We start from the raw sequence: 72,089 nt of genomic DNA on the forward strand, positions 1-72,089 counted from the left end.
TTATGTTCAAATATTAGGTTTGCTAAATGCTTTAAGGTCATAAACTGCTTCTTTGGCTTTTGAAAATTGTTTAACTTGCCTGCTCTCCAGCTAGGTAAAGCCTGGGGACATGTGTGCTTTGCCACATCCGCGGCTATGCTGGAGATAGTCAAATCTTATCAGAACACAACTTACCAGGTCTTATTATAAAATTTGCAATCATAACATACAATTAAGACCACAATGCACTTATTCCAAAATTGAACACATGGTTAGAAGTAAAGCACTCCTCAGCAAATATAAAAGAATAGAAATTATAACAAACTGTCTCTTAGACCACAGTGCAATCAAATTAGAACTCAGGATTAAGAAACTCACTCAAAAACACATGACTACATGGAAATTGAACAACCTGCTCCTGAATGACTACTGCGTAAATAACTAAATGAAGGCAGAAATAAAGATGTTCTTTGAAACTAATGAGAACAAAGACACAATGTACCAGAATCTCTGGGACACATTTAAAGCAGTGTGTAGAGGAAAATTTATAGCACTAAATGCCCACAAGAGAAAGTAGGAAAGATCTAAAATCAACACCCTAAGATCACAATTAAAAGCACTAGAGAAGCAAGAGCAAACACATTCAAAAGCTAGCAGAAGGCAAGAAATAACTAAGATCAGAACAGAACTGAAGGAGATAGAGACACAAAAAACCCTTCAAAAAAATCAATGAATCCAGGGGCTGGTTTTTTGAAAAGATCAACAAAATTGATAGACTGCTAGCAAGACTACTAAAGAAGAAAAGAGAGAAGAAACAAATAGACGCAACAGAAAATGATAAAGGGGATTATCACCAACGATCCCACAGAAATACAAACTACCATCAGAGAATACTATAAACACCTCTACACAAATAAACTAGAAAATCTAGAAGAAATGGATAAATTCCTGGATACATACAGCTTCCCAAGACTAAACCAGGAAAAAGTTGAATCTCTAAATAGACCAATAACAGGCTCTGAAATTGAGGCAATAATTAATAGCCTAAAACCAAAAAAAACTCCAGGACCAGATGGATTCACAGCCGAATTCTACCAGAGGTACAAAGAGGAGCTGGTACCATTCCTTCTAAAACTATTCCAATCAACAGAAAAAGAGAGAATACCCCCTAAATAATTTTATGAGGCCAGCATAATCCTGATACCAAAGCCTGGCAGAGACACAACAAAAAAAGAGAATTTTAGACCAATATCCCTCATGAACATTGATGGGAAAATCCTCAGTAAAATACTGGCAAACTGAATCCAGCAGCATATCAAAAAGCTTATCCACCATGATCAAGTTGGCTTCATCCCTGGGATGCAAGGCTGGTTCAACATACGCAAATCGATAAACATAATTCATCACATAAACGGAACCAAAGACAAAAACCCCATGATTGTCTCAATAGATGCAGAAAAGGCCTTTGACAAAATTCAACAGCCCTTCATGCTAAAAACTCTCAATAAACTAGGTATTGATGGAACGTATCTCAAAATAATAAGAGCTATTTATGACAAACCCACAGCCAATATCATACTGAATGGGCAAAAACTGGATGCATTCCCTTTGAAAACTGGCACAAGACAGGGTTGCCCTCTCTCACCACTCCTATTCAACATAGTGTTGGAAGTTCTGGCCAGGGCAATCAGGCAAGAGAAAGAAATAAAGGGTATTCAGTTAGGTAAAAAGGAAGTCAAATTGTCCCTTTTTGCAGATTATGTGATTGTATATTTAGAAAACCCCATCGTCTCATCCCCAAATCTCCTTAAGCTGACAAGCAACTTCAGCAATTTTGTCACAGGATACAAAATCAACATGCAAAAATTACAAACATTCTTATACACCAAAAACAGACAAACAGAGAGCCAAATCATGAGTGAACTCCCATTCACAGCTGCTACAAAGAGAATAAAATACCTAGGAATCCAACTTACAAGGGATGTGAAGGACCTCTTCAAGGAGAATTACAAACCACTGCTCAACAAAATAAAAGAGGGCACAAACAAATGGAAGAACATTCCATGCTCATGGTTACGAAGAATCAATATTGTGAAAATGGCCATACTGCCCAAGGTAATTTATAGATTCAATGCCATCCCCATTAAGCTACCAATGACTTTCTTCACAGAACTAGAAAAAACTACTTTAAAGTTCATGTAGAACCAAAAAAGAGCCTGCATTGTCAAGAGAATCCTAAGCCAAAAGAACAAAGCTGGAGGCATCATGCTACCTGACTTCAAACTATACTACAAGGCTACGGTAACCAAAACAGCATGGTACTGGTACGAAAACAGCATGGTACTGCTACCAAAACAGAGAGATAGACCAACGGAACAGAACAGAGCCCTCAGAATTAATATCACACATCTATAACTGTCTGATCTTTGACAAACCTGAGAAAAACAAGCAATGGGGAAAGGATTCCCTATTTAATAAATGGTGCTGGGAAAACTGGCTACCCATATATGGAAAGCTGACACTGGATCCTTTCCTTACACCTTATACAAAAATTAATTCAAGATGGATTAAAGACTTAAATGTAAGACCTAAACCATAAAAACCCTAGAAGAAACCCTAGGCAATACCATTCAGGACATAGGCATGGGCAAGTACTTCATGACTAAAACACCAAAAGCAATGGCAACAAAAGTCAAAATTGACAAATGGGATCTAATTAAACTAAAGAGCTTCTGCACAGCAAAAGAAACCATCATCAGAGTGAACAGGCAACCTACAGAATGGGAGAAAATTTTTACAATCTACTCATCTGACAAAGGGCTAATATCCAGAATCTACAAAGAACTTAAACAAATTTACAGGAAAAAAACAACCCCATCAAAAAGAGGGCAAAGGATATGAACAGACACTTCTCAAAAGAAGACATTTATGCAACCAACAGACACATGAAAAAATGCTTATCATCACTGGTCATCAGAGAAATGCAAATCGAAACCACAGTGAGATACCATGTCACACCAGTTAGAATGGCAATCATTAAAAAGTCAGGAAACAACAGATGTTGGAGAGGATGTGGAGAAATAGGAACAGTTTTACACTGTTGATGGGAGTGTAAATTAGTTCAACCATTGTGGAAGACAGTGTGGTGATTCCTCAAGGATCTAGAACTAGAAATACCATTTGACCCAGCAATCCTATTACTGGGTACATATCCAAAAGATTATAAATCATGCTGCTATAAAGACACATGCACATGTATGTTTATTGCATCACTATTCACAATAGCAAAGAGTTGGAACCAACCCAAATGTCCATCAACGATAGACTGGATTAAGAAAATGTGGCACATATACACCATGAAATACTAATGCAGCCATAAATAAAGATGAGTGCATGTCCTACGGAGGGACATGGATACAGCTGGAAACCATCATTCTGAGCAAACTGTCACAAGGACAGAAAACCAAACACTGCATGCTCTCACTCATAGGTGGGAATTGAACAATGAGAACACTTGGACACAGGGTGGGGAACATCACACCCTGGGGCCTATTTGGGGGTGGAGGGCAGGGGGAGGGATAGCATTAGGAGAAATACCTAATGTAAATGATGAGTTGATGGGTGCAGTAAACCAACATGGCCCATGTATACTTATGTAACAAACCTGCACGTTGTACACATGGACCCTACAACTTAAAGTATAATAATAAAAAAAAGACTACTAGAAACAGTTTTACATGCAAGGTGTGTAAGAACAATAGAATGTTTCTGTGTGTTTTTTAAGGTTATAAAGTGTTTTTGCTTCTTTAAAATTTCTGAGTTATCATTTTGGGAAAATAAATAATTTATGGTATTCTGGAATTCCAAAATCAAAATTGGCTTTCCTAATGCCTGGCTTTCTGGATGAATCACAGTGCTCTTGAAAACACCCAGAAAAGAGGTCAACAGGATTATCTGACATGTTTAGATACATGGGATTGCCAAAAGGATGTTTCATCTTCTTTTGGTTATATATTTGTGAATACTACTAATATATATTCCTAAATTGTATGGGATTCCTAAAATTCTAATGCCTAACTATATTCTATCAATTATAATTATGATTGTTATGTTATGTTATTGTAAACCACAATAATAACCAAATTTCTTTTCAGTGCTATGCACTTAATTTGGAAAAACAACTGGTATCCAAGAGGATATAAGTTTAATGTTTAAGCATGGACTCATGAAGAAACAGGATAACCACCTTGTCCTTCCTGAGTCCTTAAAGCTTTTATTATTAAAAGTTCTGCATTCCATGACTCATGGAAAATATATAATGATCCAAATTCAATACATTGGTGTAGTGATGTACAAATTACTGAAATAGTTTATAACCAATGCTTGATCCCCTATTCCTGGGAAAACAATTAAAGCTTCAAGTACATTTAGTCACTTATATGGTGGGCCATATAAGAATTTTATAAAGGAATTTCATTCAATTGTTATTTTCAATGTATATTTTCTGGTTATATAAAAGCTTTCCCATGCCAGAGGGCTGATGTTATAACAGTAGGTTATTATGCTACAGTGTATTTTCACCAGGTAAAAACCTTTTTATGGTTTGGATCTTCTGAGAATATTGGAGAAAGACTGTCCTTGCCATCCACACTATAGCAAAACTTCAGGACTTTGGGCTTTCAGTTCTTGATGTCACAACTGAGAAAGGTCCCTCCACACTTTTGGAACTGTGCATCCAGTGGAACCCTTGAGGTAAAGCTAACCAGAGAAATTTCTCCCAAAAAGAAGATAGCATCCTTGATGTGAACAGCTTTTCCCAAGTTCACAGATTAAGAATTCTACTGTCATGAAACTCTTATCTTTGAATGTTTTTTCTTGCTTATACCTCCATGAACTATAGAAGTGGAAAAGGTGCCTGTTATGTACACTTATGGGGTATGCTTTTATTTGTGAAGGAGTTTGCCGCCAGCCTTATACATGGATAATCTTATACTTTGAAAGATAAAGGATAAAGGCCCAATGTAAGTAAGAAACTGTAATGGTACATGTTTCATAGTACATGGCTCATAGTCGGTAGAAAACAAAACATTGGTTCACTCCTCTTAACCCACATCATGGGTTAAAGAGAACACTGCCAGAAGGCCTTCCCTCTTCTAAAAGGACATCATTTGTTAGGTCCTTTTTGCATGGTTTAAATTAAAGGAAGCAAGGATTAGAAATGTATCCTTCATGATAGGTTCCATAGCAAATTCTACTGTAAAGGCTACAGTTACACAACAGACTTTAAATTCTCTTGTGAAAGTAATGCTAAATAATAGAATTGGCTAAACAAAGAAGTATCTGTGCAGCTGCTGGCACTTGTGGCTTATGGATAAATACATCACATGAAGATTATAAAAATTTAATGGTAGGGGATTAATGAAGAAATTGCTTAGTCAAGTGAGTAAACTCTTTATCTAGCTCATTCTTTGATCTATTTGATTTTAGGAGGTTTGGTTTATGGGAACCCTGGGTAAGAAGCATACTCCAAACTCTTGGTATTATCCTCCCAATAGTCATAATAATAGTCTCCCTGGTGCACTGTACTTTCTTAAAGGCTTTAAGTGCTTGCATGTAGCCATCTCTAGAATGTCATATGGTCTCTCTTCAACTGGAATAACAGGAGCTGAAAGAAATGTGCAACCATGAGGACACCATAAGCTATAAATGACACGCTGAGACAGGAAGTCCAAAATGATGGTAACTGACAGTGGCAATAAGGCACTAAGTTTTGGTCACACTCTCACCTGAGTGAGAACCTGACCAAAAAGGGGGAATTTATAATTTATTTAACAAAATTCTGGGAGGCCATTGTTTTGTACTAAGCTCATGCACTAGGCCCCAAATAACCAAACGAAACAAAAATGGAGTCGCTTGTGCTAAGAATTAAAGGAAATACTTAGATTCTAGAACAGACCGGGTTTTGTTTTTTCTCCCGCAAATCTCTATTACAAATATTCCTGACAGCATAGGTATCCACCCCCTGAAGTTCTCATTAAATCTTTTAACCAAATTTATTTCCTGTCACCTGGAGACCATCAAGCTTCAGATGATCATGCAACAAAGGCTCCAGCCAGTTTTCTAGCAGGGAATTCTCACCAAAATGAAAATTTTGAAATGACAGAGAAATAATTCAAAATATGGATTGCAAGTAAGCACAATGAAATCCAAGAGACAGCTGAAAATTAACACAAATAAATCAGAAAAAATGATTCAGTATATGAAAGATGAGATAGATATAATTTTTAATACAACTTCTGGAATTAAGAGAATCACTAAAATAATTTGAAAATGCAATTGAAAGCTATAATAATAAACTAGACCAAGCAGAAGAAAGAATTTCAAAGCCTGCAGACTGGTCTTTCAAATTAACCCAGTCAGACAAAAATTTTAAAAAATAATTTCTTTTTTTATTATTATTATACTTTAAGTTCTAGAGTACATGTGCACAGTGTGCAGGTTTGTTACATAGGTATACATGTGCCATGTTGGTTTGCTGCACCCATCAACTTGTCATTTACATTAGGTATTTCTCCTAATGCTATCCCTCCCCCAGCTCCCCATGCCCAGACAGGCCCTGGTGTGTGATGTTCCCCTCCTTGTGTCCATGTGTTCTTATTGTTCAGCTCCCACCTATGAGTGACAACATGCAGTGTTTGGTTTTCTGTCCTTGTGGATAGTTTGCTTAGAATGATGGTTTCCAGCCTTATCCATGTCCCTGCAAAGGACATGAACTCATCCTTTTTTATGGCTGCATAGTATTCCATGGTGTACATGTGCCACATTTTCTTTATTCAGTCTATCACTGATGGACATTTGGGTTGGTTCCAAGTTTTTGCTATTGTGAATAGTGCCACAATAGACATACGTGTGCATTTGTCTTTATAATAGCATGATTTACAATCCTTTGAGTATATACTCAGTAATGGGATTGCTGGGTCAAATAGTATTTCCAGTTCTAGATCCTTGAGGTATCACCACACTGTCTTCCACAATGGTTGAACTAATTTACACTCCCACAAACAGTGTAAAAACATTCCTATTTTTCCACATCCCTCCAGCATCTGTTGTTTCCTGACTTTTTAATGATTGCCATTCTAACTGGTGTGAGATGGTATCTCATTGTGGTTTTGATTTGCATTTCTCTTGATGACCAGTGATGATGAGTATTTTTTCATATGTTTGTTGGCTGCATAAATATCTTCTTTTGAAAAGTGTCTGTTCATATCCTTTGCCCACTTTTTGACGGTGTTGTTTCTTTTTTTCTTGTAAATTTGTTTAAGTTCTTTGTAGATTCTGGATATTAGCCCTTTGTCAGATGGGTAGGTTGCAAAAATTTTCTCCAATTCTGTAGGTTTTGTCTTCACTCTGATGGTAGTTTCTTTTGCTGTGCAGAAGCTCTTTAGTTTAATTAGATCCTATTTGTTAATTTTGACTTTTATTGCCATTGCTTTTGGTGTTTTAGTCACGAAGTCTTCCCATGCCTATGTCCTGAATGGTACTGCCTAGGTTTTCTTCTAGGGTTTTTATGGTTTTAGGTCTTACATTTAAGTCTTTAATCCATCTTGAGTTAATTTTTGTATACAGTGTGAGGAAGGGATCCAGTTTCCTACATAGGGCTAGCCAGTTTTCCCAGCACCATTTTAAAAAAGAATTTCTAAAAACTGAACAAAGCCTTTAAGAAATATGAGATTATGTAAAGTGACCAAATCTATGACTTACTGGCATTCCTGAGAGAGAAGAGGAAAATATAAGCAGTTTGGATAACATATTTGAGGGAATCATTTCGGAAAACTTTTCTTATGTTGCTAAAGAGGTAGACATTCAGATATAAGAAATTCAGAAAAAACCTGCAAGATACCATTCAAGACAAACATCACCAAGGCATATAGTCATAAGGCTGCCAAATAAGCCTAATAAACAAAAGAGAAATAAAGACATTCCCAGACAAACAAATGCCAGTGGAATTCATCACCACTAGGCCAGTCCAGCAAGAAGTGCTCAAAGGAGTTCTAAACATGGAGATCAAAGGATGATACTTGTTACCAAAAAAGCATATATGAGTCTCAATTTCACGGATTTTATAAAGCAATCACACAATTAAGATTATGAAACAACTAGCTAACAGCACTATGGCAGAAACAAAACCTCACATCTCAATATAAATGTTGTTTGCAAGTGACCTAAATACTCCAGTTAAAAGAAATTGATTGGAAAATTGAATAAAACAAGATCTAACCATCTGTTGCCTACAAGAGACCCACCTAACATGTAAAGACACCAACAGGCTCAAAGTAGGGGGTAGAGAAAAATAGATCATACAGAAGGACAACAAAAAAGAAGAGAGGTTGCTATTCTTATATCAGATAAAGCAGACTTTAAACCAACAATAGTAAAAAAAAAATACAAAAAATGAGTTATGTAATGATAAAGGGTTCAATTCAACAAGATTTAACTATTTTGGGCCAGATGTGGTGGCTCATGCCTGTAATCCCAGCACTTTGGGAGGCCTAGGATGGAGGATCACTTGAGACCAGGAGCTCAAAACCTTCTCTCTACAAAAAAATAAAAAATTAGTCATGTGTGGTGGTGCATGTTTGTAGTCCCAGCTACAAAGGAGGTTGAGGTGGGAGGATCCCTTGAGCCCAGAGGCAGAGATTGTAGTGAGCCAAAATCACACCACTGCATTCCAGCTTGGGCAACAGAGTCAGACCTTGTCTCAAAGAAAACAACAAAAAAAAATTTAACTATTATACACACACACACACACACACCAAACACTGGAGCACCCAGATTTAGAAAGCAAATACTACCAGGCCAAGAAAAACTGTGAACAGATATATAATATGAGTGGGAGTCTCACATACCCCTAAACACCCTACTAACAGCACTAGATAGATCACTGAAGCAGAAAACTTAACCAAAAAAACCTGGACTTATATTGGACACTTGATCAAATGAACCAAATAAATCTATACAGAACATTCCACCCAGCAACTGCAGAGTATACATTTTTCTCATCTGTGCATGGGATATTTTCTAACATTGACTGTATCCTTGGCCATATGGCAAGTCTCACTAAATTCAATAAAAAATGAAATCATATCAAGTATCTTCTGAGATCACAAAATTACAAATCTATACCAAGAGGAACTCTGAAAACCACACAAGTGCATGGAAACTAAACAACTTGCTCCTGAATGATTTGGGGATAAACAATGAAACTAAGAAAAAAATCAAGACATTTTTTAAAAACAAATGAAAATAGAGTCATAACATATCAACATCTCTGGAATACCACCAAAAGCAGTGTGAAGAGGAAAATTTATAGTGCTAAATGTCTATATGAAAAATATTGGAACATCTCAGATCAATAATCTAATGTCACACCTAAAGGAACTAGTAAAATAAGAACAAACCAAACTCAAAGATAGCAGACAAAAAATGAAATAACAAAGATCAGAGCAGAAGTAATTGAAATTAAGACAAAAAATATATAAAAGATCAGAGCAACAAAAAGCTGTTTTGTCAAGAACAAACAAAATTGATGGGCTGCTAGCTAGATTAACCAAAAAAGAAAAGATTCAAATATGTACAATCAGAAATGATAAAGATGACATTTCAACTGATATCATGGAAATACAAAAGATCAACAGAGACTACTATAAACATCTCTATGCACACAAACTAAAAAATCCTGGAGAAATGGGAAAATTCCTGGAAACATACTATCTCCCGAGAGTAAATTAAGAGGAAACTGAAATTTTGAAAAGACAAAAAATGAATTATAAAATTGAGTCAGTATAAAAAATCTACCAACCAACCAAAAAAAAAATAGTCAAATTCTACAAGACTTACAAAGAAGAGCTGGTACCAATTTTACCGAAGTGATTCCAAAAAATTGAGGCATTCCTCTGAAACTCTTTCTATGAAACCAGTATCATCCTGATACAAAAATCTGGCAAAGACACAAAACATAAAATAACTACAGGCCATTATCCCTGAAAAACAAACACACAAAAATCCTCAATAAAATATTAGCAAACCAAATCCAACAACACATCAAAGGTAATTTATCACTGTCAAAATGACTCAACATATCAATAAATGTGATTCACCACATAAACAGAATTAAGAATAAAAATTATATTATTATCTCAATAGATGCAGAAAGATCATTCAATAAAAATCAACATCTCTTATGATAAAAACCCTCAACAAACAAGGCATCAAAGGAACTACCTCAGAATAATAACAGCCATATAGAACAAATTCACAGCCAACATCATACTGAATGGGAAAAGTTGAAAGCATTTTCCCTAGGAATTTGAACTAGACAAAGATGTCTGCTGTCATCACTCCTATTCAACATACTGCTGGAAGTCCTTGCCAGAGCAATCAGCTAAGACAAAGAAATAAAAGGCATCCAAATTGAAAAAGAGGAATCTAAATTATCTCTGTTCAGTAATGACAAGATCTTATACCTAGAAAACTTTAAAGATACCAAAAGACTCCTAGACCTGATAAACAACTTCAGTAAAGTTTCAAGGTACAAAATCTACAAAAATTAGTTCTATTTTTATATACCAAAAAGATCAAACTGAGGACCAAATCCAAAACTCTATTCAATTTACAATAGCCACAAAAAAATAAAATACCTAGGAATACCTTTAACCAAGGAGATGAAAGACTTCTAGAGGGAGAACTATAAAACACTGATGAAATAAATTGAAGATGATACCAATAAATGAAAAAAACAACCCATACTTAAGGATAGGAAGAATCGATACTGTTAAAATGACTATAGTGCCCAAACAAATCTACAGATTCAACATAAAACTTTTCAAATTATTAACGCCATTTTTATGGAATTAGAAAAAACAATTCTAAAATTCACACAGAACCAAAAAAAGAGCCCAAATAGCCAAAGCAATACTAAGCAAAAAGAACAAAGCCAGAGGCATCACATTACCCAACTTCAAATTATACTGCAAGATTATAGTAACCAAAGTAGCATGGTAATGGTACAGAAAAACCCACAAATAGATGAATAGAAATATAACAGAATGCAGAACCCAGAAATAAAGACATGTAACTACAACCAACTGATCTTTGGCAAAGTTGACAAAAACAAACGATGGAGAAAGAACACCCTATTCAATAAATGTTTCTGGAAAATTGGTTAGTCATATGCAAAAGAATGAAGTTGGACCTTTATATCTCACCATATACAAAAATTAACTCAAGATGGATTAAATACTCCAATGCAAGACCTGAAACTATAACAATCTTGAAAGAAAATCTAGGAAAAACTCCTCTGGACAGTCAAAAATTTATGACTAAGACCTCAAAAATAAGTGCACCAAATATAAAAATAGACAAATGGGACTTAATTAAACCAAAGATCTTCTGCACAGCAAAAGAAACAATCAGTAGGCCTGAGCACAGTGGCTGATGCCTGTAATTCCAGGAATTTGCAAGGGCAAGGTGAAAAGATTGCTTGTTGGCAGTGGCAACTCCAGAATTTATATGAAAGAATTTAAGGAGCAACGATTTAACTTAAATATAAGGCCAGAGGGATTGCTTAAAAATGACAAAAAAGACGATTTTAATTAAATTCCATATTTATTTCGGATGGCTTGAATCAAAATTTGCTTAGAGTGTACAGTTTTTATTTTATTTTATTTATTTATTTATTTTTAATTTCACTTTACGTTCTGGGATACATGTGCAGAATGTTCAGGTTTGTTACATAGGTATACATGTGCCCTGATGGCTGCACCCATCAACCTGTCATCTAGGTTTTAAGACCTGCATGCATTAGGTATTTGTCCTTATGCTATCCCTCCCCTTGACCCTCTCCCCCTGACAGTCCCAGGTGTGTGATGTTCCCCTCCTTGTGTCCATGTGTTCTTATTGTTCAATTCCCACTTATGAGTGTGAACTTGTGGTGTTTGGTTTTCTGCTCCTGTGTTAGTTTGCTGAGAATGATGGTTTCCAGTTTCATCCATGTCCCTGCAAAGGACATGAATTCTTTCTTTTATATGGCTGCATAGTATTCCATGGTGTATATGTGCCACATTTTCTTTATTCAGTCTATCATTGATGGACATTTGGGTTGGTTCCAAGTCTTTGCTATTGGAAATAGTGTAGCAATAAACATACGTGTGCATTTGTCTTTATAGTAGAATGATTTATAATCCTTTGGGTATATACCCAGTAATGGGATTGCTGGGTCAGATGGTATTTCTGGTTCTAGATCCTTGAGGAATCGCCACACTGTCTTCCATAGAGGTTGAACTAATTTACACTCCCACCAACAGTGTAAGGGTTTTCCTATTTCTCCACATCCTCTCCAGTATCTGTTGTTTCCTGGCTTTTTAATGATCACCATTCTAACTGGTGTGAGATGGTATCCCATTGTGGTTTTGATTTGCATTTCTCTAATGACCAGTGATGATGAGCTTTTTTTCATATGTTTGTTGACTGGGTAAATGTCTTCTTTTGAGAAGTCTCTGTTCATATCCTTTGCCCAGTTTTTGATGGGGTTGTTTTTTTCTTGTAAATTTGTTTAAGTTCTTTGTAGATTCTGGATATTAGCCCTTTGTCAGATGGATAGACTGCAAAATTTTCTCCCATTCCATAGGTTGCCTGTTCACTCTGATGATGGTTTCTTTTGCTGTGCAGAAACTCTTTAGTTTAATTAGATCCAATTTGTCAATTTTGGCTTGTGTTGTCATTGCTTTTGGTGTTTTAGTCATGAAGTCTTTGCTCATACCTAAGTCCTGAATGGTATTGCCTAGGTTTTCTTATAGGGTTTTTATGGTTTTAGGTCTTACATTTAAGTCTTTAATCCATCTTGAGTTAATTTTTGTATATGGTGTAAAGACAGGGTCCAGCTTCAGTTTTCTGCATGTGGCTAGCCAGTTTTCCCAGCACCATTTATTAAATACAGATTCCTCTCCCCATTGCTTGTTTTTGTCAGGTTTGTCAAAGATCAGATGGTTGTAGATGTGTGGTGTTATTTCTGAGGCCTCTCTTCTGTACCATTGGTCTATATATCTGTTTGGTACCAGTACCATGCTGTTTTGGTTACTGTAGCGTTGTAGTATAGTTCAAGGTCAGGTAGTGTGATGCCTCCTGCTTTGTTCCTTTAGATTAGGATTGCCTTGGCTATATGGGCTCTTTTATGGTTCCATACAAAATTTAAAGTAGTTTTTTTCTAATTCTGTGAAGAAGGTCACTGATAGCTTGATGCAAATAGCATTGAATTTATAAATTACTTTGGGCACTATGGCCATTTTCACAATATTGATTCTTCCTATTCATGAGCATGGAATTTTTTTTCCATTTGTTTGTGTCCTTTCTTATTTCCTTGAGCAGTGATTTGTAGTTCTCCTTGAAGACGTCCTTCACATCCCTTGTAAGTTGTATTCCTAGCTATTTTATTCTGTTTGTAGCAATTGTGAATGAGAGTTCACTCATGATTTGGCTTGCTGCCTATTATTGGTGTATAAGAATGCTTGTGATTTTTGCACATTGATTTTGTATCCTGAGACTTTGCTGAATTTGCTCATCAGCTTAGTTTTGGGGCTGAGACAATGGGGTTTTCTAAATACACAATCATGTCTTCTGCAAACGGAGACAATTTGACTGCCTCTCTTCCTATTTGAATACCTTTTTTTCCTCCTCTTGCCTGATTGCCCTGGCTAGCACTTCCAATACTATGTTGAACAGCAGTGGTGAGAGAGGGCACCCTTGTCTTGTGCCAGTTTTCAAAGGGAATGAAAGTAGAGTTTTTAACTTAGATTATGTCTTTATTTGGTGACTTGGTGGAGACAAGGGACACAATCAAGGACTCTGTTGTTTCCACTGTGCACAAAGAATCAAGATTAGACTAACCCACGGGAGATCACAGTAGGCCATAAATGCTGTTTCTTAAGTTGTGAAATCAGAATGTCTATCTATAAAGAAGGAGTATTATAAAAACTTGCAGGGACATAAAGATGACAATAATAGACACTGGTACCTACTGGAAGGGAGAGGGAAAGAAGGAGGAAAGGGTTGAAAAACTAACTCTTGGGTACTATGCTCAGTACCTGGGTGACAGGATCATTTGTACCCCAAATATCAGCATCACAAAATATACTCAAGTAACAAACCTGAACATGTACCTACTGAATCTAAAATAGAAGTTGAAATAAAAAACTTGTATGTGACTGGAATCTTAAGGATGTTCTTAAGCAGTTTACTTCCTGCCATCCATAATTATAGTGTCACCTATATGCCATATATAAAGGCACTGGATAGAAGTCATTTTAATACCATCAATCATGACCTTAATTGTAATTATTATGCCATCCCTGCCATCCCTGGTGCATTATTACAAACTTGTGGTCAAAAATGTCTTCACTTGTGTAATAATTATTTAGGGGCCACTCTCTGCTTACTACACCTTGTATCATTTCATTGCATTCAGTATTCATTCAGTAAATGTTTGCTGAGTTTAACTGAGAAGCCGAAAGTGGCTCTGCTGCTTTAAGAGGGATCACTAGTCTAGACTGGTCTAAGAAGCATTCTGGAATATACGCCATGTTCATATCTGGTTGACATTTAAAATGCTCTTCTTTGTTTTTTAGACCTCTTCTAAGTTACCTTCTTTATTCTTCTATATGTTACTCACCTAACAGCACAACCAAACAAGACTTCTTAATGTTTCCTACAAATGTCTCACAGTGACCTACCTTTATGCCTATGATCTAGCAACTTCTTCATTCCAGAATGTTCTTTAGAATTCTCACACCTATATCTTTCCTCTTGAAATACTACTTATCTCCCAAAAAGCTCTCAAACTGCACATCTTCCAGTATTAGCATGGGCAGTGCCTTACCAAGTTGAAGAGGCAGGCTCAACCTGCCTAGTCACTGGGGTAATGTTGCCACCCTAGTGGGCCTTGAAAGCAGAGCATCTGAGTGGAAGAGGATTATTCTTGAGCCTTAAGATCACCTAGGGTACACATTACTATGTTTTGGGCCTCCTTGGGACCTTTTACCCCCTTTCTTCCATCTTATTTCTCCCTTTTGGAATGGGAATGTCTATCCTAAACCTATCCCATCAATATATTTTGGAAGCATATAACTTGTTTGGTTTCACAGTCTCACAGCTACAAAGAAGTTTTGCCTTAGGATAAATTGTACATCACATTTTACCTACTTCTGATTTAAATGATCTTTAGATGAGATTTTGGACTTTATAGTTGATGTTGGAATGAGTTAAGACTGTTGGGATGGAATAAATATATTTTGTGTTCTACAAAGTCATGAATTTGAGAGGTTAACAGTACAATGTCATATGCAGAATTTTTTGTCACCCAAAATTTCTGTGTTGAAATTCTAACTCCCAGTGTGATGGTATTAGGAGATGTGTCCTTTAGGAGTTAATTAGGTTTAGATGAGGTCATGAAGTTGGGTCCCCATGAATGGGATTAGTATCTTTGTAGGAAGAAATACAAGGATTGTCTTTCTCTCTCTGGACCATATGAGGATACAAACCTAAAAACTAGGAAGGGCCCTCATCAGACACTGTATCTCCTGATGCCTTGATCTTGTACTTCTCAGCTTTTAGAACTAAGAAATAAATGTTTATGGTTTAAGCTGGCCAGTCTGTCTATAGCAGCCTCAACTAACACATTTCCTGAAACGTTTTTTGTTTTCTCCTCTATTACACATAATTGGCACTTCATACCACATCCTCCTTTATGCCTTTTCTATTGACTTATGTAATTTTCTGCCCCGTATTTCAGTAGCTTTTTATTCTTAGTTTTCTCTCTTTTTTAAACTGTACTCTTTTTGAGGAAAAAGGACAGATACTATCCAACCCTTTGGTTAGTATTATTTGTAATTAACTGTTAAGTTTTTTTAATTTTTTAAATTTTTTTTAGTTAACTGCTTATTTGCCAAAATTGTATTTCCCTGGGTTGCATATACATAGATAATTATTGCAACTGGTACTATGGTATACTGTAAAGCAGCATAAATACCACCTGCCAGCTTGTTAGAAATGTAGAATCTCAGGCCCCATTCTAGATTCACTGTATCAGAATCTACATTTTTGAAAGATCCCGGGTGACTTATATGCACCATAAAGTTTGAGAAACACTGTATACGTTCATGTATTAGTATCAAGATGGCTGAGTGTGAATCTAGGCCTCACTGTTTGCTAGCTAAGCCTCACTAGACACATTAAAAAGGTTCAGTAGTTTCAATCCTGAGTGACCAATAGAAACATCGTAATAGAGAAGGCACACAATAATCAGCAAGAGGAAATTTATTTAAACAAAGATATCGGCATTCTAATGACACAAAAAGAAGACTCATTCAGTATTAGATACTATATTAAAGCACATTCTGAATCACTATGTCCTTTACTGCAATATGAAAAAGGTTGATATCAGGGTATTCTACTCAAAATTGTAAATAGAAGTCATGGAAGTCTGTAGAAGATGTCTATAACAGGAAGATATTTTCATAGAAAAAAAGGATGGATTGTAGGAAAACAGATTGTCAAATGGCAGAAATATTAGAAGATTATTGCAGTAGTAAAATGAGAATTATACTGGTCTCAAAAAAGCAGTATCATTAGGAGTGCAATGAGATTTAAAATACTTTGAAAAATGAGCATCAATGAACTGTGGAGGTTGGTTAGCGGTAAAAAGAAGAGAACTGAGGAAAACTGAAAATGACTGAGCTATGGGGTCTTAGAATTCACAAGCCCAATTCAATCTGTACCATTGGACAGTCACAAATTCTGTATCCTTACTACTTGTCATTATTAAATCTACTGTAACAAAATGAAATTGACATATGAGGAATGAGAACTTTCCCTTTATTCTATTTACTTTATTTGGGAGATGGTGTGGTTGGTAGAAATTTGCAATAGAAAAAGTCCATGTTCAAGGTCTGTCAGAACCCTAGAAAACGAATATATACATTTCTTCCAAGGAAAGCATTTTGATTGGTAATAGAATTATTTTAGATACATATGTGCATATAAGGTTGTGAAGAATCTAAATAAATGAAAATAATAGCATATTATAATCAATATCTGTCAACCAATTTTCTCCATATATTTATAATTCTTTGCATTTTGTAGTACAATTAAATTAGCATTGCACTAAATGTCTTAAAATTTGGAAACCATAAATACTTTAGACATAAGATTTGAAAATAAATGTGACTTTACTATTCTATGTAGTTTATTCACTTATAAAGAGCTATCTTTTCTGTGATTTCATTTGTAAAATGAAATTTGTGGTTCATTTAAATTTGGTAGATGTAGATACACTGGGTTAATTGAAGAGAAAAATAATTTTAAAAACATATTTTCAAATATATGCATAATTTCATACCTGTTCTTGATTTTATCTCATGTAAGCAATTTAAACAAGGTTTAAAGAAAAAATATATTTTAGGAGCTGTAACACTCTAACTTTCTGCTATAATTTATCACTGTAAAAATCATTTCTATAATTATGCAGTCTTGCTTGCATTACTTGATAATTAGCTTTAATTATACTTTCAGCCAATTACTCAAAATGTGACCTTTTCTAACAAAAGTCAGGCAAGAAGAATGTAGGTGAGGCACAGAAACGACACAGTACACAATAAGCAAATTGGTGATAGTAATTTTTCATTTTTTGCTTATCTACTCAACACTTCGGCAATCCATTACTAGTTAACGTTTTCTCTTATCAATTTTTTTTTTTTTTTTTTTTTTGAGACGGAGTCTCGCTCTGTCGCCCAGGCCGGACTGCGGACTGCAGTGGCGCAATCTCGGCTCACTGCAAGCTCCGCTTCCCGGGTTCACGCCATTCTCCTGCCTCAGCCTCCCGAGTAGCTGGGACTACAGGCGCCCGCCACCGCGCCCGGCTAATTTTTTTGTATTTTTAGTAGAGACGGGGTTTCACCTTGTTAGCCAGGATGGTCTCGATCTCTTGACCTCATGATCCACCCGCCTCGGCCTCCCAAAGTGCTGGGATTACAGGCGTGAGCCACCGCGCCCGGCCTCTCTTATCAATTTTTATGAAATCATTACCTTTACTACAGAATTCCTTGACAAACTAGAATATCCAAATGTTATTTAACCTTTAAATGGATTTTGATAAACTGGAATGTACTAAGTCTATAGCTGTCATGTAGTCAAGCCTTCATTTATTATCATATATTTGAAAAAATATATTCCATAAAGAAAACTTTGAGTTATATTATCTGTATATAAAAAGTCTTTCATTTTTAAAAATTTGCTAATGCTACTCTTTCTTAGAGAAAGTTTTATCAGCTACATTAACTTCTACAGTATATAAATTTAGCACAAGTCAGTAAATGGGGCATGAGGAACTGAAAATGCCAATACCTTGTTTTTGTCTTTTTTGATAGGTGAATCACCCATAGTCTATAGCTATTGAAGCCTGAAATTCATCCTCACCAAGATTTGAGAATAATTAAATATTATGTGATTTCATATATTTGGGGGGAGATTTTAAAACACACCATCTGTTAAACAGTAGAATGTGAGAAACTGAAATCCATGTAACACTTGTTTAAAACAATCTTTATTTTTACTGGCAACAAGTATAAGTGAAAAATGTAAATCATTAATAATCTTTACAATATAGGTCCTCTCAGCGTTTTATATGACTCTTTTTACATAGTTGTAATTATACTTTATTATCCATTTTATTTCATAGTTTTACAACAAAAAAACCCATAAGTATTCAATATTATTTTCAAAATCTTTCATAAAAGTATTTTAATGACTGCATAATAGTCCATGCTATGTGCATGTTCATTTATCTTAACTATTAACATAATAATTTAACTTAATTATAAGTGACTAAGGTTTTCAAGATATATTGCATCTTTGGACTCCACAAATTCTGCTTTACGATGATATTTACTAATCAAGTCTACTTGCTTCTATGCAAGATACCTGAAGGGGAGATTCTCAAAGTCTTAAAGACACATTGCTGAACATTTAAACTGCTTCTAATGCTGCGAATATCAGGTAAATAAATAAAATTTTGTTTGAATTTTATACAATTTTATTACTTGTTTAGTACCTTTATAGATTTGGTCACTTTGTTGATGTAAGGAATTAACAGCAGTATGTAAAAGTTGATATTTTCAATAAAATTAGCATATTAGCTTTTCTTAGACGGTGTGGAAAAATATGAAAAAGTATGGAAAATCTTTGCTTAAACCCCCAATTCTCTTTGATTTCCTTTCAGACTTTCAGAACTCTTACTTTGATGTTCTTGATTCCCCACTATACAGTATTTCAAGTCCCCTGAGGTTAGGGATCATATATTAACATTCTGGAATTCCACAATTTCTCACACGACATTCTCTACATTTGGATCTCAAATTTTAATAGTGATGAATATGATAATAATGATATAAAAACAAAGGGGGAGGAATGGTAATCTTTTAAATACGAGTGGTCAGATAAGGATTAGTTTTAATTTCATATTTAGTGCCATAGATACTCTCTTAAAAGCTCTCCATTCCCCTTGCATAATGTACTTATTGACGCATACAGCTCACAGAGCACTGAGCTTGTCGTCAACTCTAGCCCACCCTCCTATGTCTGCTTCATTGGTTATGTGTTTAATAGAAGTCAGTTATGTTTGAGCTGATAGTATTTATTTCAAATGGCCTTGTTACTGAATTTATATACCATTAATTAACTATTTAACAACCCAGTGGACTATGAGTGCAGAAATAAAATTTTTGTTTTCATGAGAGTTCAATACCTTGATACAACTAGATAAAGGCCAAAGGCTTTAAAAAATGTTGTGGATTTAGACATAATCCAGATACCATGTAAGGTTAGAAAAAAATAGTCTTTCTAGTCCAGAAGAACCCTGAACTCAGATTACTTAAAATGTGTTTTTTTAAATTGTAGCTGCTATTCAAAAAAAAACTGAAACAAGAAATTATAGATAATTCAAACGGGTTGGGATTTATTCAAGAAGGATGTTGGAGACCTCCAATCAGCATATCCATTCTATAAACAGAAACATCTGTATTTCCACAATGTTTTAGGATTAAATGAAAAAAATATTTAAGGTATGAATGTATCTTTTTTATGGTTTCATATTTTATACTACTTTTTTAGAAAATAAAACCAAAAGGAATTAATTTTATATTTAAAGCAGGGTCTAAGTTGATGGCTCCGCTCTATCATTAACTAGCAGAAGTAATCTGGGCTAAGCAGCACTCTTCTATAAGCTTAATTCCCTCATCAATGAAATGTAAGAATCAGAGTAGACTACCTTTATGGTCATCTCCAGCTTTTAGGGGGAAAAATGTATGATTACACAACCAGCAAGTTCCAACATAACATGATACAGGACAAAATATGAAACTTATCAAACCAAATTTGGTTAAACTAAATATTAACATCATTGGGGAAATGAGGAATCAGTAGGTAGGTTTAGTTAATTATGAAATGCCCCCCTCCACTATCCATTCTTTTCTTCAGTCTTTTCATAATTAAATAATGGCCACCCCACTAAGCCTTAGCAGGGAACATAACATAGTACAGCACTCCAGTGGCTTTGGACTGACCCAGCTCTTTCCTTACCCTTCCACCTCTTGCTTGTAGTTTTCAAGAATAGTTGTGGAATGTCCTGGGAATGCAATGTCCTGAGATAGGGAGAAACCACCTGAAACAGCCCAGGCAGTGTTCCTGTTCTTCCTAGGGAATGTTACATCTTGAGTGAGGAAGAAACTGCCTATGAAAGCCCAGGCTTTTCTCTTTTATTCCTTGGAAGCAGGATGTCCTTTAAAGCTTTGGCCAGTGAGTCTCATTACTTCTGAGGTGGTGCAAGTGAGGCACGCATCAAAATTTCATCCATCTTGGGTAGCTTTCTTGGGCCTTGAGGGGCTGGCTCACAACGGATCTGAGACCTTCTGTTCCTTGCTGCCTCTCTGTAAATAATAAACTCACCTTGCATAACCTGTGTGTGAGCGTGTCCTGTCTCACCAGGTTCTGACAAATTAGGAACCAGTGCATGGTGGACCTGAACAGTAGCCCAGGATGCAGTGGGCAGAAGTATTTGGACTCCTGTTTCTAGTGGTTGGGTTCTCACGTGGCCAACTAGGCCAACACTATATTCCCAAGATTCCTTTGCAACTAGAGGTGCCTAAGTATTTATTAAATGGATGTAAGTAGAAGTGATATATGCAATCTATGGGCCCACCATTAAAACGCTTGGGTATGGCTCCTCTCCTAGACTAAAAAGGAGATGTGCCACTCAAGAGTCAGCACTGACCATACAAACCAGAGAAATACCCTAGAAGATGGTGAAACATCAACATGGAAGAAACCTGGTTCCTTGGATGACTTTGTGAGCCAGAGAGACCCCTCACAGACCACCCAACTGCCTCAGGACTGTTGTACAAACATTAAACAAGCATAGAACTTGTGTATATATTGTTGTATCACTACAATATAGAAACAATTTTCAAACTGTTGGAAGTTAAAGTCTTACTTCTTTGAAGCCCCACTGTCGAGTATGAATTTCAGTAATGACAACACTATGCATACTCACAGTCTGTAAGAAGTAGTTTAATATGGGCTTGGACTAGTTCAAACCTCAGCTCTTATGCTTATTTACCAATAAACCTCAGCTGTTATGCTTATTTGCCAAATGACCTTGAGCCTAACCTAAGGCTTGCCACATTCTAGCTACTTAATAAATGCTCTATAAAATTTATAGACAATTGCCAAACAAGGTGAAAAAGTTTTGTAGTTCACTACCACTTTATTTTACTTATTTTTTTTCTTCTCTTTGGGACCCATCATAAGCTACTTTAGAAGAATTTTAATGGAATAAAGGAATTTTATTCAATTATGTTTTCTATAATATGCTTTTTACCTTAACTGGGTGAATCCACTGAAAAAGACAATTTGGATAATCATGGATACATCAGATCTACTTATCAATATTTTTTGTTTCCTTTATTTTCTTTAAAATGTTTAAAAAGTTTTCCATAGTTTCAAGTTATTATATTTCACTTTTTAAGACTCAGGATTAATATAATAAAAGCTAAATGTAGAATCTATTGGAATAAATATGATTTTAAATATACATGTTATTTTGTTTCTAATATTATTAATATGATATCTAAGCTAATGTTATATTACAATGCTGTTGTTTATTTCTTTAAACTGTGTTAATAAAGAAATTAATTTAAGAAAATAAAATTATTTCCATTTCTATATGCTAGTTAATATCTTATTATTTGAAGAACTGAAATTTAATATATGATGTTTTGTCATGCTTCAAAACAAGTTTTAACAGTACTATCTTTGAAATTTATCAACCATAAGTGAATACAAAATTATTCTTGATAATTTCCAACTTTAGTAATACTACTCCTTTATTTGCCATTCCAGCAGTGATGTATTAGGAAAAACAGGTGTATTCTTTTTAAAAATATGACTTTGATCTCTCCTTTGATCTTAAATTTTACTATTCACTGCTAGTGGAAATGTACATTATCATCACAAATTTATAAGGAAATTTATTAATAAAAAGCAAAAGTCGTTCAAATTTGCAATCCATAATGTAACAATTTAAATTTTGGAAATCTATGCTAAGGACATAATGATATATGTATACAAGAATTCATGCAAGAAAGAGTTTATGGTAGAATTATTTAAACAAGAAAATTCAAAATAACCTAAATATTCTGAGGTGATAAACCAGTTAAGTAAATTCCATGTTTAAGTGAAATAATTAGAATTATATTGTATGAAAAATTTTAAATTATTTTGTTAAATGCTTATAATGTGGGAAAAAATTTTAGAGTAAAAATTTTCTATAAAATATATATTAATTATGCAATAGAATAACTATGCAAAAATATAAAAAAGGCTTTTTACTTCCATGTTTATGCTTTTCTGTATTTCCTACAATTATTGTATTGAAAATTATTATATTTATGATTTAAGGAAAAGTATTCTTTTTAAAAATATGACTCTGATCTCTCCTTTGATCTTAACTTTTACTATCTGTGCAATACTCTGCACAGTTACTCTTTAGGAAAAGATTTCTAGTGTGCTACAAAAGATTACACATAATACCTTAAAAGATGGTTGGAATATTTCAGCCACTGTTTTATTTATTTTTATTTTTACTTTTACTTAAAGCAATATTATTATAGTTGGAGTTATCTTCTCTTTTATCCTCTCCTGATTACAGAACCCCTTCCTTTCACCTTTCACTTTAACTGGTTGGTAGCCTCCAGGTTTTTCCCACACTTTCTGTTTGCACAGGGCTCTGTGCCCTATTGCTTATGTTAAAAAAAAATTAAAAAGAAAGAAAGAAAAAAACCTGGGTTTTGAAAAAAGCAAATATTATAAGAACAAAGGCATGAAAGATGGATTTTATTTTAGTACAGGCTATTGTTCAATCATAATGACTTTCTTTTGTCACATAAACACACATGGCAGATAAAACATGCTGAGAGAGCCTCCCTCTCTCTTAAAAATGTCTATGTAACAGCAAAATGTAAAACTAAAGTTGAGATAATCATCTGAAAGTTTCCTTCTATGAACATGCTATAAAGGATAAAATTAGGAGCAGAGTACTAATTATTCAGAATATTGTCGGTATCAGTGCTTTCCAATGGAACATTTTGTGACAGTGAAAATATTTTGTATCTGTGTTGTCCAATACCATAGTCACCAACCTCATATGGCTATTAGCACTTGAAATGAGGCTGATGTGACTGAAGAACTTAATTTTAAATTTTATGTAATTTTAATTAATTTAAATTTAACTAGTCACATGTGCATACTGGTTATTATATTGACAGTCTAAGTATATTGAAATTTAACCTGAAATCCAGATTCAATATCATTATTTAACTATAATTTCCTATTATCTGCTATTAAAAATAATTTTTCATTTTTAGGAAATTCAAGAGCTCATAGCTATTATTATCACCAAATTTAGTCACAATTAGAAAATCCAACACAATTTTTAAAATATAAGGAAATAAAATGAGGTCATATTATAACACTTTTATATAGTACTGACTTACTTTGCATAATCAAAGTAAAATGAGAAAATTAAAATTCTGTAATTGAAAAAAAGCCAAAAAAGGAAAAGTAAAAGAAAAACCCTATCTATATTATACATTCATATGTCCATGCTAACTCTAAGAAATTAAATGGAATTTCATTTAATTTTTTTAAATTACAAAACACAGCTATTGAACAAATTCCATTTATATAAGTGCAGTACATTGCATATATTAGGACATTTATAGATTTTTTAAAATAATTTTAAATTACTTTATAAAAAGCTATAAACGATTGCTCAATATAAAATGTTTTTGAATATTTAGAAAAGTAGAAGTGAAAATAACCCTGTATTCCAACTAACCAGACAGGTACTATGATCATAATATGTATTTCTTTTCTCATTTTCCCTAACTTTGTTATATTTTCCTATGTAATTGTGCAACATTAGTAAAAACTCTACATAAACGTTTTAATTGACTACATAGTATTCCATTGAGTGGCTACATAATATTTAACTTAATCATTCCTTTTTAGAACATTTAGGTTATTTCCAATGTTTCATATTAAAATGAAGCTAGAATAAATATTCACCAATTTTTTAAAACCTTGTTTGCTATCATCAACAGTTAATGTTCTTGCCCACAAAGAAAACTTATAATGGCCATATTTTGAAAGAACTCTTACCAGCATATACTGTAATGACCATTTCTACAGAAGGGAAAAAAACAGATGATCTTCACAAAAATATGTTTGGGTAACTAGAATTCAGACTTGCCTTATTATCAATATACCACAATAAAGTCATCATTAGTTTTTCTCTGTATTAGGTAAAATTACATCGAACTACAAAAACTGTATATTTTCTTTTCTTGCTTACAGACAGTGGCAGTTTACTTCTTTCAAACCTATTTTTATTCCTTCCAACTCTTGTTTTAAGTTCAGTGTATACATGTGCAGGCTTGTTACATGGGTATACTGCATGTTGCTGGGGTTTGGTGTACAAATTATTTAATTACCCAGGTAGTGAGCATATTACTGGATAGGGAGTTTTCCATCCTTCCCATCCTCTACCCTCAAGTAGGCCCCCGTGTCTACTGTTTCCTTCTTTGTGTCCATGTGTACTCAATGTCAAACCTTTAAAAAAAAAAAAAAAAGGAAAGAAACAAAACTGCTACACCTAGGCAGTTGCTGTTTTGATATCCCTTGATGATAAATGTTTCTTGTCAACAGGGAAAGCACAGAAAGGAATCTGCTATACCTTTTTGGTGTTGCATTGGCTGAGGAAAGGAGAAATCTATCAATATAGTCCTATAGGTTCACTAGCAACTAACTCTCAAATCTCCAATTCTTTTATTCTTTAAAACTATTCTTCATATCAAGTAACAGACAATTTGGAGATGCCGAAGTTATTTCCAATTTAGAAATCTAATAGACTTCTCATACCTAGGGTTTTCAATTAATGAAAATGAAGATAAACAGGTCCATTATTGGTCCTGTCCCCAAAGGATTTAGTAAGCTCCCTGCTAAGGTAAAGCATAAGTTCAAAACAAAATAACAATTATGAATATAAAAATGCTTTAAAAAAATTAGACAAACATTTAGAAGAGAAAAACTCTGTGCCACATTAACCAGAGAGAAAGAGAACAACATGAAAAGAGAGGGTTATTTACATTTGATGTATTTTATTATGTTTATCAGATATTAGCAATTCTGATATTAAATTAATACCCATAGAGCTACATAGTCTTTATTCATTCCTTCCTGCCAATTAGTAATGTACATAATTCCATATATTTCTGCTCAACTACAATTTTTTGATAGTTTAGAAGTTGTTGAATTTTTATTTAAAGGCTAAAACAAAAGCTTAAGTGGTGTGCTTTCTGTTTTGTGAATCGCAGACACTGCTTTACTGATACAACACCCAAGATTCTAAGCTGACATCAAAGCAAAAAAAAAAAAAAATCATCTGAAATGACAGCAGCAGCTGCAGCATCTGCCTCTAAATTAGGCTGTGTTTCAAAGTCTGGACTCAACTGCTAAGCAGTATAAAGACCCAGGAGGAAGGCTGCCCAGAAAAGAGTGAGCCTTCCGACCTAACACATCAAAGTAACACATGCTAGGAAGAGCAATAAACGCATGTGGCCCACATTCACGTGCCGCCTAATTGCACTGGGCTCATGAAACCAAGACAAACCTTCAGCTGATTCCTGGTTTAAGAGAGGATTTGAGATCTTTTCTATGCAGAAAGCTGACACAAATTGGTTGCAGATTAGAGTCTGACTCTGCAATGAAGCATCCCATAATTTCAAAAGATGGCCATTTTGGTGTCATATGGCATCTTCAAAACACTGACTTCTTAATGTAGTAACATATAAACTAACCATTAGGTATAAATAACAGCTAAAAAATAAGCTTCATAAATGAAGAAAGCCTTAATTTGTACATTCAAGGATAGATGCTTTGAAGAAAGGCTTTTTCATTTGTTTTGCATATAAATTACCAATTTTGAGGGCATTTATCTTTTAAAGCATAAGCTATTTAACAAGATCTTAGAATACTAATATCTATTAAGAGAAGAGAGAAATAGATATATGTTTTAAAAGTAATCTTTAGTAGAAATGCCTACTGTCATAAGGTTTGCATTAAGGGATTATTACTATATACAGAGGATGTAATATATTCAACTGCACAATTTGCAATTAGATATATAGCAACACACGTAAGAAAAGCTTAATAAATTAGAACTCTGAATTCTTTTCTTCTGTGTTCATGCCCTTATGCTATGCTCTTTACTCTGTTTTGCAGTACATTGTGCTATTATTCTACAAAATATTATTCTGTATGTGTAAATTGCCAAAGTTAACTTATACAATTACCTGAGGAGACAATTATAATTAGTGGAAAGATGATAATTAATCTTATTAAGTGAAATATGCATGAGTTTTCACCGAACATGTGCAATGAAATAAAAACCTCAGAAATATGCAGGGTGATTATAAATAGATGGGAATAGAAAGAAAAATTCATCCATCCTAAAACTCTAAAATTTTTGCCTGTAAGTTTAACTAAATAAACATGATTGCAAAGCACTGAGAGTCAGAAAATTTTAGAATTAATCTCTTTACTGCTCAGATGATATACATCATAAAATAAATTCTGTAAGAATATAGTTTCATTATATATTAAGAGCCTATTCCAAGAATTTTGATAAGGGCCAAATTCCATTGACAATAATCAGCTCTGAATTTATGTCTATAATATGTAATAGGCTGACTCACGTTTTCTCATTTCTTGGAAACTATAAGCATTGTATGCTTCAAAGAAGGGCAGCCATGTAATGGACCATTTTCATTAGGAAGGTAGGGATTGAGGGAGTAAGAAAATCATTCCAAAAAAATCATGCAGTCGTCTCTGTTACCAATATCTGGTGCTTATTGTGGCCTCCAAGGTGGAGAAAATAAAACACCTTTTTACTTTTGTGACAATTCTGATTGTTGTGTGTTTCGGGGCATTTTTGCATTCCTTAACATCACAAGATCATCCTACTACATAATGTACAAAGTGACCTCAATGAATGCCTTTTGTCAGGGCTATAACATTGGTAATATGGCCAAATCACAAAGACCATAGTTCATGTCCCAAAAAGTTGGAATGGATTTACCCCTTTGGGAAATTTCCCTGATCTACACCCATCTCAAGTCCCTTGAGACTACATAAATGGATCCTGACATTATAAAAGATTTGCCACAGAGGATGTCAGGAATAACCCAACCTAACAAGAAGTCTGCATTTCCCTGGATGGGTAACAGTCTCTCTGCTTGGTACATGCCACAATCCCAATTCTGAATTGTGCCGTTTTTTTCTGACAGTTGTTGATTTTTTTGGTATCTTAACTGACCAATAACTTTAACCATCTAAATAATCATATACCATTGCAAGCTGGTTCATGTTATTTCCAGAGCCATAAATAGCCAGGATTATGGAGTCAGAAGGAAGACTAAGGCAAACAGACAAATGGGCTTGGCTTGTGTGTGTACAGCCCACATTGCGGAAGGGTAATGATGTAGTCCTCAGCCTTCAGTCTCAGGGATCCACAGGTGGGTGGTACTGTGCCTTTGCCTTTGAGATTTAAATTTTATCTTCTCTAATAGCAATTCTGTGCTCAAGACCAATGATAACTACTTGGAAATTTTCAGTGCCTATGAGCGATTTTACTTATGGCACAAACTCTTTCAACTACATGGAGATATTTGAAATGAGACTGAAAACATTTTCAAAATAATTATAACTAGCACTTATATGTGCTTTACAGTTTAGAAACTTTGTTTCACATGCGCTAACTTGTTCAGTCTTACCAGCAACCCATGAGGCATATTATTATGCCCAATTTTAGGTGAGGAAACTTGAGCTCAGAGAGAGAAAGAGTAAAATGCTCTAATTCAGTTAGCAAAGTCGTATATCCAGAAGTCCCCCAAGACATTCAGCTTGCAAGAGTTTTGCAGTTTCTACATCACCCACAGACAACTTCTATGTATTCAGTAAACCTCTCACCCATGGGTTGAATGGAAAAGCAATAACTTTTCCAGTGTTTCATTCTCAAATTTATCATGAAAGATGAAAGTAATTTATTAAAAGTCCTTGGTAAAGGCTCATTTGAGATCTTTAATTATAGCGTTAAGTAAAATTATAATTTTGTCTTATTTATGCCTTAACAGTTTCACAAGGGCATCTTGATATATAAGTCCTTAATTGTTAAAAAAACTGTATCATGATGTACTTGGCTTAACACAAAATGAGATAAAACATACTGGAAAGTAAATAAGGAATAAAGTCTTTAGGATGACTATTTAGAGTATTTTTATTTCTGTTCTATGAAAATATCAATACATAGTTGATCTTCCTTTCTTATTTTACAGCATGAGAAATACTACGATTTAATGTATTTTTAAATTAGGCAATATTGCTTTTAGACACCATTATTTATTAACAAGCATTAATCACTATAAAGTGAAATCACATATAATTTGGATAATGCAATCCTATTAACCTGGTTTACTCAGGGCAATTCCATGAAAAGGAAAACAAAGAGATTCTTAGGTTTCTTCATGAATATCTCAATATATTGACTTTTCTCACAATCCGTTCAATAAGAATTCACAGCACACGCGCTATGAATACATCCACACACGTGTGTGTGTGGATGTATATGTGTGTATGTGTTGCGTGTGTGTATATATATAACATATATATTATATATAAAACATATATATTATGTTATATATATTATATATATAATATATAAACATATATATAATACACACTCACAAACACACACACACACAAATAAACATATTCTGCCTTCTTGAAGCACTCTGTCTACAAACATAAATAAAATTTGGAGGCCAGGTGCAGTGGCTCATGCCAGTAATCCCAGAATTTTTGGAAGTCAAACTGGGAGGACTGGTTGAGACCAATAGTTCAAGACCAGCCTGGGGAACCTGTCTCTACAAAAAATAAAAACTAAACTTAAAAAAATTTAGCCAGGCACAATGGCATGCACTTTTAGTCCCACCTACTTGAGAGGCTGACGTGGGAGGATTGCTTAGCCCAGGGGTTCAAGGCTATGGCGGCTATGATGGCACCACTGCACTCCAGTCTGGGAAACAGAGCAAGACTCCATCTCTAAAATTACATATATGTATTATGGAGAATTCTTTCCCCAACTTTTCACTTGTCTAACTCCTACTGAATTTTAATGCCATTTATTCAGAGATGCTTAGCATGGCCTTCACAGTGTTTCATTGTCTTATTTACTTTGCTTCATAGCTCTTATCAAATTTATATATATGTAATTATATATATTATTTATATAAATATATAATATATAAATATATAATATATATTATATTGTCTTATTTACTTTGCTTCATAGCTCTTATCAAATTTATATATATGTAATTCTATATTTATATATAATACATATTTATATATTATATATTTATATATAATATATATAATCTATTACATATAATATGATATATAATGTAATATATAATATAATATAATATATATGATACATAATATATTATATAATATAATATATATGATATATAATATAATATATAATATAATATAAAATATATAATATAATATATAATACTTAATATATATAATATATATTATATATTTTTATATATATAATATATATAATTACATATATATAAATTTGATAAGAGCTATGAAGCAAAGTAAATAAGACAATGAAACACTGTGAAGGCCATGCTAGGCATCTCTGAATAAATGGCATTAAAATTCAGTAGGAGTTAGACAAGTGAAAAGTTGGGGAAACAATTCTCCATAGTAAACAATCAGTTTGTATGAATTCCTATTCAAAACAGCTTTATTTATTGAAGATTCAAATACAATAATTAAGTGCCTACTATATGGCAAACTCCATTCTAAGTACTGAGGTAACAAAAAAGTTTTCATCCATGGAGCTCACATTCAAGCAGGGGAAAGAAAGAATTAGAGCGAGGAGGTAGTGGGGAGAGGCTTGTAATTTTGGGATAGAGACAAGTGCATCAATCTAAGGATGCAAAGTTTCTGTATAGAGGAATAAACTTCTGTAATTTGTTGCACAGAATGGTGGCTATAATAAATAGTAATGTTTTGTATATTTCAAAATTTCTCAGAGTATATTTTCAATGTTTTTACCACAAAAAAAGTATATGAGGTGATGAATTTGTTGATTAGCCTGATGTAATCACTTCACATTGTAAACATATATCAAAGCATCTCACTTAATAATTATATACAATTATGCTTTGTTAATTAAAAATAAAATATAAAAATAAAGAAACAATACTAGAAAATGTAACAGAAAGCAATTGAGGTTAGGGGTAGGAGGAAGATGACTTTTACATTTCTTGGACAGAAAAACCCCTCCTAAGGAGGTGATAATTTAATTGTGAGGTTTTTTTGTTTGTTTCTTGGTTTTTATATTATAATACTTTGCTGAAAACAGAAAACTAGCAGAGCTAAAAATTACAAACAGGAATGTGGAATCATAACAAAAGAAAGAAATGAGAACCAAAGGTGAAGCTAGCAGGTGTGGTTATTATGTTTTGATTGCCAAAAGTGAACCAGCCAAGCAAAGATCTGAGGGAAGAAGGTTCCAGGTAGAGGAAAGAGCAAATTCAGGGACTGTATGGTAGAAATGAATGGGTGTGTTTAGGCAATGAATAATCAGAGGCCAGTATTGTTGAGTTGGGAGAGGAGCAACACTAGCAGAGCTTAAGAACATGAGGCTTAGGGCGACGGTATAGAGTTTAGCTGTTAAAATTTGCGGAACTCAAGGACCCTAGTAAGCAAGAGTGAGAGAAACTGGATAGCTGGCTAAATCACGAAGGCCATTGTAGATTGGGTTAACATTTTTTAATTTTAGTGCAGTGGGAAATTAATGAAAGGCTTTAAGTAAATTAGTGACATAGTTCTGTTTCAGCTAGTGAAGGACTTGCATGTGGAACAAGAATGGAAGCAGGATGAGCAGTTAGAAGGCCATATTACTCATGATTTCACTCATGATTTGGCTCTCTGTTTGTCTGTTGTTGGTGTATAAGAATGCTTGTGATTTTTGTACATTGATTTTGTATCCTGAGACTTTGCTGAAGTTGCTTATCAGCTTAAGGAGATTTTGGGCTGAGACAATGGGGTTTTCCAGATACACAATCATGTCGTCTGCAAACAGGGACAATTTGACTTCCTCTTTTCCTAATTGAATACCCTTTATTTCCTTCTCCTGCCTAATTGCCCTGGCCAGAACTTCCAACTCTATGTTGAATAGGAGTGGTGAGAGAGGGCATCCCTGTCTTGTGCCAGTTTTCAAAGGGAATGCTTCCAGTTTTTGCCCATTCAGTATGATACTGGCTGTGGGTTTGTCATAGATAGCTCTTATTATTTTGAGATATGTCCCGTCAATACCTAATTTATTGAGAGTTTTTGGCATGAAGGGTTGTTGAATTTTGTCAAAGGCCTTTTCTGCATCTATTGAGATAATCATGTGGTTTTTGTCTTTGGTTCTGTTTATATGCTGGATTACCTTTATTGATTTGTGTATATTGAACCAGCCTTGCATCCCAGGGATGAAGCCCACTTGATCATGGTGGATCATGAGTGAACTCCCATTCACAATTGCTTCAAAGAGAATAAAATACCTAGGAATCCAACTTACAAGGGATGTGAAGGACCTCTTCAAGGAGAACGACAAACCACTGCTCAAGGAAATAAAAGAGGATACAAACAAATGGAAGAACATTCCATGCTCATGGGTAGGAAGAATCAATATCGTGAAAAGGTAATTTACAGATTCAATGCCATCCCCATTAAGCTACCAATGACTTTCTTCACAGAATTGGAAAAAACTACTTTGAAGTTCATATGGAACCAAAAAAGAGCCCGCATCGCCAAGTCAATCCTAAGCCAAAAGAACAAAACTGGAGGCATCACACTACCTGACTTCAAACTATACTACAAGGCTATAGTAACCAAAACAGCATGGTACTGGTACCAAAACAGACATATAGATCAATGGAACAGAACAGAGCCCTCAGAAATAACGCCGCATATCTACAACTATCTGATCTTTGACAAACCTCAGAAAAACAAGCAATGGGGAAAGGATTCTCTATTTAATAAATCGTGCTGGGAAAACTGGCTAGCCATATGTAGAAAGCTGAAACTGGATCCCTTCCTTATACCTTATACAAAAATTAATTCAAGATGGATTAAAGACTTAAATGTTAGACCTAAAACCATAAAAACCCTAGAAGAAAACCTAGGCATTACCATTCAGGACATAGGCATGGGCAAGGACTTCATGTCTAAAACACCAAAAGCAATGGCAACAAAAGCCAAAATTGACAAATGGGATCTAATTAAACTAAAGAGCTTCTGCACAGCAAAACAAACTACCATCAGAGTGAACAGGCAACCTACAAAATGGGAGAAAATTTTCGCAACCTACTCATCTGACAAAGGGCTAATATCCAGAATCTACAATGAACTCAAACAAATTTACAAGAAAAAAACAAACAACCCCATCAAAAAGTGGGTGAAGGACATGAACAGACACTTCTCAAAAAAAAGACATTTATGCAGCCAAAAAACACATGAAAAAATGCTCACCATCACTGGCCATCAGAGAAATGCAAATCAAAACCACAATGAGATACCATCTCACACCAGTTAGAATGGCAATCATTAAAAAGTCAGGAAACAACAGGTGCTGGAGAGGATGTGGAGAAATAGGAACACTTTTACACTGTTGGTGGGACTGTAAACTAGTTCAACCATTGTGGAAGTCAGTGTGGCGATTCCTCAGGGATCTAGAACTAGAAATACCATCTGACCCAGCCATCCCATTACTGGGTATATACCCAAAGGACTATAAATCATGCTGCTATAAAGACCCATGCACACGTAAGTTTATTGTGGCTGGCACTATTCACAAGAGCAAAGACTTGGAACCAACCCAAATGTCCAACAATGATAGACTGGATTAAGAAAATGTGGCACATATACACCATGGAATACTATGCAGCCATAAAAAATGATGAGTTCATGTCCTTTGTAGGGACATGGATGAAATTGGAAATCATCATTCTCAGTAAGCTATCGCAAGAACAAAAAACCAAACACCGCATATTCTCACTCATAGGTGGGAATTGAACAATGAGAACACATGGACACAGGAAGGGGAATATCACACTCTGGGGACTGTTGTGGGGTGGGGGGAGGGGGGAGAGATAGCATTGGGAGTTATACCTAATGCTAGGTGACGAGTTAGTGGGTGCAGCGCACCAGCATGGCACATGTATATATATGTAACTAACCTGCACATTGTGCGCATGTACCCTAAAACTTAAAGTATAATACTAATAAATTTAAAAAAAAGAAGGCCATATTAGGAGTTCTAGTGAACGTGATAGTTCTGAAAGCAAAATTATAATGGTAAAGATGGAAAAAATTAAGCAGAGTGAAGATACTACATTGCTTACAAAAGCCAGTTTTTTAAAAAAATACTCTACTGATGGTATTTGACCTCAAGATACTAAAATGCATCTTTTCAAAAAATATTAAGTGCATTACATGTACAGAAAGTAGTTTAAAGTAGTGCACTAAAAATAAATCTTATTTCTTTCTCTCAATTTTAATATTTCCTCTCAGGAATGTGCTAAATTGGTTCATGTCTTTATTAAAACTTCCTGCCTAAGAAGATGTTATCATCATCTTACGGACCCCTGAACGTAGAAGTTTGCATTGAAGAGTTCATATGCATCTCCAATTTATCAACTTTAACTTCATCTTAATTAAATCGAGATTTCTTTATTTTCCCCCTGCTGTTTTAATGAGAATATGTTCTGCTTTCTGAAATACAATAAAAATTATATGAACACAAATCCATTATAAACTCTCTAATTTTTAAAGGAAAGATACACTTTGATATTGTTTTCAAAAATAAAGCTCCTGTGAAGGAACATGAAACACAGCTATTTACATTCTTACCAGAAGAGTTTCAAATCAAAACGTTGTTTTCATTACTTCAACAAAGACTAGCAATTGATTCTGTCAGATTGTAACTGAAGTACCTACTGTGTGTCAAAATATTATTTTTCTCTTCTCAATTGGTAAAGCTAAAATAAAAAGAAATTTGGTAAAACTCCAATTTTCCATAGAAATTCTTATTGTTTATCCATTTTGTATTGGTTCTCATAAATGTTTCTTCCGTTTTACCCTTTCTTACTAAGAATATACATCCAAAAATAGTTCATTCCCTTAGAAGACAGAATACTGACATCTCAAGATGTTTTCATGATGGCAGTGGCTATAATGACCCGTATACTACAGAAATGTCCACATGGTTAGAAGCCATTGAGAGTACTGGTGGCAAGTAAAGAGCAAGTGTTTGGTCATGGAGAGGTAAGCACACCTGGATGTTCTTGGGTTAGATTCCAGGTGTCAAAGCAGGGTTAATTTCCACAACTTCTGTAACTCCTCAGAGTTTTAGGTCACAGAAAGGTAAATATAGTGATGTGAGTCAGTTTGAAAGATCTGTGTTCACTTCCAGGTGCTGACTGCTTCTGGAAAGGACTACCAAAATTGCAATTAACTAGAGGCTGTTACCAGATATGGACTAAATATAGCCTATAGGATGGCCCAAGAATGTCAATTACCAGAACAGAATAACAAAATACACCGAATTCTTACCTTTGTAATGTAATGGACAACTGGGTCTGATTATGGGCTATAGCCCATCTTCTAAGGTTACTTTGGTCTTGACACCTCCACAGCTCACCGAACCCTTCTGTGGTTTGGTAAGGAGGGACCCCAGATGTCCTGTCTAGCTGTTACTTGTGAACATCTATTTGGTATCCAGTTACTTCAAAAAAGCATAGTCTTACTTTTGAAAAACCTGTGCCACAATGTGTAACTTTAACATAGTCAGTATATTAGTAAAATAAAAGCTAAATTTTTGAGAACCAGGAAATTTGTTTTACATGCATAATGTCACTTACATTCACAATATCTTTGTACAATGAAGGAAAGACTGGAACTCAAGCAGTCTGAGTCCAGAACACAAACTCTGGAAAATGTACAGAGTGATGGACCAGTGGTTTGTTAGGCACACTGTTATTTTATCATCATCGTCGTTATAACTGTCAAGTAGTATGTGCCTATGCATTAAGCAATCAAAGCACAACTTTATGTTTGTCCTGTATCATCACTGTTAAATTTATTCAAGAGTTTAATCTCCTGCTTTTGGGAGAAAAAAATGAATGTGGTTTTGCACTCATACTTAGGTAACAGATAATCTTACAGTCATCATGAGTTATAAAAACAGAGCGCCTTACAGATTTACTGAAAATCTGTTCTGAAATTCCCTTGAGTTGCCTGGATGTCTTTTGCCTATGCTTGTAACTCTCCAAGGTTCCTACAAATCCAACATTCCTATTTGACTTCTTACTGCTAAGGTCCCTCTCCTCCTGTAATCACCTGTTAAATAGGACACTATAGACCCTATGTCAGCTCTTTCTCTCAAATATCTCATATCTGGTCTTTGGGAATCATACTTTATTTTCCTTGACATACTCTGATATATACAAGTAGAATACAACTCAGTCATCTCTATCCTGCTTTTTCAGGTTGCCTTAAACCAGCACTCCCCAACCTTTTTGGCACCAGGAACTGGTTTTGTAAGAGACATTTTTCCCACAGATGGAGTGGAGCTGGGTGGTATGGTTCTGAGATGAAACTGTTCCACTTCCACCACAAATCATCAGGCATTACATTCTCACAAGGGGGGTACAACCTAGATCCCTTGCATGCACAGTTCACAATAGGGTTTGCCCTCCTCTGAGAATCTAATGCCACTGCTGATCTTACAGGAGGTGGAGCTCAAGCAGTAATGCTCTCTGGCCTTCCACTCACCTCCTGTTGTGTGTCCTGGTTCCTAACAGGCCACAGACCAGTACCAGCTCATGGCCCAAGTGTTGGGTACCCCTGCTTTAAAGTCTTTTAGTCTCAGGGCATGCATCAGTCCACTGTATCTTCTAACTGCAGGGGACACCTTTCAGGGTCCTCAAGTGGGCTCATGGAACCGCACTTCTCCTTGAAAGGAAGGGAACAATCTCACCCCTGTCTCCACTAAAACACCTATAGAGGTTCCTCAAAGCAAAGAAATAGGTGTCCCCAAATAATTTTATTTGATAAATTCTGCCCCATTCTTTGCACTCTCTCCACTCTTTTATGTCTTGAAAATGAGCCAAGGCAATCCAGAGTCATAGAATCTATTCTCAGCCATTTCCTTAGTAAACCCAATTTATAGTGGTGCATCTCATTCTTTCTTTCATACTTGACATCAATTGCTATGGCATCAAATTAAAAAATAAAATAGTAGGAGTCCTAATCTAACATCCTAAATTATAAGTGAGCATCCACTATGTTGTAGACACAATGCTCCTTGTCCTTGGCACAATTTATAACCTACCCACTACACTTTTAGCTAAAATGAGATTAAGTGCCCTCTTCAGTGAACTATCACTTATCACTCACACACTAGACAGTATGTACTATGCTACTTGATAGGTCTTTTCACATGAATAGAACATAGTCCCTATCATCTAAAGAAATTACACACTAGCAAAACAATTAAAAAAGTAAAGAATATTTTAAATTACAAGAGATTAATATTATAACAGGAGATAACAAATGCTTTTGAAATATATAGAAAGTATACATCCCAGCATTGTAGCCAAGGGAAAATGATTGAGAGGAGGAAACTATATACAGAAAAGGTGTCCTGAAAAAGTATTGCCTATAGAATATATATGAATTGGGCAACAGGTGAAGAATGGGAAAAGAGCAAACCAGGCAGGGTATAGCAGACTCTGTTGCTTACAAACCCAATGTTCTTTCCCTTTCTTTTTCCCTCTTAACAAATTCCAGATTTTCTCAGACACCCACTCCTCCTGTATACACCATGTACCTCAGAAGAAGTAAATTTTATCCCCAGATTCAGGAGTGACTCTGATTGGTCTAAGATGGGGTTTCTCAATTATGGCACTTCTGACATTTGGTGCTGGATAATTCTGTGTTTAAGCAGGCAGCGGGAGAAGAGAAGCTGTCCCATATACTATAAAATGTATAGCAGCAGGGTGTTACCACCCACTAGATGACAGTAGCACCCAACACATTCCCCCAACAACCCACCCTGCACACCTCAACTTGTGACAACCAAAAATATCTTCAGACACTGATAAATGTCTGCTGGGGAGCAAAATATGTCCCCTCACCTCGAGTCACAGGTCCAAGGATAATTTCAATGGTTCTACAATGAGCATGTAACCAAACTCTGACTCTTCTCATTCTTCCTATCTCTGTTCTGTGTATTGCTGTGATGCCTGGAACTGCTACAGCCATCTTGCTTCAGCTTGAATAAAAAGGTAGTTAACAAAGATAATGGAAGAAAAGTAGAAAGAACCCAAGACCTTGATGATCTTGTTAAGTGGATTCTTTGTTGTAGGAATTGTCCTGAATGTCCTGATACATGAAATAATATATTTCTTGTCTAATACAGTTTGTTTTGAGGTTTTTACAAATTGCAGCACAGAGATGTTTAGCTGGTACAAGAAGAAACAGGCATGTGCCCCATTCTGAGATTAAGAGAGTAGGGTACAATTAAGGAACTTCAAGTAATTCAGTATGGCTGGTGTATGAAAACTTAAATGACTACATGAAGAAAGATCAAGCATATGACAGCGATTAAAGATGAAAATACTGTATGCAATGATAAGTAGTCGTTGGGAGATACTGAAGGTTTAAGTAGGATCAGAATTGGTTTTTAAAACACAGGTCAAGTTTTGAATGCCAGATGAGAAAAGCAAGACTGAAGTCAGAAATCAGAATTAGGAGGCAATTGCAGTAGTAAATGTGAGAATAGAAGGGGCTTTCTTTACTTCCACTGCACAAAAATAGTTTGCTTTTTAGTTTTTCTTCACTGCATTCAAAGTTAAATGATCAAATTTCTGCTTTCTCATCCTTCTGAAACAATGGTTTCTCATTTGAGGAACATGTCTCATTTATAGTTAGCTAATACACCACCAGTTAAAACCAAAAAGGATACTTCTATTTTTATACTTTCAAGTAAAACAGATTTCTACATACAGGAATCTGACTTTGATCTTTACAATTCTACCAATACAATAGTCTTTTTATCACACAATAATTATATCAAGACTTTCATAAAGCTAGAGTAACACCCATGTGGGCCTCTCATGCATAGTGACCATATGTAGGGAATGAGCTGTGAGATGAGAACAGGGTACAAACGCCGGGTCTTGTTCCAGATGGTTGAGTATGCTGAGGTCTACCTATTAGTTAAGTGGGATATTTTTACAGTCTATTTTCCCAATTAGTTATGGAGTTGTATGCAAAATCTTTAAATGGTTTAGAGCAGAACAACTTTTTGCCATAAAGTTAAATTAGGACTATTCAGAAGTTTCTACCATAAAGATTTGTTTATGAACTTTTTAAATATTAATTATTTAATTGACAAACAAAAATTATATGCACCTATGGAGTACAACATAATATTCTGAAATATGTATACAATAAAGAATGGCTAAATCAAGCTGATTAATATATGCATTACCTCACATACCTATCCTTATTGGTGATAACACAATATCTACTCTTGTAGTGATTTACAAGTATACTATACACTGTTAAATATCGTCACCATGTTATACAATAGATCCCTTGAACTTATTCTCCTAATGGAAATTTTGTATCCTTCAATCAACATTTCCCCAACCCACTCCCAACTCCTAGTTCCTGGTAACCACCATTCTACTCTTTGCTCCTATGAGTTCCACACTTTAAGATTCCACCTCTAAGTAAGATCATGCAGTATTTGTCTTTCTGTGCCTGGTTTATTTCACATAATATAAGATCCTCCAACTCCATCTATATGATCTCAAATTACAGAGTTTCTGTCTTTTTTAGGGCTGAATAGTATTCCATTGTGTATATATACCACATTTTCTTTATTCATTCATCTGCATAAGGACACTTAAGTTGTTTCTATCTCTTGTATATTGTGAATAATGCTGTAATGGATATAAGAGTGCAGATATCTCTTCAACATACTGATTTTAATTTCTTTGGATATATACCCAGAACTTGGGTTTATGAATCATATGGTAATTCTGTTTTTAGTTTTTTGAAGAACCTCCATATTGTTTTTCATAATGGCTCTACTAATTTCCATTCCCACCAACAATGTACAAGAGATCCCCTTTCTCCACATCATCAACACTTACTTCTAATCTGCTTAATGATAGCTGTTCTAACAGATGTGAGGTGATGGTTCGTGGTTTTGATCTGCATTACACTGATGATTAGTGATGTTGAGCATTGTTTTTCATTTGCCTGTTGGTAATTGCATGTCTGCCTTTGCCCATTTTCAATAGGGTTATTTGCTTTCTTGTTGTTGAGTTGTTTGAGCTTTTACATATTTTAGATACTAGGCTTTCATCACATGTAGAATTTGCAAATGTTTTCTCCAAATCTGTGGGCTGCCTCTTTACTCTGTTGGTTGTTTCCTTTGGCTTACAGAAACTTCTGGTTTAGTGTAATCTCATTTGTCTATTTTGATTTTTCTACCTGTGCTTTTGAGGTCATCTCCAAAAAATTATTGCCTAAAGCAAAGATTTTTAATACTTCGAGCAATGAGACTTAATGGAGGTTTTTCCCTTTTCTTTTAGTAGTTTTACAGCTTCAGAATTTTTAAGTTTGCAGTTCATTTTTAGTTGATTTCTGTATATGATATGAGATGATAGTCTAATTTTATTTCTCTGCATGTGAATATTGAGTTCTCCCAGCACCGTTTATTGAAGAAACTTTCCCTTCTCCACTGTGTGTCCTTGTTATCTTTATCAAAAATCAATTTTACTGTAACCCATAAATTTATTTCTGGGCTCTCAATTCTTCTCTAGTGGTCTATGTGTCTGTGTTTATGCCACTATGGTGCTGTTTTGGTTACTATAGCTTTGTAGTACATTTTGAGTTAGGTAGTTTGATGACCATATCTTTCTTTTTGGGTTTTTTGTTGTTTATTTGAAGGGATTTTTTGTTTTGTTTTGTTTTGCTCAAAATTGCTTTGACTGGTAGGGGTATGATGTGGTTTGGCTGTGTCTCCACCCAAATCTCATCTTGAATTCCCACGTGTTGTGCAAGGGACCTGGTGGGAGGTAATTGAATCATGGGGGGGCGGGTCTTTTCCATGCTGTTCTCATGATAGTGAATAAGTCTCATGAGATCTGATGATTTTAAAAATGGGAGTTTCCCTGCACAAGCTCTTTTTGCCTCCTGCCATCCATGTAAAATGTGACTTGCTCCTCCTTGCCTTCCACCATGATTGAGAGGCCTCCTCAGTCACTTGGAACTGTCAGTTCATTAAACCCTTTTTCCTGTATAAATTACCCAGTCTTTATCAGCAGTGTAAAAATGGACTGACACAGGGCATCTGTGGATTCCTACTAATTTTAGGATTTTTTTCTATTTATGTGAAAAATGTCATTGGAATTTTCATAGAAATTGCAATGAATCACTATCACTTTGGGTAGTATTGCCATTTTAACAATTTTAATTGTTCCAATTCATGAACACAGGATATGTTTCCATTTATTTGTGTCTTCAATTTCTTTTGTCAAAGATTAATAGTTTTCAGTGTATAGGTCTTTCACATCCTTGGTTAAATTTATTCCTAATTACAGATTCTCCTTAACTTAAGATGGGGTTACATCCCAATAAGCCAATCATAAATTAAAGATATTATAAATTAAAATGCATTTAATACTCCTAACCTATCGAAGAGAATAGCTTAGCCTTGTCTAACTTAAATGTGCTCAGAAGACATATATTAGCCTATAGTTGAACAAAATATCATTTAACACAAAGCCTATTTTATAATAAAGTGTCAAATATCTCATGTAATTTATTGAATATTATATGAAACGTGAAAAATAGAATGCTTGTATGGGTACTCAAAGTACAGTTTCTAGTGCATATGTATCACATTTGTAGCATTCTAAGGTTGAAAATTTATAAGTCAAACCATCTGAGGGAGCATCTGTATTTTATTTCTTTGTACCTATGGTAAATGAGGTTGATTTCTTGATTTTTTTTCAAGCAGTATGTTGTTAGTATATAGAAATGCTAGTAGTTTTTGTATGTTGGCTTTGCATATTACAAATTTACTGGATTTATTTATTAGTTCTAACAGATTTTGGTGGAGTTGTTAGGGTTTTTTATATATATATAATTTTGTCATCTGTAAAGACAACTTAACATCTTTCTTTGCAATGTGAATATGGTTGATTTCTTCGTCTTGGCTAACTGCTCTTTGAGGACTTCCAGTACTATGTTAAATAAAACTGATGAGAGTGGACTTTGTCTTGTTCCTATCTTAGAAGAAAAGCTTTCCATTTTTCATCATTGAATATAATGTTAGTTGTGTGCTTGTCATTTATGGCCTTCAGTATGTTCACGTGCATTCATTCTAATTTGTTGAAAACATTTTATTGGAACGTTGGATGCTGAATTTTGTGAAGTGCTTTTTTGTATCTACTGAGATGATCATATTGTTTTTGTCCTGAATTCTGCTATTATGGTTATCACATTGATTGATTTGCATGTGTTGATTTTCCTTGCATCTCTGGAATATATCCCAGCTGATCATGGTGAATGATCTTTTAATGTGTTGAATTCAGTTAGCTAGTATTTGGCTGAGGATTTTTACGTCTATTTTCATTAGAGATATTGGCCTGTTTCCTTTTCTTATAGTGTCCTTATCTGACTTTTGTATAAAGGAAAAGCTGGCTCAAAAAATGAGTTTAGAAGTTTTTTACTTCATTTTTAGAAAAGGCTGAGTAGAGGTTAGTATTAGTTCTTCAAATATTCAATATAATTCAATAGTGAAACAAGCAGGTGCTGGACTTTTCTCTGATGAGAGACTTTTTATTAGAGATTCAGTCTCCTTACTTGTTATTGGTTTGTTCAGATTTTGTAATTCTTCCTGAATCAGTTTTGGTATACTACATTTTTCTAGAAATTTATCCATTTCTTGTAGGTTATACAATTTGTGGGTGTATAATTGTTCATAGTTATCTCTTATAACCCTTTATATTTATGTGATATCAATTGAAAGGTCTCCCTTTTCATTTCTAGTTTTCATCTTTTATTTCTTCTTAGTCTAGCTAAAGATTTATTGATTTTGTCTCTGAAAGCAAACTCTTATTTTTGTTGATTTTATCTATTTTTTGTCTCTTTCATTTATTTTTACTCTGATCTTTCTTATTTCTTTTCTTCTAATAACCTTGGGCTTAGTTTTTTTTTTATAGGTCCCTAAGTGGTTATGCAAATTTTGATAGTAAATTGCTGATGGTAAAATTAAACATGCTGTACTAGGCTATCAGAAATATACTAATTTATAATTTTATTTATATCAGAGATAGGTTAGTCTATATATCTCTGGTACTGTTTTACATGGTATATTTGTGCAGGCACTTTTTCCTGCTGAAATTTGCTTTTATTTTCTTTCTCTCATAATGCTGATAACACTGAAATTCCACCCACAAATGTATCTTAGTTCATTTTAGAACCAATGTTATGGAAGTAAAAAAATGTATATTAGGAATTATTTAATACTTAATCTCTTTCCTCTCTTTAATCAAGAATGAAACTGAATAATTTACCATGTTAAAGAGGAAGTACCACGAAACTGTGATCAATATCTCTTTGATATTTAGTACCTTTTCATTGGCTTTTGTTTTGTTTTTGCTTTTGTGTTAAAACTGATGTACTGTTTGCAGCCCTTTTCTAATGTCCTAACTGACTTATTGATTTTATTCTGTAGTTTAAAAAATTAAAGCTGCTGCATTAACTGGCTTTTAAATTCATTTTTAGCTTTTGGCTGAAAGAGGTAACTGATATGTGTGTGCACCTACCCCATGGGAATGGCTAGAAAGAATGTCCAAAAGGGTTTGGTGATGGTTATATCAGACAGGGATACTCACATCAGAAGCATTTATGAAGAATGTCTGATGCAGACATATATGTGCATGTTTATAAGGATCTAATCTTTCACCAATGAGCAGGTGATGGGTGTAAGTAATGTTTTTAAATCCCTGTGTACCACAATGGAAACATGAATTATCCTGTTATCATAGTGCTCCAGAAAGCAAGGGACTTCTTAGATCATCTGTTACATCCTTTGAAAAATTTAGAATTAGTTCTTAGAGAAGGTCTTCCAGGGCTTGTTCAAAGTTTAGATTTCTTTGGCCATAAGCATTTCTCCATTTTCCATGTCACTGACTTTGATTAAGTAGCACTTCTAAAAATTATGCTACATTTATATTTGATCAACTTCATCTTATTAGTTCTAAATATTCAAAAGTAAAACCAATGTCCTTTAATTTTTTAAGATCTAAAGCTATCTTTTTAATTCAAAGACCTAAATCATAATTTTTAATATAAATAAATTAAGCAATTTATTTGCCCAAAAACCCATCATTGTTATTAAAAGTGTCTATACTTCTATCTTAAACATCCTACTATCCAAACTATGGTAGAATGTTTTTGTTTGTTTGTGAGCAAATTACTATTTTGATGTGGAAACACTAACATTTTTAAATATAAATTGATAGTTTCCCCACCCCACCCCACCCCCCAGAAAATGCTCACATCTTTGGAAAACTATTCCATTTCTGGTAGTCTATCCTAAGAAAATAATACAAAACAAGGGAAAGATCTATATTTCAAAGAGGAAAATGGAAAACAACCTAAATGTCTAGCAATGTGGGAATAGTTAATTAAGCTAGTTTTCCCTTTAATAAAACCTTATGGAAATTCTGCCTGTTCTATTCAGTACTGATGGCAAATCCTAGTATACAGTAGGCACTCAAGATGTATCTGTTGAATAAATAAATGAATGTTTCACCCATTAGCTTTATAATTAGGAACACTAACTAAATGGCAAAAATGCTTCTGATGCAAAGCACAGAATTTAGCAAAAATGTAGACATAGAAATATACCTATTATTTGGCTATACTCTTTCTTTCTCTTTTTCCCTTCCTGATGTCCATTTATTCTACTTCTTTTAGCCTTTGTAATCGCAAGAGCAAGCCATCTTAATTATACCAGGCAAAGGGGCTCTAGCTTATAACTGACATAGAACTCATGCTGTGGCAATGGTTTTAAAAAAGTATGTAGGTTTACCTTTAGCCTCAAAATGGAAAACATGTCATTTTTGAATACAAGTCTAACTTGAAAGGTCTTATAGCCAAAATAATATTGTTTATTTATTTATTTATTTTTTAAATTTTTATTATTATACCTTAAGTTTTAGGGTACATGTGCACAATGTGCAGGTTAGTTACATATGTATACATGTGCCATGCTGGTGCACTGCACCCACTAACTCGTCATCTAGCATCAGGTATATCTCCCAATGCTATCCCTCCCCCCTCCCCCACCCACAACAAGCCCCAGAGTGTGAGGTTCCCCTTCCTGTGTCCATGTGTTCTCATTGTTCAATTCCCACCTATGAGTGAGAATATGCAGTGTTTGGTTTTTTGTTCTTGCAATAGTTTACTGAGAATGATGATTTACAATTTCATCCATGTCCCTACAAAGGACATGAACTCATCCTTTTTTATGGCTGCAGAGTATTCCATGGTGTATATGTGCCACATTTTCTTAATCCAGTCTATCATTGTTGGACATTTGGGTTGGTTCCAAGTCTTTGCTATTGTGAATAATGCCGCAATAAACATACGTGTGCATGTGTCTTTATAGCAGCATGATTTATAGTCCTTTGGGTATATACCCAGTAATGGGATGGCTGGGTCAAATGGTATTTCTAGTTCTAGATCCCTGAGGAATCGCCACACTGACTTCCACAATGGTTGAACTAGTTTACAGTCCCACCAACAGTGTAAAAGTGTTCCTATTTCTCCACATCCTCTTCAGCACCTGTTGTTTCCTGACTTTTTAATGATTGCCATTCTAACTGGTGTGAGATGGTATCTCATTGTGGTTTTGATTTGCATTTCTCTGATGGCCAGTGATGGTGAGCATTTTTTGATGTGTTTTTTGGCTGCATAAATGTCTTCTTTTGAGAAGTGTCTGTTCATGTCCTTCGCCCACTTGTTGATGGGGTTGTTTGTTTTTTTCTTGTAAATTTGTTTGAGTTCATTGCATCGCCAAGTCAATCCTAAGCCAAAAGAACAAAGCTGGAGGCATCACACTACCTGACTTCAAACTATACTACAAGGCTACAGTAACCAAAACAGCATGGTACTGGTACCAAAACAGAGATATAGATCAATGGAACAGAACAGAGCCCTCAGAAATAACGCCGCATATCTACAACTATCTGATCTTTGACAAACCTGAGAAAAACAAGCAATGGGGAAAGGATTCCCTATTGAATAAATGGTGCTGGGAAAACTGGCTAGCCATATGTACAAAGCTGAAACTGGATCCCTTCCTTACACCTTATACAAAAATCAATTCAAGATGGATTAAAGACTTAAACATTAGACCTAAAACCATAAAAACCCTAGAAGAAAACCTAGGCTTTACCATTCAGGACATAGGCATGGGCAAGGACTTCATGTTTAAAACACCAAAAGCAATGGCAACCAAAGCCAAAACTGACAAATGGGATCTAATTAAACTAAAGAGCTTCTGCACAGCAAAAGAAACTACCATCAGAGTGAACAGGCAACCTACAAAATGGGAGAAAATTTTCGCAACCTACTCATCTGACAAAGGGCTAATATCCAGAATCTACAATGAACTCAAATAATATTTTTAATTAGAAAAATGTTTAAGAGTGATAAGTATAAAGATGATAAATAGAAACAATTATGACAAAAATTTTAAAAGTCAGATGAGGATTAAATTGGTACACAAAATGGACACTAAATTTGGGGTAGAAGCAGGAAAATAGATATTCAGTTATTGGCAAACATTTCTATAAAGAAAGCATTCACAATTTTTCACTCACCCAGGCCACATGCGTACCACATTGACAGAGAAGACTGTCCCAGAAACAACGTATTAAAATCCTTCTATTGTTTTAAAAGGTACATCATTTAGCAAAGAGGTTATTCATGATGTGAAATGAATACTTTATGTGTAGAAGTGGAGAGGACCTGATGGTGGAAGAAAGTCTGGGGCTAGATAAGGATATTTTGCAGTGATGTGACCTCATGTGTATAATAATGTTGCTTTTCTGTCATTACAATAAATCCTCACTAAACATCCTCGATAGGTTCTCAGAAATTGTAACATTAAGCAAAATGAAGTATAAGAAAAACGATTTCACCATAGCCTAATTGACGTCAACAAGAATTAAAGTTTCTATGGCATATTTTGGTCACAAAAATATCAACAAACTTCCACTTCTTTTTTTTTGGCGCAGTGGGTGGGGGTGGTGTGCGGTGGGGAGGCGGGTTTCACGTGGATTTTTTTTTTTTTTTTACTTTTTTAACATTTTATTTTAGGCTCGGGGATAAATGTGGAAGTTTGTTATATAGGTAAACTCATATCACAAGGGGTTTGTTATACAGATTACTTCATCACCCACTTACTAAGCCTAGTGCCTAATTGTTATTTTTTTCTAATCCTCTCCCTCCTCCCACCCTCCATTCTCAAGTAGGCCCCAGTGTATGCTGTTCCTCTCTTTGTATCTATGAGTTCTCATCATTTTTTCCCACTTCTGAGAATATGCTGTATTTGGTTTTCTGTTCCTGCATTAGTTTGCTAAGGATAATGGCATTCAGCTCCATCTGTGTTCCTACAAAAGACATAATCTCATTTTTTTATGGCTACATAATATTCCACAGTTTATATGTACCACATTTTCTTTATCTAATCTGTCATTGATGGGCATTTAGACTGATTCCATGTCTTTGCTATTGGGAATAGTACTGCAATGAACATTCATGTGCATGTATGTTTACGATATAATTACTTCTATTTCTCTAGGTATATATCCAGTAATGGGGACAGCAGGGTTGAATGGTTGTTCTATTATTAGCTCTTTGAGGAATCACCACACTGCTTCCCACAATGGTTGAACTAATTTACACTCCCACCAACAGTGTATAAGCATTCCTTTTTCTCTGGAGCATCACCAGCATCTGTTATTTTTTGACTTTTTAATAACAGTCTTCCTGACTGGTGTGAGATGCTATCTCATTGTGGTTTTGATTTGCCTTTCCCTAATAATCAGTGATATAGAGGTTTTTTCCCATATTCTTGTGGGCCACATGTATGTCTTATTTATAAAAGTGTTTGTTCATGTCCTTTTCCCACTTTTTAATGGGTTTTTTTGTTTCTTTCTTGTAAATTTATTTAAGTTCCTTATAGATGCTGGATATTACACCTTTGTCAGATGCATAGTTTGCAAAAATACTCTCCTGTTCTTTAGGTTGTCTGTTTACTCTGTTGGTAGTTTCTGCTGCAGTGCAGAAGCTTTTATATTTAATTAGATCTCATTTGTCAATTTTTACTTTTGTTGCAATTGCTTTCCATGTCTTCATCATGAAATCTTCACTCATTCCTCTGGCCAGAATAGTGTTGTCAAGTTTGTCTTCCAGGATTTTTATAGTTTTGGGTTTTATATTTAAGTTTTTAATTCATCTTGAGTTGATTTTTCTACGTGATGTAAGGAAGGGGTCTGGTTTCAAGCTTCTGCATATGGCTAGCTAGTTATCCCAGCACCACTTATTCAATAGGGAGTCCTTTCCCCATTGCTCATCAAGACCAAAACACTTCTAATATTAAACATTGAAATAAATATGGGCTACACATACATTTAAGAAATATTAATTTGAAATGAGTAAGATAACTATTTACCCAATCATTCCAGTTCAGGGTCTTGGGTGTCCAGTGCCTACCCCAGCAGCTCAGAGTACCAGGAAAGAACTAACTCTGGACAGGATGACATCCCATCACAGGGCACACAATCACACACATGCGCTTGCCCAGATGGGGACAATTTAATATGCCAATTCATCTAATGTGCACATGCACATCTTTGGGATACAGAAGGAAACCAAAGTAGCCAGAAAAAACCCATGTGGACATGGAAAGAACATGCAAACACCACACAGACAGTGGCTCCAGCCAGGAATCCATTTTTTTTCTCATCACTATACAAAACAGCATGTAACAAAATGACATTATTCAAGAACCTTCAGTGGATGTTTAGAATCGGAGATTTATAAGAAGAGAGTCCAGGTATCCTTAGCACACACAGCATGCTACCTGACATATTCTGAATTTCATCAATCCTAAGACTCCACAGAGAATAAACTGAATCATTATTTCATGTAATTGTAAGAAACAATAGTGCTAAAGATTTAATTATGGCATGCCATCACAGGTAAACAAAATTGTATAAATGTTACAATGTGGAGGGAAATGTATGTCTTAAAAGTTCATTATGGCAGTAGGAATTCCAGAAATATGTGTATGAACCACATACCATAGATATCCTTATAGTACTTCTAGACTTCTATTTTACTTTTTTGTTTGTTTTGGTTGGTAACAGCAAAGATACACTATATAATGTCCTCTAACTCCTCAAAGACCATTGAAATTATGCAAGTTCAAAGGTGAGAAGAATGATAGAGAGAATCTAGTCCATACGCTTACTCAATAAAAGTGAAAACTCAGGCTTATAGAGGTTAGATGACTTGTTGAAAGACCCAACTCTGTTACATCATGTGCCAATCAAAAAATTCCTAACTCAAAGGATACATGCTTGAGGGGATGGATACCCCATTCTCCATGAGATGTGCTTATTTCACATTGTGTGCCTATATCAAACATTTCATGTACCCCACAAATATATACACCTACTATGTACACATAAAAATTGAAAATAAAAATAATTTTTAATGCCTAAGACTAAAGCTTTTTTAAATAATTAACTTTTGGCACCAACAATTGGAATAACCCATGTCAAAGGATACTCATATTTATTAATAACTAAAACATATCTCTATTATTCTATTAAAATAGTACTATGAGTTATTAAATCAGAGATTTATTTCTTATTCTGTTTAATTATTACTTACATATTACCTGTCTCCATGTATAGGCCCTTTGTCAAATTTTCCTACAAACATGAAACATGACAGAATTAGATTGTACTATTCCAGTAGTGCCATGATTAAGGAATCATTTTATAAATAATGTATTTTCTTGTTTTTCCTCCCACTAAATATTCATTAAACCAAGCATCAGTATACTTACTCATGTTCCACCTATGTTTTAAAATTGACTATTTTGATTTATTATCATATAACTGTAGTCTAATAGTTTTATCTTAATTCTTTCCTCTGCTGACAGAAGTGGCCATATCTATAAACTAAGCAATTTGTTCACTAAGCTGTCAGCAGTGATGTAAAGATTCTTGCCAAGGGAAGTTTTAGGCACAGCTGTAGAAAATGCAAGTTTCATTTAAGTAAGTTTCATGAGTCTAAAACCACAAATTCCATTGAGATGAGTCTTTGGCCTTTGAATTTCATTTGGTATATCACACTCACACAGTTCAAAAAGAAACACCAAACTCTGGGGAGCCCATGAGTTTTGTAAGCCTTCTAGGAGTTGCTTATTTTACTCTATTTGGTTAATTCTACCTAAAAGAAAGAATTTATCTATAGGCCATCTTCAAAATAATGTACGCCTTGTGGGCAAGTCATTCCATGCTGTCACATTTTCATGCAAGTGAAAAGTGTTTAAGATAAATATCAAGAATTGTGTGAGAGGGAATATGCCTAACACCAGGAGTGGCTAAGAGATTGGTTCATTTGGCAAACGGCAGAAGTGCCAGTTGGCAGAAGTGGAGGAGGGAAATTTGTATGACAATTATAGAATTCTCTTCGATGATCTGGAAAAACTAAGATGTGTGAACTAAACATACTCCTGATAATCCTTTGTGTCATTTCCCATTTTATGATAAAATAAATTATTCTTTCATAATGTGTTTTTCTGTAAACATGATCTGCTTATAAAAGCTTTCCTTACTACAATGTTACCTAATTATTTGCCAGTTTGTATATTTTAATTTCCAAGATATGATAATCTGCATTTACTTGATACAGTGAGAGATAGGGAACTAATTTTTTTTTGTCCTGTATGATTATCCAGTTGTCAGGCTATTCTCTGAATAATCCAGACTTTCTTTACTAATTTGAAATGATATTTATAACATGAGCACACACAAAACCATTTTAGGAATCTCCATTATGTCCCATCTGTACCTTCAGTACCAGAAACACACTGTTTCAATATCATTATACTTGTTAGTAATATCTAGTTCAAATATTCACCTTAAGTTTCAGAAGAATTGGTTCTTCTCATATTGCATCTTCTCAGATAAAGTTTTGAATCATCTTGTCAATTTATAAAAATAGTCCTTTTGAAAATTTACTTGGAAATACCTTAAATTTGTACGTTAATTTAGTCCAAACTGCAATCTCATTTTTTGAAACATCTTTTATGGTATATTAAGGTTTTGTTAGATATATGTACTACTCAGTTAAGTTCATTTCTATATTTTTTCTAATATAAGTCAAATTTTCTCCACTATATTTTACAAATGGTTGTATATTATCAATAGGAAAGCTTATAAAGAATCTACTATGAACCAATAATTACACCAGGCACTGAAGATGGAAAAAAAGAGAAGAAAAAGGAGGAACAAGCAGAAGGAACAGTGCTAATTCAAGGAGCTTATGTTTAGGTGGGTGAAGCTAGCAAGTAAATTAATGATAAAATCAGATTGTTACTAATAAGGCATAAAACAGAGGGCATGATGGTGAGCTGCAACTGTCATGACCATCTATTCACCATATTTGCTGTCTATATAGGTTTTTATTTCCTGAAATAATTCAGTTGAATCATTCATATGAGAAAATTGGCTTATTCTAGCTAGTGATTAGGTACCATTTTTCTTGCCATAGAGAGGCTAATTACTTGCCCAATATTACTTCACTGAATTACTATGAATCTATTATGTACCTGACATTTTGGTAGGCAATAGGGATAAAATAGAGACTAAAAAATGATAAAATCATGTATTCACATAGTTTACAATATATCTAGTCAAATATAAAACACTTTTTTTGAAGACAATATTGCCTGGGCTCAAGCATATGAATATGAATGGTTACACACACACACACACACACACACACACACACATACACACACACAAACACACTATAAAGAAATAAAATGTCATATATAAGGAAATCATCTCACCTTCCTTTCAAGAACCTGTAACAAAGATATATTAACTATGATGATGTAGGCTGAATAATGTCCCTTGCTTCCCCTAAAACGTTTAGACATCCTAATCCCTGAAACCTGTAAATATGTTAATTTAAGTGGTAAAAAAAAAAAAAAAAGACTTTGCATTGGGATTAAGTTGTGGATTTTGGGATTGGGAGATTATTCTAGTTTATCTGAGTGGTCCCAATATAATCACAGGGCCCTTATAAAATAAAGGAGGTCACAGCCAGCGAGAAGACAATGTGACAACAAAAGCAGAGGAAGAGAAGATCTGATGGCAGGGGGAGGGGTCAGAGTGATGCAAGGAAGGGGCCAGAAGCCAATAAATGCAGATGGTATCTAGAATCTTTAAAAGGCAAGGAAATGGAATCTCTCCTAGTGTCTCCAGAAGGAGTACAGCTGGGTCAACCTATTTAAAACTTCAGACCTTTAGAACCCTAAGATTATAAATTTGAATTGTTTTAAGCCAGCCACCAAACGCATGGTAATTTGTTACAGCCATAATAGAAAACTTAATACAGCTGATAAGCTGATAGATTCACACTCCTCAGTATAACATTCACAGCTATTTCTCAAATAATCATAGTGCAACTTTTTAGCCTTATCTCTTATGGCAGCCTAAGTTGGTCCATTCAAAGCAGCAATTCAATCAGTGTCATCTCCTTTTGGCCTTCTATACATTTTCTTACTTAGCTCCAATTCTAGTCATGGACTATTTCCTTTTCTATGAAATTCATGCCCATTGCCTGCTTAAAGCCAAATCTCTATGTTCAATTTATTCCACCAATTTTAATCTCTCCCAGTAAAGTGGTATCTAAGTAGTACTTTAGCTTTATAAACCCAATATCATGCTCAGTAATAATTTTTATGTCATTTTAAGTATCCAATCTGCTGCTCTACTAGATTATAACCTTCAAAGGAACAGGGAATATATGTGCTTTTGGTTTTTAATCATTTTGGCAGGGCCTCCCAAATTCTCACATCATTGCGTGCACAGAAAATACTAGAATTTGCACAGCACACTTGAGTAAATGCCTGATGTTGTTCCTGGCCACATTTCTGGCTACCCCAGGACCTGTCCAAAGGCTCTGTTACTCAGAACATGGAAGCTGGGAAACCCTTCTAGGTACTTAGCACCATGCAACTCATTTAACTGGGGTTCAATATATGTTTGCTAACTTATCTTGTTAACCAGAAATAATAAAACTATTGGCATTTTTAAAAGCAGATATATATGGCTGTCAGAAAAAAACAGCAATACTCTATACTTTCATAGAACTATGATTTATAATGTGTTCAACACACATGCGTTTTAAGTTTATTTGACTATCACAAGAACCCTGTGAGATAAGAATGTAGGCATTATTACTGTCATTTTATAAATGAAGAAACTAAGACTTTCAGGGACAAATTACTTTCCAAAGCCGTCAAATAGAAAACCCAGGACTGGAAACTACACCTTCTAATCCCACATTTATTGGTTTATTTTTCCCATGATGATTTCAGGCCCTTAAAGCTAGTAATAGTGATTCTAAAACCCAGGTTAAAATTTCAGTGAACTCATTCATTTGAAATGGCTTTTGAACACAAACAAAACTTTTATGTTTCATAGTATGAGGCCACTTGGGTCTTTCTCCTAAGTGATAAAAATGATAAAACATGCCATTTTGTCAATTTCTGGTACTATTTAATGGTTTTTGTATTAGAACACAAAATAAATCTTAAAGGTAAAAATATCTTAGAATACAAGATTTTAAGTTTTACAGCTAACTTGCTGAGGCAGCAAATGGAAGCCCCATTGGGAAAGTACTACAAGGTAGATTAAGATAAGAGAATGACTCAAATAGAGAAACCATATGCATTATGAAAAATGCTTGGGGGTCTGCATGGCTGGAGGATAAAGAAGACATATACCTCTCCACCCTCAAGGAATATGAACAGCTGAATTCTTTTATTCTTATATTACCTATTGAAGTCAGTGAGTTCCTCCAGGAGGAATCATCAAGAAAGCTGCATACTTAGAGTGGATAGCAGTGAGCTATCTATTACTTCTCTTTTCAGACATAAAATGAAAAAAATGTAATTTATTTAAATTAGGGGGAGATAATATGGTAACTTACCATAAGCAATATGTGTGCCTACTTAAAAGAATAGCAGTATCATTCTGGGTGCCCTCCGGAGCCACATAAATGCAAAAGAAGAAAATAATTCACCATGGTCTTTGTTAATTCTCTCTGTCACTCAATTATTGTTAATTTAATAAGACCATTCCTTTAAATGAATGATTCTTCAGGAAGCATGAGTGTGGTAGGGAGGTTAGCTGTGTGCCAAAGATTAGAAAGCTTCATTTTCAGAGTTCTCCCTTCGTTCATTCCAACATACCTGGTTAAAGCTGTTTTCTGTACCTGCTATATTTCATGCTAGATTTTGTGAGTGATTACTTTTAACATGAAAATGACTCGATGAAGCAATAAGGAGGATGCTGGAAAGAAATTTGAGATTGACTTTGGAAGAGGATATTTGGCTGCGCCTCTTACTGGCTGTGTGATGTTGAGCAAGTTATTTAGCTGCCATTAAATCTTAGGTTCACATCTAGAAAATAGACGATAAAAAATCATACCTACCCACTGTATGGTTGTGAGATTCTTGCTTACAAGATGATTCATTTAAAGTGTTCACTGTAGTGTTTAGCACCCCTCAAACTTCCTCAGTCAGGGTTTCTCTGCTAAATTATTTTCAGAAAACAGATCTCTCCACGTTTTAAAACAGTACAATACCTTAGAGTTTGTGGATGAAAAAACTTCATTTTAGACCAGGGATTCAGTTGCAGTAGATATGTAATGCTATATATCAACTGAATTCCTGGGTCTAGTGTGTGTGTGTGTGTGTGTGTGTGTGTGTGTGTGTGTGTGAGACAGAAAGAGAGAGAGGTTAGTTAAGCAGTAGCTTATTGGAATCCACTTTTTGAAAATAATAATGACTAGCTAAAAAAACATGGATCAAAATAAGAACCTTAGGTTTAATATTTTTAACACAGATCAAAATTTATGTTTGAGCTTTTATTTATTCAGTGATAGAATAAAATATTGCTTTGTAGTAATACCTGCAGTTATAAAGAGATAGCTAGATAATCACTTTCTAATACAATATACATTTTTCACTCCCTAGTATTAAAGCATAAGCATTAATCCTTAAAATAAGACAATGGAATTCAAAAATATCAAGAGAAACAATAGCCCTCATTTATAAAGGATTTGTCATTACCTAGACAGTCTATCTTATTTAATCTCGTAACATTCCCATGAAACCATCACTATTATTACCTCTTTCTACACATGAGAAGGGGTTACTTTATTCACTGGATGTTTCACAGTTAGGGACTGGCAGAGCCCAAATTCAAACCGACGTCTAACTACAAAGATCTAATTCATAAGCACTATTGTCTGTTATCTCAAACATAAATACAAATTTAAAGCTAAAGGAAAAGATCATTTAAAAGTCATGAAGGACAATAGAGAGAAAATGGAGAATCAAACTCGAGAATCTATTCTGGCCTCTCCCAAAACAGTCTCACTAAAGTCACAGTGGAGTCGGATCAACTCAGCTCTAACTCCTAATAGCACTATGACCCTGCACAAGTCACTCCACCTTTTTGAGCCTAAATGTTCTCATGAGCCCAATGAGAACAGTTACTTCTTTTTGCAGTTGAGGTAAAGAAAATATGAATTCTATAGAGCCTGGTACATTGTAGGTGTTCGATAAACAGTAATTCTGGAGAATACTTCAAAATTTAATGTAATATTATGATATTCACAGAACTTTTACATTTTGGTAAGGAGACAAAAAATTTTATAAATACATTGTTGGGGTATATTTTTAATGATATCTGCTTGTATTAATGTTTATAAGTATTATTTCAGGTTAACACTACAGACAAGAAAAATTTCTAACTGTGTTTTGAAGAAATAGTGTAATTCTTTTGAGACAACCAACAAAGGCTCATAAAGCATGACATGCAGAGGGAAAAAGTTCTCTTCCAACCTGTATGCAGATGCCTCCATTCTGTTTCCCGCCATCATCAAAAACAAAAGCCACATTTCTGTGATGGTACTGAAGCAGAACAACCGTCACTGTATGGCAACAGTCTTGAGCTAGGAAGGATGCAACATGAGGAGAACAGCAAAAATGAGGAGCAAAAAGAGAAATCAACAAAACGCCATCTGCTTATAATATGTAGCTGGAACCAGCTGATATAAGCACATTTTTAAAGATGTGATGAAATTTTTCCTTGTGGTCTTTTAACCCTGAAAATGAATGTTCTGTGCAGGGATAGGATATTTGAGACCCAGGCCATCTTCACTAGCTGTTCTCTAAACACACAGGGCTGAAACTGAACAGTGATGGTACTTTAGCACCATGGTCTAGATTTATTCTGTAATACCATTACAAGAAATGTTATAATGCTGAAAAAGAAGTTTGAATCTTCTCATTTCTCATCCCCATCCATACCTAGTAATAAACACAAAACTGATTTGTAAAAATAGTATTTCTACCTATGTGTGAATATACATAAAAATATATTTCCTAATTCCAAAGCAAATAAAACTTTGGAAAATATCTATCAACCTAAGAGAATCACAAAAGAATTTAAAAAACAATTAGAAATGGAATTTTAAAAAGAAGCATCCAAATAAATTCCTTAAAAACTGTGGCAAACCGACAAAAAAAAAATCTACTCTCCAAAGTTTAGAAAATGAACATGTGGTCTTTTTCCCACGGCAAGAATATCTGGCATGTGAAAGTTATTTATATTAAAATCTTTGAGTGATCTCGTGTTTATTTTTTATGTTTAATTTATTTCAAGTGTTTTCAATAGGAGTTTCCTCAAACTACCATTAGAGGGCATGAAAGAATAACGTGCAGACCAAAGTCAAACAGCCCCCAAACATAACTCTGAAGAAAAGAGCTACCATTTATATTTGGTTTCAAAAGAAAACTTTACAAAACAATTAATAATTGCAATAATTTGTATGTAAGAAGTTTTAATGAAAACAGCCATCTATAAAGAAATAAAGGTGGTGCTGATAGTTATTTCATGTGTAAAAGACAGAAGCAAATAACTAAAGTTTTAAGAGCTATACCTTGATAATCTCAAAATTAGCCTTTTCCAGTTATCAATCATAGCAGACATGGTGAACAAATAAGAGAAATAAAGTAAGTAAGTAAGCAACTGAGGGGGGATTGGTGGGGGTCAGGGAGTATGAGAGAAACACACATAGAATGAGAGAAGGAAGATCTGATCTCCAACTTTTAACTATGAGATGTGAAAAAATATATATATTAAATAAAAAATTCAGGAATATATTTCTCTTTGAAAAGCATAGGATCAATTTTGTGTCTTCAAAGTCTACCCCTACCTAGCTGGCCTCTCTTTGGTTTTCTTACACAACTTCCTTCTTACCTAGGGGCAACGGCAACAAAAACTGGATCAAAGATGGAGTGGATTTCAAATATGCTAAAGTAAAACCTAAATCTCCCAATTCTTTAAATCACTTAATTCAAAGGATTTTAAGTGTATACTCTGTTCTTAAATGCCATGCTCAAAACATGCAAAATAAATGGATCCATATCCAATTAGGATTATATTGTCAAATAAATGTTAATAAAGCTAGTACCAACCTAGGTAATATATTTTTAGCTCATGGGAAAAAATTTACAGCTTACATTTCAGATCAATATAAAATTATTTCTTATATGGATGCCTCCTTTGCAGCAATCATTCTTACCTTTATTGAATTCCAGGATAAATTTACAGTATCAATTCCTTCCTTTAATTTACAAAATGATAAAATCCCAAGATTGCCTTCAAACAGAAGGAACACAGCCTCAATATGTTTCTATTGCACTATGAAGAATGTTAAGACTCCCTATAGAGCACTTTGAGTTAACTCCTATAAATTTTCTGCTTAAGTTTTCAAACAGGGGGAACTAGGGATATACACAAGAACATAAACTCACCTTTCAGTGATGATTCTGTCCTGGTCTATATTGCTGAAAGGCATAAATAAGGCCATAAAGGAATTGGAATTATACTAAACAGTATCTCAGACTCTGCACTCTGTTTGTAAACACAGACCTCTGGAAAGTGCACAGAGACAGATGGAAAAAATATTCTCAACTCTCTGAGATCAGAGGAAGGCACTTAGCAAGTCATCTACCCCATAGGACCCATTCTGACTGACTGAAAATGTATCTGAAAAAGTTCAACAGCTATAAATAAAATAGGTAGCAAACACATATGCTAGACACACCTCTTATTACTTACTTTAATTTTCTACTTGTATTATGTGAATAAAATCGTATAAAAGTTAAAACATTTTGCAATGTGATCCTTTGTCTTAACTTTTGCAATAAAAATTTAAGATATATCTTTGTTAGTAGTTTCTGTTTTTAAGTACAGAAAACCGGGCCAAGTAGCTAAGAGAAGATGAGGGGTTCCATTATATAGATTAGAAAATAAATAAAAACTTTCTTTCTATGATCCAAGTACAGCCTCACCTATAAGGTCCCTAAACTTCTGTGCTCATTTTTCTCATAGCTATTGTCATCAAGTATTATAATTGTATTTTTATTAATTTGTCTCCTCCTTAAGACTTTAAGTTATTTAATGGTAGAAACTGTATTTCAAGAACAGAAGGTGTCACAGGAAAATTTTTTGATACATGTTTGGTGTATTAATCTGTTGAGAAAAGACTCAACAGCCACTTAAAAATACCTTCAGGTCTATAATTTATAACTATGCTTATTTGCTGTATTTGACAGAATTCATTGAGCATCTATTAATATTATGTGCCAGAAACCATCATAGACACTGGGAACACAGCAACAAATAAGATGGCAAAGAGTTCCCCTTTTCTTGTGGAGCTGACCTTCTTTGGGAGTAGCCAATAAGAAAAAATGAACCTAAAAATAAATAAGGAAAGCAATAAGAACAGAATAAGTACTGGAAACATAAAAGAAGATGAACATGCATAGTCATAGTCAGGATTTCCTACCTTCATGCAAAAAATAAACCTTTTCTTGAGGAACATGAATAAAAGATAAATCTAGCCTACAGTGATGTAAGGGTGTGGTGCAAGGCCCAAAATTAACATTATGTGCTGCCTTGTTGTCTGAATCCACAAGGGTCTCAAGTAGCCTGAATTCTAGTTCTCTCCACTCTCCTTCTGCATATACAGTCCCTTAGGGGAACAACCCACTTTATCAAATGGACCAAATGCAGTTCCTGTTTATCCCTCAATAGCAAGTACCAATTCCCTGACAGCCCGTAGAATTATTCAAAGTAGCTAGTCACACCCTCCCACAGGAACCAAGGGACACCCCACCCTCTTACTACTACAAAACCAGCCTCCCACAACCCCCAGTTGTTCACTCTCTTCCCAAGTGCAATCCCCATGTGGCCATGCATGGTATGCGATGTCCTCCTTCCCCAAGCTGTGATTATATGGAATTAATAGTTAATAAAATATAACTAATGAATCTCACCTGGACCCAGTGTTGTGTGTAGTGTGTTCAGCCATCTCTACAATCCTAGCATAGGAATCCCTCCTTCACCAACAGGGTAAGAGGAGGCAATCAAACCAAAGTGTTCTATATATCTGGCCTGAAGTTACACACAGAAAGACAAGTACATTTTCATTGGAAGAACACGGACCTTGGACTCAGAGATAGCCTCTGAGGTTAAGTCCTTTCTTCTCAACCAAGAGTAACCATCTTAAAAACAGAGGTTATTGCCTTTAACACATTGCTTTGTATCTCTAACCTCCTGTGCTTAAGTAGATACCAAGGGCAAATCTTTTCACCTTTCTTCAGCCTCACTCAGGATGGTCCCAATCCTCATTTAGAAGTTTATTTCACAAAAAGTAATGTTTGAAAAATTTTCAGACTCATTGTAGATACAGAAGACATTCTGGTGTTTCTAACACAATGTCCACAATGGTTCATAGTACTTCATAAAGAGATGTTATAACACATCCTTGACATCTTGAATGGCTTCCTGTGACTATGCCTTTGTATACACCTTTTCCCCTTCCATCCCAAATTTTTTTTTTGTTTTTCAGCTTTTAAATCTTTATTTAATTCCATATAAATGAAAGTACATATGAATGCTATTATTTGAATAGTTATTTGGGCATAGACAAAATAATGGCAATTGTTCTTATTTTGGACAAAAAGTTGTTTTAAAGCAATACAGCATGTATATTATTTTGTTAAGTACATTTGGGCACTTCTTAAAATGATGGGTGAATTTAGGAATAAATTATTTTTCGGCAAACTATTCCCAAAAGAAACCAGTGTGGAACAGTATTCTTATGAGTTTATTTTTGTGATAAAGTAAAAGGACATTTATACTTTTTTTCCCAAGGGTTTCACTTTTTTATTGATGCATAATAGATATATATTGTTTTGAGGTGAAACAACTTATTTCATGTGATAATTTATTACATTCATATAATTTGTAAAGATTGAATCCATGTACTTGGGGTATCCATCACCTTAAATATTTCCCTTTTCTTTTTGTTTTTAAAAAGAATTTCACATGATTTTATTCTATCTAATACTGTACTCCCTCCTCCAAATAACTGGATATTATCTACATGAAAATGTGGAAACTTCAATGAGGAAACTTTTACTTGTCCAAGTTGTCCTAAGCTCTTAAGACTGGAATTAATATGGCTCATTTAAGATTGGGGCAAATGAGAATTCAATAACCAAAACCTACAAACTGAAATTCTGAAGGGAATTTCTGGGTTACCACTCCAGTATCAGGAAAGGCACAGGCTCTGTGATTAATTTTCTTTTTATTGTTATTATTATTATTATACTTTTAATTCTATGGTACATGTGCACCATGTGCAGGTTTGTTACATATGTATACATGTGCCATGTTGGTGTGCTCCACCCATTATCTCACCATTTACATTGGGCATATCTACTAATGCTATCCCTCCCCCATTCCCCCACCCCATGACAGGCCCCAGTGTGTGATGTTCCCCACCCTGTGTTCAAGTGTTCTCATTCTTCAATTCCCACCTATGAGTGAGAACATGCAGTGTTTGGTTTTCTGTCCTTGCAATTGTTCGCTCAGAATGATGGTTTCCAGCTTCATCCATGTCCCTACAAAGGACATGAACTCATGCTTTTTTATGGCTGCATAGTATTCCATGGTGTATATGTGCCAAATTTTCTTTATCCAGTCTATCATTGGTGGACATTTGGGTTGGTTCCAAGTCTTGGCTATTGTGAATAGTGCCGCAATAAACATACGTGTGCATGTGTCTTTATAGCAGCATGATTTATAATCCTTTGGGTATATGTCCAGTAATGGGATGGCTGGATCAAATGCTATTTCTAGTTCTAGATTAGTTCTAGATCCTTGAGGAATCGCCACACTGTCTTCCACAATGGGTGAACTAGTTTACAGTCCCACCGACGGTGTAAAAGCATTCCTATTTCTCCACATCCTCTCCAGCATCTGTTGTTTCCTGACTTTTTAATGATCGCCATTCTAACTGGTGTGAGATGGTATCTCATTGTGGTTTTGATTTGCATTTCTCTGATGGCCAGTGATGATGAGCATTTTTTCATGTGATCATTGGCTGTATAAATGTCTTGAGAAGTGTCTGTTTATATCCTTTGCCTACTTTTTGGTGGGGTTGTTTGATTTTTTCTTGTAAATTTGTTTAAGTTCTTTATAGATTCTGGATATTAGCCCTTTGTCAGATGGGGATTGTAAAAATTTTCTCCCACTCGGTAGGTTGCCTGTTCACTCTGATGGTAGTTTCCTTTGCTGTGCAGAAGCTCTTTAGTTTAATTAGATCCCATTGGTCAATTTTCACTTTTGTTGCCATTGCTTTTGCTGTTTGAGTCGTGAAGTCCTTGCCCATGCCTATGTCCTGAATGGTATTGCCTAGGTTTCTTCTAGGTTTTTTATGGTTTTAGGTCTTACATTTAAGTCTTTAATCCATCTTGAATTAATTTTTTATAAGGTGTAAGGAAGGGATCCAGTTTCAGCTTTCTACATATGGCTAGCCAGTTTTCCCAGCACCATTTATTAAATAGGGAATCCTTTCCCCATTGCTTGTTTTTCTCAGGTTTGTCAAAGATCAGATGGTTGTAGATGTGTGGTATTATTTCTGAGGGCTCTATTCTGTTCCATTGGTCTAGCTCTCTGTTTTGGTACCAGTACCATGCTGTTTTGGTTACTGTAGCCTTGTAGCACAGTTTGAAGTCAGGTAGCATGATGCCTCCAGCTTTGTTCTTTTGGCTTAGGATTGTCTTGGCAATGAGGGCTCTTTTTTGGCTCCATATGAACTTTAAAGTAGTTTTTTCCAATTCTGTGAAGAAAGTCATTGGTAGCTTAATGGGGATGGCATTGAATCTATAAATTACCTTGGGCAGTATAGCCATTTTCACAATATTGATTCTTCCTACCCATGAGGGTTCTTCCATTTGTTTGTGTCCTCTTTTATTTAGTTGAGCAGTGGTTTGTAATTCTCCTTGAAGAGGTCCTTCACATCCCTTGTAAGTTGGATTCCTAGGTATTTTATTCTCTTTGTAGCAATTGTGAATGGGAGTTCATTCATGATTTGGCTCTCTGTTTGTCTGTTATTGGTGTGTAGGAATGCTTGTGATTTTTGCACATTGATTTTACATCCTGAGACTCTGCTGAAGTTGCTTATCAGCTTAAGGAGATTTTGGGCTGAGACGATGGAGTTTTCTAAATATACAATCATGTCATCTGCAAACAGGGACAATTTGACTTCCTCTTTCCCTAATTGAATACCCTTTCTTTCTTTCTGTTGCCTGGCTGCCCTGGCCAGAACTTCCAACACTATGTTGAATAGGAGTGGTGAGAGAGGGAATCTCTAGCTTGTGCCAGTTTTCAAGGGGAATGCTTTCAGTTTTTGCCCATTCAGTATGATGTGAGCTGTGGGTTTGTCAAAAATAGCTCTTATTATTTTGAGATACGTCCCTTCAATACCTAGTTTATTGAGAGTTTTTAGCATGAAGGGCTGTTGAATTTTGTCAAAGGCCTTTTCTGCATCTATTGAGATAATCATGTGGTTTTTGTTTTTGTTCTGCTTATATGCTGGATTACGTTTATTGATTTGCATATGTTGAACCAGCCTTGCATCCCAGGGATGAAGCCCACTTGATCATGGTGGATAAGCTTTTTGATGTGCTGCTGGATTAGGTTTGCCAGTATTTTATTGAGGATTTTTGCATCGATGGTCATCAGGGTTATTGGTCTAAAATCCTCTTTTTTTGTTCTGTCTCTGCCAGGCTTTGGTGTCAGGATGGTGTTGGCCTCATAAAATGAATTAGGGAGGATTCCCTCTTTTTCTATGGTTTGGAACAGTTTCAGAAGGAACGGTACCAGCTCTTCTTTGTACCTCTGGTAGAATTCGGCTGTGAATCTGTCTGGTCCTGGATTTTTTTTGGTTGGTAGGCTATTAAGTATTGCGTGAATTTCAGAACCTGTTATTGGTCTATTCAGGGATTCAACTTCTCCCTGGTTTAGTTTTGGGAGGGTGTATGTGTCCAGGAATGTATCCATTTCTTCTAGATTTTCTAGTTTATTTGCATAAAGGTGTTTATAATATTCTCTGATGGTAGTTTGCATTTCTGTGGGATTGGTGGTGATATCCCCTTTTTCATTTTTTATTGTGTGTATTTGATTCTTCTCTCTTTTCTTCTTTATTAGTCTTGCTAGTGGTCTATCAATTTTGCTGATCTTTTCAAAAACCCAGCTCCTGGATTCATTGATTTTTTGAAGGGTTTTTTTGTGTCTCTATCTCCTTCAGTTCTGCTCTGATCTTAGTTATTTCTTGCCTTCTGTTAGCTTTTGAATGTGTTTGCTCTTGCTTCTCTAGTTCTTTTAATTGTGTAGTTAGGGTGTCAATTTTAGATCTTTCCTACTTTCTCTTGTGGGCATTTAGTGCTATAAATTTCCCTCTACACACTACTTTAAATGTGTCCCAGAGATTCTGGTACGTTGTGTCTTTGTTCTTATTGGTTTCAAAGAATACCTTTATTTCTACCTTCATTTCGTTATGTATCCAGTAATCATTCAGGAACAGGTTGTTCAGTTTCCATGTAGTTGAGCAATTTTGAGTGAGTTTCTTAATCCTGAGTTCTAGTTTGATTGCACTGTGGTCTGAGAGACAGTTTGTTATAATTTCTGTTCCTTTACATTTGCTGAAGAGTGCTTTACTTCCAACTATGTGGTCAATTCTGGAATAAGTGTCATGTGGTGCTGAGAAGAATGTATATTCTGTTGATTTGGGGTGGAGAGTTCTGTAGATGTCTATTAGGTCTGCTTGGTGCAGAGCTGAGTTCAATTCCTAGATATCCTTGTTAACTTTCTGTCTCATTGATCTGTCTAATGTTGACAGTGGGGTGTTAAAGTCTCCCATTATTATTGTGTGGGAGTCTAAGTCTCTTTGTAGGTCTCTAAGGACTTGCTTTATGAATCTGGGTGCTCCTGTATTGGGTGCATATATATTTAGGATAGTTAGCTCTTCTCGTTGAATTGATCCCTTCACCATTACATAATCGTCTTCTTTGCCCCTTTTGATCTTTGTTGGTTTAAAGTCTGTTTTATCAGAGACTAGGATTGCAATCCCTGCTATTTTTTTGTTTTCCGTTTGCTTGGTAGATCTTCCTCCACCCCTTTATTTTGAGCCTATGTGTGTCTCTGTGCATGAGATGGGTCTCCTGAATACAGCACACTGATGGGTCTTTACTCTTTATCCAATTTGCCAGTCTGTGTCTTTTAATTGGAGCATTTAGCCCATTTACATTTAAGGTTAAGATTGTTATTTGTGAATTTGATCCTGTTATTATGATGTGAGCTGGTTATTTTGCTCATTAGTTGATGCAGTTTCTTCCTAGCATCAATGGTCTTTACAATTTGGCATGTTTTTTGCAGTGGCTGGTACCGATTGTTCCTTTCCATGTTTAGTGCTTCCTTCAGGAGTTCTTTTAGTGCAGGCCTGGTGGTGACAAAATCTCTTAGCATTTGTTTGTCTGTAAAAGATTTTATTTCTCCTTCACTTACGAAGCTTAGTTTGGCTGGATATGAAATTCTGGGTTGAAAATTCTTTTCTTTAAGAATGTTGAATATTGGCCCCCACTCTCTTCTGGCTTGTAGAGTTTCTTCCGAGAGATCAGCTGTTAGTCTGATGGGCTTCCCTTTGTGAGTAACCCAACCTTTCTCTCTGGCTGCCCTTAACACTTTTTCCTTCATTTCCACTTCGGTGGATCTGACAATTATGTGTCTTGGAGTTGCTCTTCTCAAGGAATATCTTTGTGGCGTTCTCTGTATTTCCTGAATTTGAATGTTGGCCTGCCTTGCTAGGTTGGGGAAGTTCTCCTAGATAATATCCTGAAGAGTGTTTTCCAAGTTGGTTCCATTCTCCCCGTCACTTTCAGGTACACCAATCAGACGTAGATTTGGTCTTTTCACATAGTCCCATGTTTCTTGGAGGCTGTGTTCATTTCTTTTTATTCTTTTTTTCTCTAAACTTCTCTTCTAGCTTCATTTCATTCATTTGATCTTCCATCACTGATACCCATTCTTCCACTTGATCAAATTGTCTACTTAAGCTTGTACATGTGTCCTGTAGTTCTCGTGCCATGGTTTTCAGCTTCATCAGGTCATTTAAGGACTTCTCTACATTGGTTATACTAGTTAGCCATTGGTCTAATCTTTTTTCAAGGTTTTTAGCTTCTTTGCGATGGGTTCAAACATCCTCCTTTAGCTCGGAGAAGTTTGTTATTACCGATCGTCTGAAGCCCTCTTCTCTCAACTCATCAAAGTCATTCTCCGTCCAGCTTTGTTCCGTTGCTGGTGAGGAGCTGCGTTCTTTTGGAGGAGAAGAAGCGCTCTGTTTTTTAGAATTTTCAGCTTTTCTGCTCTGGTTTCTCCCCATCTTTCTTTGCTGATGGTGACGTACCTATGGGGTTTTGGTGTGGATGTCCTTTCTGTTTCTTAGTTTTCCTTCTAACAGTCAGGACCTTCAGCTGCAGATCTGTTGGAGTTTGCTGGGTTTCCACTCCAGACCCTGTTTGCCTGGGTATCACCAGTGGAGACTGCAGAACGGCAGATGCTGCTGCCTGATCCTTCCTCTGGAAGCTTCGTCTCAGAGGGCCACCCCACCATGTTAGGTGTCAGTCGCCCCCTACTGGGAGGTGTCTACCAGTTAGGCTACTCGGGGGTCAGGGTCCCACTTGAGGAGGCAGTCTGTCTGTCCTAAGATCTCAAACTCCATGCTGGGAGAACCACTACTCACTTCAAAGCTGTCAGACAGGGACATTTAAGTCTATAGAAGTTTCTGCTGCCTTTTGTTCAGCTATGCCCTGCCCCCAGACGTGAAGTCTACAAAGGCAGGCAGGCCTCCTTGAGCTGTGGTGGGCTCCACCCAGGTAGAGCTTCCAGGCCGCTTTGTTTACCTACTCAAGCTTCAGCAACGGCAGACGCCCCTCCCCTAACCTCGTTGCCACCTCGAAGTTAGATCTGACTGCTGTGCTAGCAGTGAGTGAGGCTCCATGGGTGTGGGACCCTCTGAGGATGCGTGGGATATAATGTCCTGGTGTGCCGTTTGCTAAGGCCTTTGGAAACATGTAGTATTAGGGTGGGAGTGTCCCAATTTTCCAAGTACTGTCTGTCATGGCTTCCCTTTGCTAGGAAAGGGAATTCCCCAACTGCCTGTGCTTCCCAGGTGCGGTGATGCCCTGCCCTGCTCCATGGGCTTCACCCACTGTCTGACAAGCCCCTGTGAGATGAACATGGTACCTCAGTTGGAAATGCAGAAATCACCCGTCTTCTTCGTCACTTATGCTGGAAGCTGCAGACTGGAGCTGAACCTATTCAGCCATCTTGGAACCCCAAATTTTTTCTTTTATCAAAAACCTTCCTAGATTTTTCAAGATTGGAGAATTATTTCAATTATATGAATACCCATAATACCATGGCACATATCAGACATTTCTAGTTCACTAGCTTGTATTGATGTTTTTTTCTGTGGGCTTATGCCATCTCCCCAACCAAGAGTAAACACCTTAGTGGCAGAGATTATAGCCTTTAACATATGGCTTTGCATCACCATTGTCTTGTACATACATAAATACTCAGTAACCCCTTGTCAGTGAAATCGGTAAACATGTATCCTGCCTTTCTCCTCATTTTTGCTTATGCTGTAATAAAAACATTGTTTTAAAAAAAACTCCTTTAATTTTGCATCATCACAAAGATTTTTATAAGGGCATGACTCATAGCAGAAACATCTAAACAGATTCTAAAGTTTTGACATGAGGATTAAACATATTAAGGGCTGATTTTTGCTATTGTACTCTGTAGTTTTAGAATATTTTTATTTGAATAGAAAATTGAATTTATAAAAGTGGGCAGCAAAACACATTCAGAGCCATCATTTACTATCCGTAGGCAGGTTCTCAACCATCAAAGCTTCACTCTTCCACAGCATTAAAAGGCATGAAGCACAGCACAGCCCTACAGCAGTGATCCACCCTAGAGACTGTTGATTGATGGGATGGATTAAACAGACTCCCTAAAATGCCTCCAAAGCTATCAATTTAAAAAAAATAATAATAACAATGATAGGTACACTCTCAATCATTCAGAATTCTTCAGAAAATCTTTTATTTATAATTTATTCCATAGCATAAAATGTCTAACTGTAATTCAAATTTTATTCCTATTTATAAACACATCTATATAAAACCATTCTACTTTTTTAAATAATTTCAACTTTTATTTTGTATTCAGGGGGTATATGTGCAGGTTTGTTAACTGAGTATATTGTGTGATGCTAAGTTAAGGTACAATTGATCCTGTCACTCAAGTACTGAGCATAGTACCCACTACTATTTCAACCCTGTCCTCCTTCCTCCTTCCCCAATCTAGTAGTACCCAGTGACTACTTGAACCTATTTTAGATATTGACTATACATAAATGTCTGTAAAATATCTTTAGAATATCCAAAATATAACCAACTATCTTGTGGGTATATTTTAGCTGGATGTCATAATGCTTTACATATTTGAATATTAATACTTTCAAAGAGGGCAAGTATCCTAACATTTACTAAGGACTCACTAGTCTCTATTGTCTTACGTTTGGATTGATTTGATAACAGCCTTTCTCATCCACAGAGTTTTGACTCTAAAACGTATCTAGGAAGCAGACAGATACTGGAAAGTCAGATGTCCCGGATGCTAGTCCTGTCTCTAACTTCCTGTGTGAATTTGGGCAAATCATGTCCACTGAGAAGAGGTTGGGCTAATTGCTGACATTACTCTTAATAATGCATGACCCTACTATTAGGTCAGTGCAAAAGTAATTGCAGTTTTTGCCACCAACTGAATACATCCCTTATACTTTATTTGTGATACTTAGAATTTATTATAAAAATTTTAAAAAGACAGGAATTGGGCTTTCCACAATAATTGAACATCACTTACACTGCATTTTTATGAATCTTTGATAAATGTCTACTTTACTACAAAGCAGTTGTTGGCATGTCTCTCAATTTGAAGTGATTTGTGATATTTATAGGTTCACTTTATCACTCATTTATCATTTAACAGAATTTCCTTTTGTAATATTTCCTTTTATAATAATTCCTTTCCTTTTAAAAATAATATTTATCATTTAACGGAATTTCCTTTTCTTAGAGAAAAAGAAGTAAATAATGCATCATGTTTTAATATTATGTGATAATTTCTTTATTAAAATAGCAGTGTCATTCTAACTATGGCAGTATAAATTTTATGGCATTTTTTTTTTAACCACAGAAAGTCTTTAAATGAGAAGAAACATATTGGAATCACTTTAAACTTTTAGTAAGATTTCAAAGAGCCAGCCATAGGGTCCTGGTGGCATCCTTAGCACCATGGTGTGTAGAAAGCTGACTCTCATGCTGGTGCTCAGTGAATGCCAAGTCATCATAATAAGGTGCATTGCTGGAACGTGGCAGATGAATCTTCAGGAGGGACAGGCTCAGGAAGCATCTCAAAAGACTCATACTTGATACACTTTTCTATATGCTTTATTAAGCATTTTTATATTTTTTGAAAAAAATTCTACTGTAATTTCAAGTGTATTATAATTCCAGTCACTACTTGATACAATAAATATGTTTAAAATTTTAGTATTAAAATTTATGTCCTTAATTTATAGACTTTGTCAAGACTCCAAAAATAACTTCAATATATATTTGCATTTAAAAGTGAAATCCTCTGACAATGTCACACACAATTTTAAATCCAGAATTAAAAGTTTAATATAAAAATGTTAAGATATAGATTATATAATAGCAATAAGTATTTTTTTTTTTTGAGACAGGACCTTGCTCTGTTACCAAGTGTGGAGTTCTAGAGTGCAGAGGCACAATTATGGCTCACTACAGCCTTGACCTCCTGGGCTCAGGCCATCCTCCCTTTCACTTCAGCTTCCCAAGTAGCTGGGACTATAGGCATGCACCACTACAGCCAGCTAATTTTTTTAAATTTTGTAAAGATGAGATCTCTCTATGTTGCCCAGGCTGGTCTCAAACTTCTGGGCTCAAGGCATCCTCTTTCCAAAGTGCTGGGATTACATGTGTGAGCCACCATGTCTGGCAATAATCAGTCATTTTAGATTTAATTATAAAAGTTCTTTTAACTTTGGGAGGCCAAGGCCGGTGGATCACGAGGTCAGGAGATCGAGACCATCCTGGCTAACACGGTGAAACCCCGTCTCTACTAAAAATACAAAAACAAAATTAGCTGGGCATGGTGGTGGGCGCCTGTAGTCTCAGCTACTCAGGAGGCTGAGGCAGGAGAATGGTGTGAACCCGGGAGGCAGAGCTTGCAGTGAGCTGAGATCACGCCACTGCACTCCAGCCTGGGCAAAAGAGAGACTCTGTCTCAAAAAAAAAAAAAAAGTTGTTTTAATTGGATTTTCATGATGAAAAATAATACTTATATTAGAAAATTGAAATAAATTATTTGCTTCTATAGAAGACAATCAGTGACAACTGCTATGCTTAGAAATTTTATGACAGGGAAACTTCTACACAATTGTAATAACAAATTTAATGATCCTTTTACTCTCTTTATGTTTTTCTCTTTATTTTATTAAGAACAGATCCATATACAACTAAGTAATGTCAGCTAAAGTATGAGATAAAATATGTTAAAATGCAAATATTTAGGAAAGTCTGCCATCAAAGAGAAAAATAGGTATTTCAGTAGCATTTTTCTCATTGACAGTTCTAGTATTTATCAACTTGTAAAGATGTTTTCCCAAATTAAATAAAAACAATGATTTGTGCCAAAACAAAGAGTTTTACATACTCACAATCATTTCATTCTTCTAATTGTTTAACACTTGCTGACTACAATAACAGAATCCAGTACTCAGTAAGGGATAGAGCAGATGCCAATCCAATATTTATTTAGGAAACAACCCTAAGGTGATGACATTCTTAAAAAAAAATGCTTACAATAGTAATTGGGGGAAAAAAAACTATTGAGGACAATATATGGAAGAAACTAAAGAGTGAAAAAGAGTAAGGGGACTAGGAAGCAGGTGTTATCTCTGATAATGGTAAATCTTGCCTTGAACTACAATATAAAATAACTCTGAAACAATAAAATTATAGGAATATGGCAAAGAAACACAGGACAAATTCAATGCATTTCCTTGCTAGAACATTCATAGATGATAACATGCCTAAAGAGAGATCATTATGCATTCTTCCCAGAACAATACGTGTATAAAGGGATCTAATTCAATCTCAATTTTGTGTCCTTGAGGAAGAGAAGTCTCAGTATGGAGGTGTATTAGTTTATTTTCACACTGGTAATAAAGATGTACTTGAGACTGGGTAACTCATAAAAGAAAGAGGTTTAATTGACTCACAGTTCCACGTGGCTGGGGCAGCCTCACAATCATGGCAGAAGGCAAATGAGGAGCAAAGTCACGTTTTACATGGCAGCAGGCAAGACAACTTGTCTAAGGGAACTCCCCTTTATAAAACCATCAGATCTTGTGAGATTTATTCACTATCATGAGAACAGCACAAGAAAGATCCACCCCATGATTCAATTACCTTTCACTTGGTGCCCCCCACAACACATGGGAATTGTGGGAGCTACAGTTCAAGATGAGATTTGGGTGGACACAGAGCCAAACCATATCATTCCACCCTGGCCCCTCCCAAATCTCATATCCTTCCCAACAGTCCCCCAAATCTTAACTCATTTCAGCATTAACTCAAAAGTCCCCAGTCCAAAGTCTCAACTGAGAGAAAGCAAATCCCTCCCACCTATGAGCTTGTAAAATTAAAAGCAAGTTAGTTACTTCCCAGATACAACAGGGGTATAGGCAATGGATAAATACACCCATTCCAAATGGGAGAAATTGGCCAAAACAAAGGGGCTACTTTGTGCAGTCTGAGGACTTGGTACCGTGTGTCCCAGCCATGGCTAAAAGGGGCCAATGTAGAACCCAGGCCATTGCTTCAGAGAGTTCAGGTCCCAAGCCTTGGCATTTTACATGTGGTGTTGGATTTTGCAGTCCAAAATCCAGCTGGACAGTCAAATCTTAAAGCTACAAATGATCCCCTTTGACTCCATGTCTCACATCTAGGTCACACTGATGCAAGACGTGGGTTCCTATGGTCTTTGGCAGCTCTGCCACTGTGGCTTTGCAGAGTACAGGCCCCTCTCCTGGCTGTTTTCATGGGCTGGCATTGAGTTTCTTTGGATTTTCCAGGTCACAGTGCAAGCTGTCCATGGATCTACTATTCTGCAGTTTAAAAGACAGTGGCCCTTTTCTAATAGCTCCAATTTGCACCCCACATTTCCCTTCCACACTACCTAGCAGAGCTTCTCCATGAGGGCTCTGCCCCGGCAGCACACCTCTGCCTGGACATTCAGGTGTTTCCATGCATCCTCTGAAATCTAAGC

The sequence above is a fragment of the Homo sapiens genome, chromosome 3, assembly GCF_000001405.40.
Source record: "Homo sapiens chromosome 3, GRCh38.p14 Primary Assembly".
In the NCBI taxonomy this organism is placed as follows: domain Eukaryota; kingdom Metazoa; phylum Chordata; class Mammalia; order Primates; family Hominidae; genus Homo; species Homo sapiens.